The sequence below is a fragment of the Battus philenor genome, unplaced genomic scaffold (genome assembly GCF_028537555.1).
Source record: "Battus philenor isolate CCGP_79_NKW_IND1 unplaced genomic scaffold, ilBatPhil1.0.hap1 SCAF_18, whole genome shotgun sequence".
In the NCBI taxonomy this organism is placed as follows: Eukaryota; Metazoa; Arthropoda; class Insecta; order Lepidoptera; family Papilionidae; genus Battus; species Battus philenor.
The window spans coordinates 9,254,224-9,320,099 of NW_027181680.1; the positions used below are offsets into that span (position 1 = coordinate 9,254,224).

The 65,876-nt window shown below is 33.0% G+C and overlaps 1 non-coding gene across 1 annotated transcript; it reads right to left on the minus strand.

Annotated features, from left to right (window-relative positions):
• Positions 1 to 55,416: 55,416 nt before the first annotated feature.
• LOC137920718 (5S ribosomal RNA) lies at positions 55,417 to 55,535 on the minus strand. Its single transcript, XR_011106976.1, has one exon. It is a non-coding gene; the product is annotated as a 5S ribosomal RNA (ribosomal RNA).
• Between the last annotated feature and the right edge of the window lie 10,341 nt (positions 55,536 to 65,876).

Consider the following 65,876-nt stretch of genomic DNA (forward strand, 5'->3'; position numbering starts at 1 on the left):
TTTTAAATTCAATTATATGGAATGTACAGTAGTGATAGCCCAGCGAGAGTTAGGTAGGAGGGATTCGATTCCTGGGACACAATCTTATATAATTGACACTGTGTGTACTAATTTTCTCAGATATGATTGCACACAAACAAATTTCTAGAAGATAGAAGAATACACTGCAATCGCCGATCCAAACGCGGCAATTCTAGTATATCCTCACATATTTACATATATATATTTGGGAGAGGCATTTGCCTTTCAGCAGGCTTCTATGGGCTGAAACGGCGATTATGTAGGTCACTGTATCCTATCTATGGGATTGGATGGTAAATATCTGCTAAAATACGCATATATCGTAGCGTCACTAACATCGATGGTCATAAATCAAATTCCGATCCTAATAAACCGAAATATCAATTTTTTTTAACTATAAATATCGACATGTTAAGAGCAATTATTTCATGTTTAATCAGACGCTCAATAGCACAACAGTAATAACAACAAGTCAGTGTATGCATTATGAGACGAGTGGCTTTATGTTACGATAAGCATAAGGGGCGACATAAACGAAGCGGTACCACCATTACATAGGTTGTCATCTAATTACGTAATGGCGGTACATTTTTAAACTGCACCATACAAAAACATTATACAATTTTATTTCTTGCGAAGCAAACTACAGTACAAATGGTTCAGATGATATCTAGTAATCATTTCACATTAAGACATCTATATATCTCGATAAGCTATAGTTATTTTAAACGACTAAGTATGTTGCTTCATATATTGGAGGTCCGACGGCATAGGTCGCAGGAAGTCGTAGGATGTTGTGTGATGATCTATGTGGGAGGTATGTGCATTGTAGTAGGTGTCTATTAGCTCAAATGATGATGATATTATTTCAGCATCATGTCCCATGGATGTCCACTGCTGGATATAGCTCTACCCTTTTATATATATTTCACAGAACTACCGGGAAACCGTCAGTAAAAATTTCTAAAACGACATTAACAATATTGGTTTTAAAAACAAAAATAATTTACTTATTTATAAGAAATAGCGTGCAATAACACTGGGATATGAATCAAGAAGTCGAAAGACTGCATTTACTTCTGCGCTAGTAATACGATATGATCTATGTACACGCATTTTTTGTTTGCGTTAGTGGCATTAACAATTTACGATTGATGTCGAGCATTAAAGGCCTCTAACCTGAAACTCTTTGCATAAGAGTTGCTTCGGAAGCTTCAGCTTGAGTTGTTACATAGATATTCAACGGATTGTGTAGGTGGGAAGCGCGTAGGTAAACCATTCATAGAATTGAGTGTACGTATTTAGTGATCATATGGAACATTTTCAGCTAAAAAATCTTAAGTTATATCTTATATAATAACTTGTTATAAACTCGCGTGATCCCTTTGCCAACTCTTGAGTAGATCAATCATTTATTTTAACTGATTCGGAGGCCGCTAAGCTTTTAAGTTGCTTAAGCATCCGAGTGATCTTCTTAGCAGAGGCTGCTACTCAAGATGCACTATTTCAGGTTTATTAGTTTCTATTAATAGGCTAATACTATTACCTCTTAAGAAAACTTTAGGTCTGATAGAAGAAGTGGCGAAAGGCACTCCACCAACTCTTCTGTCATTAATTATACCACTGAACACAAATCTTTAAATGCACAATGCCATTACAAGAATTTTTAATCACATAATTGATTATATAGATACATTGTAATAATACTTTGTGTAAAAGTCTTAACATGTAACTTTGTTACTTTCTATTTATTTATAAATGCATATTTTATGAGGAACTCAGTAATGATCGAAGCTTGTACAAATCGTTATCGAGCTAGCAACAATGGAGTCTTCATTTGCATGGCTCGCACAACAGACAAGACTGGTAGGTTTATATCGTGATATTGTTTTCAAATTTGATACTGAAATAGAGTTCATATTGGTTATGTTGATGCTATGAGCTCCGCATATTGCGTATGCAAGTGCTTACAGTAAGTGCTCGGAAATAATCTTATTTAATACAACATAATTCTTACAATAGTAGTCGCCAGATTAAGTCAATATCGGAAAATACACTACTTTTACTCTCAGCCAAGTAATCGACCAAGTCAACGTTCAGGATCTTTCACCAAACAATCTAAAAGCTTCGCGTCCTCCCAATTCGGTGAAAGTACTTTCTATTTCCTTATCGAGAAAACGAATTCAAGCTAAATGCCCTCAGCGTCAAGTCCTTGGAACCATCGTGTAATGCTGAACTACAAAAAAAAACAATCGCATTAGCTAGTAATAAATAGGTAAAGATGCGTCTACTTGCATCTGACGTTCGTGTTATCTTGATTGTTCCTGTTTACTTCTTTCCTTAGACGGTGTGTTTTTAAACTGACTTCAATTGAAACTGTCACTTAGTTTAATTAATACTTGGATAATAGCCGATGGTTGCACCCGCGGAATCCGCAAATGGCATGGCGGAAAGTAGTGCAAATCAGGATACAAAAAAACAACAACAGGTACTTCAGATTAACTAGCTTTAAATATTTTTTTTGAAAACCGTGATGTTAAAACTAATACATCAATTGATAATGAGACATTTTAAAAAAGGAGGAGCATGTAATATCTTTAAATTTCTTTACAATCGTTGACGCTCTCTGATCTTAATTGTCCCTTTCTCTTGCTTACAAAAGTGCGAGAGGGAGCAAGTCAAAGAAAGTAGTCTCTCATATAAAAAAACTAAATATTAATTACGAATTTATTTTTCTCTTCTAATAGGGATGTATTGAAGGTATCGACTATTCTAAATAATGATTACTCTATTTAACAAAGTCGTACAACCACTACATCTTTTTGTTAATATTCGCAAATATTTTCAAATAGATAACTCATACGTTGATTGTTTAATATATCAAATATACCTCTGTAGACAATGCCGTTAGATATTATTGCACCTGTCTTTGTGCAGTTTTATGCTGCATTATACACATAAATATATCTCGAACTAGAGACGGCAGATGGCTTGTAAAGTTGCATTAAAAATAATTTTTCGCTTATACTTCTTACATCAGTTAGCCATTTTTCACTATGCTATCGGTGGATCTAGTGAAGTCAGACGTTTACGGTTCAAAAGGGTTTGAGTTGCATTGTATCCAATTTATGGTCAATGATTTGTTATATGGAAAACCATAGACTGCGTATTTTTTATTGGAAAATTATACTTCAGTCTTTAAGGTAAATTAAAAAGGATGATATCGGTTTAAATTCTGTTGATATAACATTATTGAAATGAAAACTTTCGGTGAATTTGTTTCTACATAATTTAGAATTATTTAATAATCTAAGGTTACAGATAATACTATAAATATTTTTGAATACTAAAATAATAATTTTACTAATTATCAGAAATTTTATAGGGATCATTATTATGGATACGTTGACAATATATTTACATTATTATTAAATTATACAGAAGACATCAATTAAAATTTGCTAAGAACTCCTATTTTTGGCCAACATTTTTAAATCAGGAATATAGAATATAATTGTTTTAAATTAATTTGTAATTGACATTTGAATTAGTAATGAGAATAATGCCGGAAGAGCCCAATTTCATAGTAACTAGATAGAAATTGGATCAAAATATTAGACGTCATTAACGCTGTTCAAAGATTTTTAAAAAACAAGACAATCTGTTTACTTAAATCTAATTAATTAGTTATTACGCAGCAACAGGAATATGAAAAATCTGATGAAAATCTACCATCAGACCGCATTCTTTTCTATTTAAAATAGTTTATCTAAAATAGTTCGTAAAGGAGGCTAAATTTGTACTAGCTATTTTTATGGTAATTACTCTGTCAATGTGTTCATTACCTTCATCATCTTTACTAGGAACAAATTTATAGCTTCATTTATGTCATCATACAAAATATTTACGAATAAATATATAAAATATACTTGTTTGACAAAAAAGTAATTAATCCGTTTAATTACATGACATAAACGTTACAAAGTATTATCTTCCACCCACACAACGGACAGTTAAGTAAGGCAATGTGTAAGATTTGAAATTTGTTTGAAACCTGCCAAATAATGACACGCCATTACTTAAGGTTGCTACATTTGCGATTCGTGTATGGTTTCCGAGAAAAGCTTACGGGCGAGTGCGCGGAGTTGTGTCGCGCAATATTTGTCATCTCGTGTCGCAAGCGTCGCCGTCGTTAGCCGGACAACGGGAGGAGAGAGAAATGTTTTAGTTCCGCGCTTGGAGGTGTACTCCTGGTACTGAAGATGCGTTAGACACTGTTTATATAGAGCTTATAGTAATGCGCACATGCGACTTATTATTAATATTATTTTCTAAAGAAAACAAGTAAGTATACATACAGGTTACAGTTATAATTATCTTAACATTATATTTGATATATTCAACAATGTTTTCATGTATCAATTAAAAATAACTCTTGGTGTAATTAATGGCTAAGTAAAATCTACACTAAGAAAAAATTTACATTTAATATTTTGGTAGATCATTAAAAACATTTACAGTTTGTTTTTTAAAAAAATATTTCTCTGTCAAATTGGGAAATGTTTAAGTTAGTAGAAAAATTATTATAAATATAGCTGTATTATTTATTATGTGTAATTTTATTATATGTGATAAAGTAATTTTTAATGTTTTTTGGAATATTGTACAGCATTGTGCTTGCTTGTTAATAGACCTGATATAATACTTGGTACGTTTTAATAATTCAGTACTTTTACATTCATTTATAATTGATTTAGAAATGGACACCAGAAATAGATGCATTAGCCAGAAGTAATACTATGTAACTGTTTTTGTTTCGGGTTTTAATTTACGAATAAAAATAAACAGCAATAATGAAATAAAATATGTAAAAAAATGAAATATTTATTTGAAAACTTTAAATTAACTTAAAATTACAATTAAAGTTATTAACAAACAAACAAACTTTATTTGGATTTATTTAAATGTAGGTGTTGAATACGTGGACGTTGTCGCGAGTAAATGAGTGTTTAGGCCGACGACCGAGGTTTTCACACTGTCTCCGCATCTGACTCAGTGCCGGACAAAAGGGTTTTTGTACAAATGTAAATTTTCTTTATACCCAACACTTTACATGCAGATTGGGGACGTGCGGCCGGCCCGATTGAAACTTTCAAACTGTCCAGCGCACAATGTTGTTTCGAAAACTGTTATTAATGTCGACAATCACTTACCGGTGTTTTTTTTACGTTTACACGTTTGTTTAAATACTTTGACGTGTGACGAGGTTTTTCAATGCTGCGCCTTGAATATTTCTCACTATAATAAGCATCGTAATTACCTGTCATTTTTACTTATATATACCGATAATAATTATTACAAACTAATGGCTTGAATAAATACACGTGTAAAGATTATCAAGCGAAAATAATTGGACATCAGCTATGAATAAATTATAATTGGCAACATATAACTATAGCCGCATTCGATATCTAATTATCATAATAGCCGATAGACAGTCAGTAAAAGGAATGGGCATCTCCAAATATCGCCACGGCAATTAGCCTTGCGCTTTTGATTTTTCTCTGATGATGTTAGTACTGTTAGCCCTAGAGGTTTTACAGCTTCGTCGGTACTGAGTTCACGGAGCGGAAGGGTCCATGAACTAGATTTGGCCTTGCGCAGGCTGCATTCAGCGACTTCCTGCGTCTTTAACTACAACGTCGGTCCACTCAGTGGGGGCTTACCCACGACGCGTCTACCAGTTCTTGGTCGCCCCTCGATAACCTTCCTTATTACGATATCAGACGAACAATTCTTTGAGTTATGTTTTGTGGGTCCATTGCGGATCGCCTCATTAAAGATTCAATATCTCACCAAAACTCCGGGTATCGCTCTCTCCTTTGCTTTCATGGTGAATAATATCTAAGGTAGAACTGAATTGGTATTTAGAGATCTTAAATAAAACTTATTATTGCCCACCTAGCTTTTTGATTGTTAGTCGTGCATAGGACTGCGAATGCAGTTTGACATTTTATTTATGTCTATTAAAAGATAACTGTTTTGGGTATAATGGCGTTTATAGCGTTTTAATTTGTTAGGCCTCGTCATACAAGTAATTTTTCAAAGTAATATATTATCTAATTTCAACCTTCCGATTGAGCACTCTCAAAATCGTTAAAATTTTAAATTTTACTGTACGTTCTTAGTTTAAAATTATATTTTCTTATTCATCTGTGGAAACTTATTAGCAGCGAGTTTTTGGGTTAATATTTGTCCCATTTCAACTTGCCATTTATTTAAACGTTATATAAAAGTACGTAAATGTTATACATCGAGAAACCTGCAACTGCTAGATATCTAGTCCTAAAAGAATAAGCTAAAACAAGTTGGATTCCGTATAAGTACATTTTGAAGGCTAAATAAGCTGTCTTATAGGCAGGGGTATGGAGCACTTGACAATAGCGTATTTCCACATCTCGATATAACGGACGTTGAGTGACGCAGTCCATCCGACCTCTGAATGCGCGCCTTTGCATTTCAAATGCATCGCATTGTATGCACATTTTTAACTGACTTATTACACGTTGGGTACTGATCGCAAAATTGGTTGTTTTATATATTAAATTCTCTTTTTAGAATTTGTAACTAAGTATTATTAAAACTAAATATAAACATATATGAAAATAATGACATACTTGTTGAATAAGATCAATTTCGCAAAATAAAGAATTGAAAAATCCGTCAATTGACAGGATGCAATTATGTTTTAAAGCAGTAAGTCTCACGGATTACTTTTATGGAGTAACACTGCTAATTACGTTACAATTTTTATGTTAGATTTCTAGAGAATAATTTTTTGTGTAGATAATAATTATGACAGCCATGTTACACTATATTGTCATTATTTTCAATGGAAATAATAAATCTCGATATATAATTTTTCTGTCAGATTTGAATAAATACAAGAATAATAATAATGTACTTAAGGTTAGCACCAGAAATAATGGCGGATGCCATTATATGGTAGGTCGATTAGATTCTAGTTTTTATCAAATTACGTTTCTCTGTCATGCTTTCTACGACGTGCACGAGTATTCACTTTAAATGATACTAAATAGATAAAAATATAAGTAAAAATATTAATAAATACATATAGTAGCAATTCAGGTTTTTAGCCGCCAAGGAAACTTGACATATTACAAATGTAAAAATTTTAGGAGCTTAAAAAGCAGCCTTTGCTTTACTTAGTTTATAGAGATGACATAGATTTGAACACCTGATGGTGACTGGAAAAGTGAAAGAGAAGATACCTTAAGGCCGAAGTCACTAACAGTGCTCAAACCAGATATATCAGGATATGGGGATACTAATTATTGCTGCAATACATCAAAGAATAGACTCAATGGATTCACACAGCTAATTGATGGCACAGCAATATGACATCTTTTTCTTCTACTTTCTTTAAGCTAGTAGAAGTAAATTGCAAGATATAGGTCTTCTCCAAAGATCGCCCCGATGATTGGTCTCGCGCTGCACACATAGAGCGACTTTTCCCGGCCTTAGCTAAACCCGGAAAAGTAATTAAAAATCATTCAAAAGAAATAAGTGAAATTTATGTACCCTGTCACGTTCTTTCTATTGTTGTAAGCATAAACCTGTATTTTCAGTTTTTTTCACCTTTATGTTACGGTGTCTGGTTCTTTAAACGACATACAGAAACACAATTTATAATGGCCCGATTTTGAAAGGAAAAAACACTTTTTGTCAAAGGATATTCTAGAAAATCTTATTGTATCAAAATTTAATTGGCCATGTTACAAAAATAGTTTCAATTTATTCATTTTCTCAGGTTAGTTCCAACTGATTAAGGAATTACGTTAATTTATGAGATATTCGTGTTTTTAAATGGGGTTTCTTTTGTTGACGCTACCCGTGAGTTACGAAGACGAGCTGGTATCGAAAGGCCGTGAAGCGTTTTTGTTTAAATTGTGAGTGATGCACCCCGTTAACTTTAACTCTAAAGCTAGGTTAAGGGGCCTGCTATGTAAACTATGTTTTCATTTCGCTTTAACAGGCGATATTAACTACGTAATCTATATATATATGAGTTCTCTGAGCCACAATATTGTTACGGGTTCGGAATGGGGTAGAGTTAATATGCCGTTATATTTTTTATTAAAAACTTTTATAGTAACCACGAAATTGTGTTAGGCACATACGACTGTTAAGCGATACTTTCCTATAATTTGACCTTGACCTGTGACAAATACACACTTAAGCAAATATAGTATTCAAGAAAAACATTAATTAATTTTTAAAATTGCACCAAAGTTTTGAAGGCGTCCACCAAAAAGGATTTAGTTTGTATTAATCTCTCATAAACCTTATCTTTATCCCAAAAGCCAAGGTATTATGTGTATAATAAAAATAAAAATGATACGAAATAGCCTTTACTGCTAATAATATAAATAACGGCCAACGGTCTTTAAACCCTTTCAGCTTGTCTTTCAACAAAGGCCCCCTTTAAAGCTTTTCATTCCGTTCTTTCTTTTGTTAAGGGCATCTATGTAGCACCCGCTATATTTATAATATCATCTCTACCTCTTTTGCATTCCTGTCGACACAACTCTGTAAATATTCTTGTCCACTAATTCTACTTTTCTTCCATCATGCTCCTTATTTGTTTCTACTTTAATTGTAAGTTATTTATGATTTTTTGAAATTTGTTTGTCTTTTTATATACTTTAATTTTAATCGATCTTTTCTTTTTACTCTAATGTGCTTTTTTATTCCATTTAATAATTTTTTTATCTAATTGTTCTCACATTCTCTATCTCTAACTTCAGATAGTAAACATATAGTAAACAAGGCAGAATGTCTTTATTACATACTACCGTCTTACATTTATTTACATTTTCATTGTCATTTTTGCATTCTTAATTATTTCATTAAATGACTAAATCGTTTCCGCGTATTAGTAACTCTTCTTTTCACTTCTGTGTGACTTATGATGTGGCCGCTTTACTTTTAGGTTGTGGTTTTATCGATGTTTGGACATGTCAACTCCTTTGTGAACCATCATAAATATTGACTATTACAATATTAAAAACTTATTATACGGGCAAGATGCTAACCTCCTCCAGACGCAAAATCGTTCGCCTCAAATTAATTGTTGAGAGCAGATAAATTTGTAAGACTTATGAGGTATACATAACTGCGCGTCAAGGGCACGGAAAAAGAAAATTTCCGTTTCAATCGTCGGGTGACCTTAGTCTTTTGGTCCACAATGCTTAGTACTATGCATTCCTTGCTATGCTATTAATAGAGTATATATTTTTGGTAACTATATTATTTTGGAAGTATTTTAATCACCAGAATTGTGTTGTTGATGTCAGCAAAGCTTCGCTGAGACTATTTCTCCGACAAATATATATTTTTTGAGTAAAACCTTTTTATATATCTTATTAATGTTAATTAAACTAAAAAAATGTATTCATGTAATTTTCTTGACAGTTAAATTTATTTTTTGTTTGAATTTTGACAGGTACATTTCTTAATCGGAAATTTTACTAGTCGTACGTTTATTTTTCTAGAGGCAAATTATGTATTTTGACTCTTTAAATTGTAACTGTATAAACTTCATAAGGCAGCACAAGGTAAAAGCTTAGTAAGTTTTTACCTCATGCATGTAAATCGTACATGTCGTGGAAAATTTTACAAATAAAAATTGTGATACTTTTTAAGATTTTGTTAATACGATCTTCACGATATACAATACAATAAATAACAATAAAAAATACAATACAATACAATACAATTTTTACGATATAAAAATAGTAAAAACACAGTGTCTATGTCTTGATGATTATGATAAATATGAAATATTTTTAAATGTATATATATATATACGTTATCAAAAACTCTAATTTCTCCACAGTTTTGTGACATTCTTAGTTATGTCTCTTAATTATGGTACACATTCCTTTATTTTAATATTCTGGAATATATTGTACATCGACACAGATATTATAACCTATTCCCGCTTTAAAACTAATACCTCAATCTGTCACGCAGACTATTGTTAACGTTATTTTTTTTTCTATGAGGGAAATTTCTATCGATATCGAAAAATTGCCGAATAAAGTATACTTCCATTTAACCAACAACCACTTTCGGTGTAATATTTATAATAAATAACATAAGTGAAAATGAATCAGCAAATTAAACAATCTCCACACGATTTTATGTAAATTTTTAACAGACACATTGAGCAACACTCAATTATTCATCGCCTGATGCATAAAGACTCGTTTGTTCTTTGTCACAAATGCACTTTCCAATGTCCTTAAAATGTCACATTGCGATTTACCGCAAGAATTTGCGTGGTCTTAAAATTTTCTCATTGTCCTCCTTACGCTGCATCGCCCCTGAACAATAAAGCCAGAAGGTAAAAAATAAAACGTAGTAAAGGTCGAATGTCACAGCGTCTTCGGAAGTTGAAATGTACTCAGTACTGACTACGAATATGCCAGGGGTGTTCAACATTTTCCTTTCGAAAAGTTACCGTAGATTGCGCAAAAATAAAATACGCACTCACAGGTATGTCAGCCGTGAGATAAAGGAGGGCGCGATTGAAAAGACGCACACGAGATATTTAAGAATAGACGGCTTGTCAGAACTTGTTAAATTTTAATATTATTTTGCTGAAAATCGACTATACTATGATTGAAGATGGCTATGACCGACTATTATCGTTTTAAACAGATAAATTATAAAAGTGAGTATGCTATATATATGCTTATATATGCCTAGTTATAAACAAGCCTAGTTTCTTCAACTTAAAATGTCATTTTTTTATTTTAAACTAATGTCATACATATATAAAGATTTTGTTCCCAATTATCTTTGTTACAATTTTATTACTTACCAAAGTATTCTGGAAAAATACAATAAGCATAAAGGAATGCGACTAATAAATTATTTATACAGAGCATAATAATTATTGTCAATAAACTTTAAAAAATATATCAGTGGTACAAGATTTGTTCTAAATGTATATCTAGCCGGCCATAGTTTTGCCACCCTGTCGCATACGTCTCTCTTCGACGATAAATCCTCATTAGCCGCCCCTGGCTTTACGGGCGCGGGATCCCACGGCGGCAGTAAAGCGGGCCGCGGTATTACAGTTGCATTACCCCTGACTTTTGTTCGACGTTGTTCCATCTGTAAGTGATTGGAGGTGCACATCCCAGAACTTCTTATTTTGTTATTATTTATGTTTCACTATGCTGGATAAACATTAGAATGTTATCGTAAAACATATACCCGTTAGCATTATTATCTTGCCAGTACCTATGGGCCGTTTATTAAGTCTGGCTACAAATTTTGTCCTCCTGTGTCTTTGGTGTAGTAGTCCCTGGCAATTTCTAGAAAATAATGTATGAAGCGATGTGGTATTGCGCAGGATATTGTATATATTACCGTACTGTATTGGGTGGTTTCTTTTATTTATTCATATTAGTTGATATTAGGTTCTATCAACCTTTATGGCTATAACAGCCTCGTCGAACTCATTGCCGGCTTGGGTATTCGTAATCTAAAGAATCATGGGCTAGCCAACACCATTCACCGTTATAATTTCTGCCTTAGGATGTCCGGTGCTTACTATAGGCTTCACCCGTGGAAGCGGCTGGAGGCGGTAGGAACTGGTTGGAAGCGGTTTGCATCTAGCGTCTTCCGGTGATACTAATAAGATCATCTGTCTACCTTATAGATGGATGTCTTACGCTGCATTTGCCAGTTCATGATCTTCACTCCAGGACCTTAAGACTCCAGCGGCTATTTGTCATACAAGTTATTATCATACGAGTATAACATGTGTTTTTCTTAAATCTAAATTAATCTTTAAACAAAATTGCGCAATATTGTTAAAGTTGTTTTAAGATCCTATAAGGGCTTTGCCGAATTGAAAGCCGGTATTTGAAAGAGAGCTGGATTTTTAATATTTCCTGAATTCTCTCTTGTAAAAGCAGATGAAAATGAGACAAAGAAATGTTTAAAACGGCTTTTCCACAACCCAGAACTTTGAGTATGTTTACTGAGATATGTGTCCGGCTTAATTATGCCAGGATTGTACAGTCGCCAGCGTTGATGTTAGAAAGTTTCGCTGAAGTTCTTGACAGTTCTCTCCGACCGCTGGTATATTATCACCTTATCAAATATCAATGACTGGCGCATTTATTATTTTTAGAATAATGGCGCTGTCAACTTTTCCATGAAAGAAATAACACTTACCGGCTTAAATGTATAAGATATAAAATACACAACATTGGATGATCTAAATATCAATATAGAAATCGAATGTTAAATACAAAATAAATAATAAGACTAAGCATTACTAAGCATTACTCATAATCTCTCTTAAATCTTAGAATACTAGAAAAAAAGGGCCGAAACTTTGTTTGTCAATGTCATGGTTTGTTGGAAAGATTGCTTGCTCTTCTAGTAAATATATTCCTTCCACATGGGTGAATATGGTTAATTTCATCTTGATAGAAATGTTATCGATTTTTACATTAGACTTAAATATGTTTTTTACACTTTTAAGTAAAAATCAAAACAATCAATGTTATTACCTTTTTAACGCCATGTTATTAGATTATTCAATTAAATAAAAATAAACCTTGCAGTATCGAACCCCTGAGGCACGGTGAGATATTTGCTCGGATTTTACTAAAAATAGTATAAACTGAACACTCATCAGTTCTTTTGAAAATAAGTATTGAAATTTACATATGAATATACAAGGAAATTGGTATAAAAATTATGATGCCGATTTTAGTTGAGACACGACTTTAATCAATGCAACAGATTTATTAATCTGTTTGTCCTCATGATAGTATATAATTAGGGATAATAATTATATAATCTTCTTCATCTCAGCCAATACGCGTCTATTTCACTACAAAGAATAGATAAACTTTCCCCAAAAATCGCCACGATGAGATCGCTGTCTTGCGCTGCCCGCGTCCAACGATTTCACGCGACCATAACTATGTCGTCGGTTTATCTACTCACGCCATAATTATATAATATATCTATATAAAGTTATATACGGTAATAAAACCTTCTTAACAAACTTTTAACGCAGTGCAGGAGGTATTTCCATAAGATGTACTGACTTTATCCCTATTCCGATGACTTTTATAAGACTGGATGTGGGCCACTACCACCCAGTCTATTCGGAATTTATGAGGGAGGCTTTTGTCCAACTGTAGACGTCCAGAAAGGGCGTCTAGAAATTTTGATGATGAGCAAACTTTTAATCAATTATAGTGGTTAATGTTTATGTCTGTTGGTCGCTTCTTTTTTCAAATTATTTGGACAGGAAATAAATAGGCAGCCAATAAAAGATATTTAACATTTAATATAAATAATAATAATATATCTTTGTCTTACCTAATGGACAATAAGTGTAATGTTTGTGGACAAATATTTTTTCTGTGTACAAAAGCTACGTAAGTTACTTACATAATTTCTCTATAAATAATTGACACGGCGCGAAGCGTGCGTCCCCGAAACATTTTATATATTATTCAACCGATGTTGCCAGTGTTCTGTCATATTACCCCAATATTGGAGAAATATTCGGTGTTTGTGAGGGGAATGCCTCGCGTAAGAGAACATATTTTGTAGCTCAAACCGCCAAAATTTGCAAATATTTAGTCCGAGAATATAAAATGAGAACAAGCGCACGGCCGATACGTGAGGGCTTATATATTTATTTATTAACTTCTTTATTGTACAAAAAATTCTTTATTGTAAAAAAGGAGTCATATGAAATAGGTAATAAGTGTACAAAATGCTTATTTATTAATCATAAAAACTAAATTATAAGTACCTCTGTTGTTCTAGTCGACTTGATGTTTATATAATTAACATTGTTTATTTATTAATTGTTTATGTATGTTTAAGTTTGTATGTCTGTGTATGTTTATGTTCGTTTGTTAGTAAATATGTATTTTTCGTACACGTAAACTACCCATTATTAGTACTTTTACCTTTTCCATACCATGGTAGTCTGTAAGAGATTGTCTTGTGTGATAAGACCGCCCTTTGTACTTTTTTGTATATTATAGTATTTGTCTATTTTTTGTATATATATCCTCACGTTGTACACGTTATATAAAGAATATTAAATTAAATTATATTGTATAAACATAATAAATAAACCTACTGGTCATTTTTATACATGCACTTAAAATTTAGTGAAAAATTATGTTACAAAAAAAAAGTTACATTCGTCTGACATATATTGCTACTGTTGTAAAAATGTATGTCATATTTTGATTGTTAATTAACAATAAAGTAATAGTTAAACTATTCAAGAATTTCACATTTCTTTTAATTATTTCAGCAGTCCATCGTATTGAAGTGTACAGTTCAATATTAGGTAGGTCGTCGTTTTAGCTCGTAGACGACCACTGCAAGGTATATACCTCCCTCAAAGTATATCTATTAAGGGATATATCATAATCCGCCATGCTTAACAAGAGGGTTGGCGAACGCAGGATGGTATTATGGTACGCAGAGGACGCTGCTGTTCATCTTCTAGAAAATTACTTTGTGAGCAGTGGCAGTAGAATATCATTAATGCACAAAGTGTGGAAAATATACAAGACTATATACCGGGAATCGAACTCACGATCACTGCTCAACCTCACATCGTAGGTTGTGTATTTGAATCTTGATATTATCATCACCTGAAATTATGTAGGACCGTAGGACGTCTGTTTATGGGTATAGGTTTCCCTCACAGATATAGCATAAGACCAGTCGAAAGCGGCTTGTATCCAGCGTTGACCAACGATCTTAATAAAGTCACGTCTTCCTTATGAGTGGATTTCCCATCTTTTGCTTGTCAGTCGCCAATCTCTACTCCAGATTCTCGACATTCTTTGCGTGAATTATATAATAAAACCTATGAAACCCATAAGTTTAAGGTTTAGTCCAAAATAATGTGATGTTCACAACTCTGTATTCATTCAAAGTGTTGAGCTTGTAATTACTTATATCTCCGGAACACGCGACGCTTGCGTTACAAGAATGTTTTTTTCTGTTATATTAATAAGTGAATGTTATTATAATTAATTGTCAAACAGAAATTTGACAATATTAATAAAAATAACCAGAAATTTTATGATGCCTAAATAGTTAATACGCCTATTTAATTTACTTGAAGTTCTCTAGAATTTAAAACTTGATCTCTGAAATAAAAACAGGTGCCTGGAACTTCAAACAAAAACTTTAATTCGTTTCCAAAGCTATCAATCAATGAATCGTTAAGATGGTTTTCAATTACTGATTACTATTCGATTAGGCATGTCTACACACACAGCCACGTGAGGGTGTGTTTGTAAACACCGTTGCAAGGGGAACTAGCGAATTTTCCGGAGGGCGGATGCAGTGTCACCTCACTAACACGTGGCGCGTCGCGACGAACGCAGGCCTACGCGTTCGAAATTCAAAAGTTTGAATTTCGCATTCAGAGTTTACGCACATCCTGTTCAGACTGTACATTACATAGTTTTATTAACTTTCATTATTAAGTTGCCAGTGAGTTAAGTGTTTTTTTTTTCAATTTATATATTTTTTGTGTTTATCTTTGACATCTCTGAAAGTTTTCTTTACGTGTTAATGCACTAACTGTAAATACACACTTGTTTGTGTAAGTGCGAGTGTACCTATGTTACAAACTTTATTATGATATAAATTAAACATTCGCGGATTACTTATATCTAAACGGATCTTGCTATTAGGCTCCTTAAAGTATCTCACTCATTTTGAAGTGAATGTATACGTTTCTATAATAAACTACTAAGACAAACGGTAAATTTATCTTTTAATAGATTCAATAAATTTGTCAAGAACAGGCTCTGCCAAAAGGCATATTACTCTTTTACATGCTATATTAAAAACAAAGACGTTTGGAAATTAATCGAAAAAAATACAAACAACATTAAGATTCTTGTTAAATCTTCGCAGTAGATGGCGCGTTACGAACTAAGGCAAACTTAATTTTAAGCCGACGATTATAAATGATTCTAATGATCTTTTAGAATAAACCTAATTTGACTTTAACTTATACTTTAGTAACTGTTTGTTGAACCGGGGATAAATAAAGTTAAATATTAAATATCTTCGCTAAAATATTTTATATCATCTTTAGGATTTACATCTTAGGAAGTGGCGTAGCTATGGTATTTGGGGCCTTGGGCAGATTGGGGCTTGGTGCCCCCCCCCCCCCAAAGACTAAATTCTTTATATTTATTTATTTTTCACATTTTGGTACAATTTTTTATTTTTTGCCCGTAAAATAGTAAAAAATCCGAAGCTCAATTTTGGTTTATAATTGTGGTTTATACATTAAGGGAGAGGATCATGTCCTTAAATTTTGAAGACATATATATCTTCTTGTACATTTCATGAGCACAGATATGTGTTTTGTGATTTAGGGCCCTTTTAAAAAACACTATGTGTTTTGCGAATGAATGGCTTAAACACTGCGTATATTATAATTTGCAATCGTTTACTTTTTTTTATGTTCATATTATTTAACAACTTTTTTAGCACAAAAATAGTAAAATTCGATATTCTTTTAATTCAAAAAAAAAAATTCAAAAAAAAATTATTTTCAACTTTGGTGCCCCCCCTGCTTGTGTGGTGCCTGGTGCGGCCGCCCCGCTCGCCACCCCTTAGCTACGCCACTGATCTTAGGCGTTCATAAGTCGAAGATAAAGTTATTTCTTAGATGCTATTTTTACTTCTATTGCTAATGTCATCTTAAGGGCAAACTTGATAAAGGCTCGTTTAAATAGCAAAACATTTTTTAATTGAGGTTTTATATATCGTCGTTGTAAACAGAGTCCATAGTATTTTATGAAGGATGACTTCTCTTTTCTTGAACTCGTAGGGCAGCCGTCAAACGTTTTGCTTGTTTAGGTGATAATTCAGTGATTAATGTTTATAAAAAGACACTGGGCGAAAATGAGAAATTAAAAATCAATATGAATATATATATATATATTTTTTTTTTCAATTGAAATCATAGTTATTGAAATACGTGCAGTCTACGGTAGCGTTCGGCGTGACGAATGCATTGCGGTCGCATCTCTTTGATCTCGCCGAGGCCGGTGATCGAGGGCTATCGAGAAGTCATCGGAATCGAATCGACGACAAATTGGTGGTTACGAATGCGGCGTTGCATCGATTTGTGATCTGTGTTATTGCTTTTTGGATTGAATATCTTGATACTTTTAAACACTTTTGAGTTGACTATAAACATAAATGTTTATACTAAATAAAGTTGATGCGTTCAAATAATTTATGAATTTTCTCAACATTGTTATTTCACGAATGCGGTAAATTCGTAAACATTTTGATAGAACTATTAATTTTGTTAGATTTTATAACAATAAGTTTATTATTTTATTTAAGATGCGTAACAGCAATTTTGTATTAATTCCAATAGTCCGTCCGGAACGGGTCTACCGCGCATTTGGTAGTTATCTGCCATATCTACACAATGATGAAAATATGTAGATTGGGCAGGTAAAAAGCCAGGTCACCTTTTATCATCCAACAAAAGCTAGTACACTTTTTAATAATTTGTTGACACTTTAGTAGAAACTAGAAAGTTAAAAACTCTTCATAATATTTTACACTGCATAAAAATGAATAAAAAGTCTCAAAGTTGTTTTCTCCGACATGTTTTAAGGATCAAGATTGATTAAGTTATCTATAGTTATAGAGGACGTTACGCTAAATATAAGATCCAGAGGCTTACAATCCGTAAATAATCAAGTTAAATACAGACAATATACAAGATCATTTGATTCATATTGTAATTTAGATAAATATATTGTTAGATTCCATATTACTTTTTACTTCAATATATTTCTTTTAGTCGACAATGTTTCGTATTTATTTAATGATTTATCCATTACTTTCAATTGTATTTAACGCAATCCATATATTGCACGTGATGCTGTTTTCCGAACCGAAGTTCCCGAGGGAGCCCTCTAGGTACATTACGTAATCCAGGTTCAGTATAATCTTCCACGTTCTGTCTCTTCAAATCCGCGGAACCTGTAATAAGGCAACTATCCAGATTTAGAAAAAAAATAATTAAATGGTTAAACATATTCGTGAAACTCAATATAAGAAGTTTTTGAGTTTAATTACATCTTTTCTTAGGCTTTGTTAAGTAAATAGGATTTTGTGACTCGGTAGTATGAGGTCGCACTTTTTGTGCGCTGGTGCGGTTATCCACCTCTTAAATCTACCACAAGCGTAGTGGTTCAATTCATTTAAAGTATATTTAAACCTCGTCGAATTCCGTTCTCTTTATTTATATGAACCGTATTCCATTATACCAACAACAGTCTTACCGTTACACCATCAGAGATAAGCTAATCCCATATCAGATAACAAAACCAAACTTTGAAAAACGATAATTACAAATGATAAGTTAAATTAATATATTCCAGTTAAATCGTTCATTTAACAGTCTGTTGTGAAATAAGCGGCACTCTCAAAGTTATGAACGAGCAAACAAAGGGCTCCGAAAATCGTACCAACAATGGAAAGGAAATAAATGCTAAAAAAACCACGAAGACTCTCATTATAGGCGCGTTTAAGAGGCTCGTTACGGGCAGAGGCTTGAAAAAAAGGTCTCCGGGCGTTCCAATTTGGTATCTCTGCATGTCGCTGCGTATGCGCAGCGGGCGCTAACGACATCTGTTGGTCGCTAAGTGGAACTTTTGTTCGATTCGATTCGGTAGCGATCGGTTGTTGTCGGCAGAGTTCTTACGGCTGCATAGGGCTGTAGACCTTTTTGCTTAATTTAACTTCATCTTAAAACTTTATTTAACTAGAACTTAAGCTTCCTTTTTTGCTTGTCAGTGTACTGACGATCGAAACGGAATGAAAATAATTTTGAATGATTATTTCTATTTTACCGCTTTAAATTTTAACATTATAGCACATCGGTGTTATATTTTCGATACATTAGATCTTTATAATCATAAACAGCTAATTATCCTTTTATTAATGTTTCTTTTTCAACTACTTCACCGGTAACCATTTCATTAGTTATTGTTAATTTACATAGGGTTTGTCATTCTTTGAATATATTTAATATAATTATTGCTTCTTACATTAATTATATGCTCCATTCTTTACTAGCGGCAAAATTTTTAGGTAACTGCGAAGAAAGTATTTGTTTATAAAAACCTACGAGATTTCTAAATAACATTGACAACCCTATCGTTAGGCTATGTTTAGTGACGGTTGCGGTTCATTTTACTATTGGAATGCGCACTTTTTTCTTTACTTCTTAAGATGGATCTCTCAGTTCACTTGTAAGACGAATAGGCAATAAATGCTATTGAAATCTTTCAAAGAGTAAGAAATTCAAGTAAATACTAATTACTCTTGCACTTTTCCCATTATAAAGAAAAACTCTTCTCTTTTAAACTCTACTAACTAAGCTTTTCTCTGCAGATGAGCATTCCGAGTTGATGGTAGCTTATTACTTGATGTTAAATCGATGATTCAAAAATGCGTGTAAATGCTTAGTATAAAAAAGATATTCTGAATTTTGAACGGCTCCATTGCTGGGCATAGGCGTTTCTCTTAGATTTCCTATAAAATAGATTAGAAGCAGCCAGTATTCCGTGCCTTTTGACGACTTCAATAAGGTCACCTTCTGGGTGAATATCCTGCACGAGAAAATTATCTAAACTTTCTGTAAATGTCATAGGTCTCAAAATGTTTATGGTGTAAATAATTTTATTTAATGAAAAAAATATTTAAAAAAGATACTTAAAGAAAAAAAATCAGCCAAAAATGTATGCAGTACCAATGGTTAATTTCTGTTCACCGTATCATATCGGCACGACTCCCTTTGCTCACGGCCCCGGCCTTGCAGAACAATATTGGTTGTAAGTATATGATCAAATCTAGTTAAACTATTAATTTATTGTTTTTTTTTCAAATTTATAAGATATATTCATTATAAATATTAAACACTATTATTTTAAACTGTACTTCGTGTTTTGTGTATGAATAAATTGTGTTTGATTGCAAAATTATTATTTTCTTTTTTCAATTAAATCCGTGTTTAAAATATTCAGAGTCACTTTCACAAATTATTATTATTGTAAATAATTTGACAGTATATTTATGAATTCCTTAGAGATGTAAAAATAAACTATTACATATTGAAGCATATTCGATAGACTGAGTCAATATATAATGTTTGTAGACATTAAAACCTTTTTCGTGTCTCTATATCGAAATGTATTTTCCCGAAATTTTTCGAAATTTTAATCAATGTAGCATTTATTTTAGTTTAATTCTTTTTGTTGATAATCTCTGATGTATTTTATGCAGTCTTCTGCGTTGAAGTTCAATTGGGTTATATAAATTGTGTAGTTAATAATTATATTTTAAAATTTTGCTAAAATACAATGAATAGAAGCATCGCGCAAATGTTTGTTTGAAAAAAAAAACCCTTGTTGCAGGAAACCATCGGTAGATGGTGTTGGTAACGCAGCGTCAGTCAACAGTCGGTGAGTTACTTGGAATCTAAATATAGATCAATAAAACTCCCCAATTTTTTAAGTTAAATAAAATGTTTATTTAGGTTTTTTTAATGCATGGATTCGCTTTGATTCGTAGTTTAAACTTGTGTATAAATTCAATATAAAAAAATGCAATAGACGGTTAATATATTTATTCAAAGATTCTGTCTTTGTGGGTACAGGCAATGTTAGGTATTGTTCATTTCTGCCACCAATCGTATAGTAAAATGCCTAAACAATTTTCTAATTTGTCAATAGCTCATTGCCTGCTTGCTAAGCCACGCCCCATTTGTAAGGCAATTTCACAGTGACCAGTCGAATGCTTACTTTTAAATGCAACGGCTAATTAAGTACAAGTTAATTGATTACGTGGCATGGTAAAGTCCTGCGATGTTTCACTCTCTCGATACGGGCACAAATAGGTATCATTATTTACTATAACACTAGTTCATCCTTCATTCTTTTTTCTCGTATTGCGTTACTTTCTCTGTTTTAATTTATATTTACTACTATGTTAAAACCTCCTTTTCTTTGGTAAGAGATATTTTTTATATGAATGCTTCACCAGTTTTGAGACATAAAAAGTGTTTTGTCGTTATCCGATTTGTTAAGACTCTACTAGGTAATTTATTTGAATAAATATTTTTAAAAATGAAATGACATACTTATACTGATTGAGCATTGTTACAAAAATTTTCCATTAATACTTTTAATAAACAACAAAATTTTTTAAAAAAATATGTCGTTTGCCTGTACATAGTGAATTTTTGTAGATGTGGAAGTTTTAAAGCGTTGCATCTATAGCTCCTTTGCTTTCAATTGAAGCATGGCAAAACCTTTCCAAAAGTCACGAATAATGAATAAAGTAATGATAATATAGTAATGAAAAGAGTATACAAAATTCCTACATCTTAAGATGAATTATTGTTTTCTATCTGTCTATGCATACTTGTTTCTGTCGTAAGTTATTGGCCAGTCGCATTCTAATGTAAAAAATGAATTATCCCTAAAATTTCAGAGTAATGACTTTATACAGAGGTAGAAACTTTAAGGATTTTTGCTGACAAATGAAGTCTATAATTACTACTTTAAATCTGTAGCATATATTATTAATGACTATATATATTGAGTAAATATATTTACAGAAAAACATTCCAAATTGTTTGATAACAAAGTTTCAAATGCGTATAATGTTCTGAACACATCGATACAACGTCCGAAACGTGTTATCCAAAAGCAATCTGGAAGATCGGCTCAGGGCCGGACGGTTTGCGTTCGCAAAGCCCCAGGTATCCAATAACCCAATCGCTAAAAATGGTAATTTCGACATGCCTGTTCTCATGGCAGAGTAAAAATGAAAAAAAAAAAGAGCCAAATATCACAGAGGGATCGAGAGACAATATCCAATCACAATTATGCAGGAAGCTTGTAATTTTCTCACCGTCATTTTGCCTTTGATTTGTTTTGACTAATGTTGCCAGCATTAGTATTATTGTAACAATAAATATATAATTCGGTTAGCTTCTCTTTTGTAAAATTTTTACGATGACACTATATTGTATTTTTTAAAAAATTAAAAGTAACTCTAATACATAAATTGTTTTTTTTTTTGTATTTAAAGCGACTATATGAACATCTTTTTTACTTGGCTGCCCACTTATAACAGTGCGCTGCTAACAGAATTTTGAAATACAAAGTAATGCTCAGCGACATGGCCAAGAACCATCGTGATCCTAATGATCTTCTTTCTACCTTCTTTCTTTCTTTTCTACCTGTAATATCTATATCACACGAAACAAATTCACATCTTTCGTGATAATAAAAAAAAATTGTTTAAATTGAAAATAATATGTAAGATAATTATTAAAAGAACTTGCTGCCGCGACAAAATTCGTATAATCATACGTTCATATTCTTTATTTAAAATAATATTTAATTAACATCTTCATTATAATCATAATGTATTCTGATAGAGCCTACTGCAAGATACAAGCCTCCATTAAAGATCTTAACGATGATCCGTCTTGCGCTGTTGGTATCTAGGTACTTCCCATCATCTCGACCATGTAGCCAGTTCACCTAGGTTCCTTGTCGTCACTCGAGAACCTTTCGGCGTTGACAGCTATCTGTTTTACGAGCTATATGCCCCGTTCACTGTTTCTGACGAGCGATTACACGAGTTATGTCGGTGATCTTATTTCTGCATGATTAACATATTTTTCTTTATCGTATTTAATAACATCGGTATTGAAACCCGCATCACTTGATCATCGTATGCTCTATTTTACCTTGGTAACCAAGTCGTATCGTCTTAGGATTGTCTAGAAGAAATCGTCGTTTGAGATAAAAATCTCCATTTGCATTTATTACATCACCTATAATTTAATGAAGATATAAATTAATGAATAAATAACAAATCTAAATTTAAAAACTAATTTCGTTTTTGAGGCAGAAACCGAGAATTCCACGACTCGACTAATTTCCCAAAACAGCAGTACGTTTAGTATTCGCAACGTGTGACCACTAAGCCACAGCTTAAGACACTGGCTGAAAATAATGAAAAAGTCTCTCCGGGATAAGCCCGGACAAATTAGATTTACCGGGGTGTTCGCTTAGAGAGACATAACAGTGTGGTCAATCAAACACGCGGCTAATGCTATTTAAGATTTGCAATAATTATTTAAGTTTGATATTCCATCAAATATTTATTAAATAATTTAATAAAGCAAAATAAATGCATTATTGCTCATATTTTGTATTGTTATAAATGCTGTTACCTTTTGGGGTAAAAGCACATATGTCAACGGAAGAATGTCAACGGTTAAACACTCTAATTCTAATAAGTAATATTGGACCTACGAAATGGTCAGACAGTGAGAAGTTATTGTATGCGGGCAGCGCAAACTATCTTTGTATGACATATAGAAGCATTTACATTGGAGTGGGCGGCCATCGACCCATATGATGATGTATAATTTTAATAACTGCAATTAATATTTTGAGGCACAATAGGGGGTATGTAATATCTCCTAATAAATACTAATAACAAAGTAGGCTAAAATAAAATACAATTAGTAAATTAAAGTACTATGTAATGTGATTAGTGAACGAGGTTAAAGCTTTAAATTTGTTTTCCATTAATGTATAATACACAAAGCAGTGGTAGAAACACGGTAGAGAACTGAGCTCTGCGAGCGTAGGTCGCGGATTCGATTCCTGGAATACAATCTAATTAATATCAAAAATAATTTACAGAGCAGCAGTGTCCTCTGCGTACTATAATACCATACTGCCATCGCCAACGCGCCTGCCAAGCGTGGCGATTATAAATTTTAAGAACGATGACACCCTTTCAAAAAATAATATTTTCATTAATAATAAATAATAGGTGATAAATGTGACAAAATGCGTCTTAAATTTATATTTCTTTTTACTTAAATTAATTTGTTTTATTCTGTCCGGAAGTAATTGACCTGATGTATTCCAATAGAAAAAATAAATTAGTTTTTGTCGTACTATGTTTTCATTAAGGTATTTATTATATTAGAAACGATTGATTTTTTGGGTTGATAATTGACAGGAAATGAGATCTACATTAATTCCTTTATAGCTTTATAACGATATAATAACGATTATACATCTGTGGTACAGGCGACCCTCTTTAGAAATTCTCAGAATATATCATACACTTTACCAATATTAAATTTCATTAAACATAGACCATATTAGTTACAAGTCTCCGAGTAAGGGACAATAATCTTAAAAATAAACTTTGAACAATAACGATTTTTGTTATTTTTAACATAGTATTTGCATATGATAATTGACACATATAAAAAGGTATACATCATAAAAGTGAACATACTTTAATACAAGCAAGTCGTATACGCATGTGATACATTTCTAAATATCATCGTATAAAACAACGGATCATCTATATATACTTATGGAATCGATGGAACAAATCATAAATCCATTCGCCGTAAAAATTTGGTAAACATTTAGAATTTTTTATCAGTTTATTTTACTGGTATTAAAACCTCTTTTTTGTCAGATTTTATTTAAATGCATAACACATTAACGGGTGATCAGGTACACCTTGTGAATAATAAATAAGTAATATTTATAATATTGTGCATATTTTAATTTTTTTTTCGATAAATCTATTTTGACATCACATTTGACAGTAATAATAATGTAACTACAAGTTTATTGACATTTATTAATGTTGAACTGTTGTAAAAACACTTTATGTATGCTTAAACACTTAATCATAGTTTTAAAAATTTTATTATACGTACAGTAAAACCATAATTTTATATTTTGTTGTATTGTACAAGATTATGGTATATACAGTTTCTATAGTTTTCGTATTTATTTATTCAACGATTGTTGATTTTTTTTCCTTGTTGATTCAAAACACTTAACTAAATACGTCTGCTTAATACAAATGCTGTGTCACCTATAAAGGACAGACATGACAGAATCTTTATTATTATGGCAACTTTTAAAGTATTTTTTACTTATGTATATTTCTAATGTACGTAAATAAATAAAGACGTGAATTATTTAGTTTATAGCAATTATAGTTTCGTTAAAAAATGATTAACAAAAAAAAACACTTCATAAACGCGTAGTTCTAAAATTTTAGCTGCGGTGGAGATTTACAGGGTAACCCTTCAGAATGTACGTAATCGGCTCTTCTTGGATTACTTGACTATGCCCGTTTCTCTTGTCCAGGTGATTTTTCACGTAAGCAACCATAAAGCAGGGAAAACTTCATACAACTAGTAACCAGGTCACGTCCACCTCGTGCGGGAAAGGGACAGCTGAAGCTCGATTCAATTATGTGTGAGAGCGAGATGTAGCGCTTGATATATTACTGATATTACTTCAGACTCGCCCATCTAACGCTTGAATATGATATTTCAGGAATAATGCAGTAATAGGTTATTTTTACAGCATGTAATTTTCTACCTTGTTTAATGAGTTTTATAAGCCACAGGTGGTAACGTATACTTTTTATATAAAGATCGAGGTCGGATTTTAAAAAATGGCCATGTAAACGTATTATAAATTTCAGCTCACCTGTCCACTTGCTTTTATAAGTGCGGTTGAAACAGCTCTTTATTAATCTGTTCACCTTTTAACTATGGCGATTTCAAAAGTATTAGTTACCATATGCAAACGCATGATTTTCTAAGCTGATAGCACAACGATTTACTGTATTGATGGACAATATATGCTAACCTCAGGATTTATTTTGTAAATCTAGTCAGAAAGGGGGAGATTGAGAAAGTTACGGTCAAGTTGAAAATAAGCAGACCACATAACGCGTAAAACAGATGCTGTGGAGCCCCAGGGTTTAAGAGTGTAGACCGCAGACCGAGAAATGCAACCCGTTCGCCTGCAAAGTGGTCAGTTGACCTTATTAAGCTGGGAGGTGCTGGACGCTTCCTACCCGTCCTATTAAAAAGGTCTATATCCAGTGGACGATTAATGACTATAATCAAGATGTTGAGGCATTACTACGTGTTACTAAAGATTTTTCGAAATATATTTTTTTAATAAAATCATACACATAATATTAAAAAATACCAGACCTCCCCGATGTACACGTATTTGCATACGAATGCGACTCTCTTTGTGCCGCATAATCTATTCACTGTCGCTTCCTTTCATAACGTATACGCTGACACTTCCAAAGCGTATTGGAGATAAAAATACCTTCACTCATTTTCTTTAATGGGGTGGCTAGAGAGCTTAAATGACAAGTTGCTTCTTAAAATGGTAAAAGCATCTATTACCGCGTGTATTCAATCAGCGTTAAATACCGTATACTTTATTATTATGTATTATAATTCACTAATATAAAATACCCATAAGACATAAATATAAAACCAAGCAGGTGAAGCAAGGGCAATTTGTGACACCATTCTTTCTACAAATATTACGCTACTATAAAAAAATTCCTCCCGTGATATTTAACAAAATAAACATCATAAGATATGCATTAAAATTTCTTAGAGATAGAACTAGAGACAGGTTTATGAAGAAATTATTGCTGTTGGTAATCCTCTATAAGTAAATAAAAATCTGTAAATGCAGTGCTTAAGTAAGTTTATTACTTAATATATACTAATTTAACAATAACAGTTTATAAGAGCTGATATTTGCGCAAACTATGTGTAGGTTCAATTTGTCGATTTTGTATGTACATATTATTAGTTGATTTTTTTTTACCTGATAGATGCCAACTGCAAGGCATCGACGCTTTATCGCGTAGACACCCTCTGCTAGGGCCTAGGCCTCCCCGAACATGTCAATGGGGAATATATGATAGTCGCCACGCTTAGCAGGCGGTTCGACGATCACAGTGGCAATCCCATGTAATATATGCACAAGCTGTGAATTAATTAAGATTGTGCATCCTGGATATTGCTCCCGCGACCTACGTTCGCAAGTCTGAGTCCTTTACCACTGGGCTATAACTACTCTAGCGGCATATCTTCAAGACATAGGCCTCACCGAATATAACCACGACCGGTCTAGCGCTGTTCGGCTGCTTATGAAAATGACGTTAAAAAAACTAACACCATAGCTAGCACCGATTCGATAGAAGATAGATGAACTTAGAACAGTTGCGAATAGAACATGTTCAAGATATTATTCTGCTATTTTTTTTATTTTCATTTAGCTGTTTTGCTAAACAAAGCGGCCATCTGAAGCCCTTAAGTACAACATTCAATTGAGTAAATCAATTTATTACAAAGATCGTGATACGGGAAATATTGTCATTCGTTGCCATTACTTCCCCATTGTGCATTCTACGGTACACAATCTAATTGATAGAGTCTAGATAAGCAATCTGAAACAATTAGTCGCTTTGTGGTCGGCCGCGACGTTTTGTTGAATCATTCGTAATTGAAATTAACAATGTTTGATCATTGATAAACTAATTATAAGAGAATACAGACGCAGTTAGTAGTGTCTATTTAATAGATTCGAAATCAATCGTTACTTAGACTATCATGGCGGCATTTATTTGTACTTAACAGTAAAAACGATGTATCTATGGTTATTCCACTGGTCCTTTTTATGTAAAGGTTATTTGGAAATAGATATAAAAGCTATAAATAGGTGAATGTACAACTTATTTGCTGTCAATTAATGTATGGTATATCCTACCCATAAATCAATAGCTTAAGAAATAATAAATAACGTGATGGCAATATATTAAGAAAAAGTGTTTTAAAAATTATAATTACTATATGTTAAAATTAATTTACTATCTGTTCTTAACTTAAAAGCTTCTACATCATCAAGACAATTAATTACACCTTGTATAAAGTGGTATCGATACCATAGCCTTATTTATTCTCGGTTGATGTTGTTGCTGTTAGCCCGAGGGCATTTATAACTTCATCGGAACTGAGTTCATGGAGCGAAAGGGTCCGTGGTCTTGAAAGCTTAAAAACAAAAAAGCTGGACGGGAGCGTACCAGTTGAATGAAGTCATTCGCACGTAGTAAAGCGCTCTACCCAAGTAGAGTTGAGTAATGTTTATGTTGTGTGTATGCGGCTTGAGAAGACAGCGTGGACCACAGGTGAGCCAAGGAGGGATCTGGATCCAGTCTCGGTTCGCCCACTCTGTTCGCGGTTAGGGAGCGGGCGGCCGCGGCGGTGTAGTTGTGTATCGAGTATGTACCGGTATACTGTACGGAGTGTTGCAGGTGCAGTGATTGCTGGTGCCGTGTGGTTAGCGCTTGCAGTGTTGTGAGTGTCTGCAGCAGGTGTGATGAGATGCGTGTTCTATGGGCGTGAGGAGTATGTCTTTGGGACGTCTCTTGGCCTTTACTGAGGTACGGGGGCAGTAGCAAGAAACACTCGCTATGAAAGGGTACTCACTTTAACGCTCGGCTTTATGTATGAGTGTACGTGTAGTGTAGTGTAACGTAAGTAATTTGAAGAGCAATGTACAAACATATTCCGACAAATTTAGCAATAGTAAGATTATTCCAGTAAAGATACATAATAAATAATCACACTTTTATTAACTAAGCCGTTATATTACTATAAAATCACTACTTGAACTTTATCTTTTACAAACACACAGTCACTATATCTGTTCAAGCAAAACGCACACATGGTGCCGCAAGCCAAAATGACAGATAGAATGTAGTGAATAATTTCATAACCGCTTAGCGCAAAAACGGTACTTACGTAAGAGCTATCCATGAACTAAATGAGAAATGATTATTTTTAAAAGTTCTTAAATAGAACGGCGCTTAAATTCGTTTCGTAGTTTGTAGTAATTACTGGAGGTTTAAATTTATCGCTCCGATTATAACGCAGTTTGACTCTTGACTGCTCATTTTTAATTCAAGTACTAGCCATTTTAACAGAAAGAATGTTATGGATATTCTTCGTCAGGTTTCTCAAATTTTCTTCCGCGATTTATTATATTTGCAGAGCATAGTTTTTAAAAGTTTAAAAATATTAGTTTATTTTTATAAATTCAGGTATACGTCCCATTTTAAATTTCGAATAAGCTCCATAGATTTACATGCGTTTAGATGAAAAATAGATGTGGCATTACCTTTTACTGCTGTTTTTCAATTAAGCCTGTAATGATTATAAATTAAAAAATGGTCTATAAAGATTTAATTTATTTATGTAGATACATATTACATATAAATTTTTAATAAACAAATGATATCTCTTCTAAATATACAAAAAGTCTTTTAATTTGCGTGACAGAAAAAGAAGAGCTGATATTAAAGAAAATATAAATACTTATCTTCATCTTTCTAACGTTGTAAGATAATTAAAACAGATGCGTATTGGGTGCATTAATTTATACTTTTTTTCTTTAGCGCTTTTAATTTGTCGGCGCCGGGTGTTTTGCATAAATTCCTTTATTTTTTGCGAAGAGAAGAAATGTTAAAACGGCCCAATTAGTGGGGCGGTGTAATTTATTTAGTCTTAATAAGAAAATTTGGGAATTCCTCCGCCTTGCTATTCCAGGCTCTTTTATAAGTTGAATAATAGACTGTACATTTTCTAAAGTAAAAAAAGAGACGAATTAAATGTGAAAAATAGCTTATTGAAATCATACATAGCTTTATCAACGTCCTCTATACATGTTGTGTGGTGTAAAGGTTTTAAAGTGGTAACTGTATAGCTTATTTGAGAGGAAAAAGCAATCAAGTGTTTAGAACTATATTCAATCACCCTGTAAAAATCTATCACTCAAAAACTCTTTTATAATGGGACAGTGTAATATCTTCCAAAACACGCAACACGTGATACAAAGTCTGCATGGACAAATAATAAACAATTATTAATTTTAATATGTAGCTATACGAATTTTAATGGTTTTCCTTACAGTGTTTCCAGTGGTACGTTATTAATTATTTCTAAAACTATACCTTTTTTAAAAAGTTTATCATACATGACAGCCTATGAGTTATACATTCACCCTTTAAGGCTTTTGCACTTAAAACTAAATATCCTGTATATAATATGTATATTCTTTGTTCCAAAAAACAAGCACCGGAATAATGTTTGTCCTAAAATTCAAGATATTTTTTGTTTTATGTATTTGTCGGTAATTAATATTTTTTTTAGTATGTTCATTACGTTAGTACAGTTTATTCTGTAATTAATAAGTGGAGTAATTACTCTAAATTGTAAATAATAAAACACGAATGAAAAAGAAATCAAATTACATTCATATACGATACATGTGCAAATATGTCAACAGTATAATTTTTTCGATAGAAACTGTGTAGAAGACATTAAGTATTTTTATGTCATGTCGCTTGCTTATATCGCATTTGATCATCTAGTGCTTCCAACATAGTTATTTATTAACCCGCATTATTTCTAATGCCATAGCTACATTACAAACTAAATCATTTCGCAATAAAATGATCTAACACAGAAATGCTCTTACATTTCTACAGGCACGTTTTGACCCTCTAAAAATTATTTTGCTGCGCTGCGTCTTTGTCATGATATTTTTAACTTTCTTTATATAACAAATAAAGTTCAAATTTCTTCAGAAACTTTGAAGCTCTGGCAAATGAAGCGAGGTTGTCCCTTCCGGCTATTAGTCCGGGGATTAGTGAATTGATCCCGGTATCGGATGACCAACGTCATATTGTTATGCCTGGATTTGGTCACTTGTTATGGTAGCATTTTTTTTCGTTTAATAATACAAGAATTCAACCTTTTTTTTCTTTTCAAAGACATGTTTATTTGCACAATAGTAAAAAGTTGTTTTTCTATAAATGTTTTTATTTTATAAACTGCACTGTTCCTCTATAATTTTATTTACACTTCGCAGTATTTCGTTACTACAAGAATCGAAAATCACTATGTGATAGTTAACCAACTAAATAAGTAAGTTCTTTGTCACATTTAGTTAAACTTAATATTCGTTATATGTAAAATTAAACATTATTACATTTCTCGCTTTCAAAATACTATGTAGATGATCACTTGATATTAAGTGACATGACCATATAGTAATAGTCTCACTGGAAATTTTATAAGATTCTGTTTTAGTCTCGTTTCTCAAAACGGTTATGACAATAATATATGGCTTAAGCCGAAGCTCCCGAGGGAGACAGAGCTTTGCTACCTGAAATCATATCTAGACTAAGCGGCCTCTGAGCTCTGCCCTCTCAAGCCCGTGGAATTTGTAAAAATGCAGTAGTGTTTTAAACAAGAGATCGTATGCGTTACTAACACATTTTTTATATTAACAAAGGATAGACGAAATCGAGATGTGATGTTAGTGCTGAATGTGGAGAATTCTTCTATCCTCAGAGAGTTCCAAATGAGGACCGGACTGTTTTCAGTTGTTTTGCGTAAAATCTTCAAGTGGTGGCGACATAGTACTAGCTCAGAAAGTATAGATAGAAAAATAGACAAAAAAAAACCCTAGAAGATGGTCACCTTTTGCTGAACCATGCACGTCTCCATATAAAGAATATAAAAAAGCCTGAAGAAAAAATGTAGCAAAGACTGACATGACTGACCACGACTCTCATTAATAAGGAAACGATTAAGAATAATTTTTGATACAGTGCACAAAACTTCGGATCATAGTAATGAATAATGTTTTCTATTTGGCGGAAAATTATCCGTAGTATTTATTGCGAAGATCTGTTTTGTACAACCGTCAATAATCTGTGATATCCACTCTTGTAATACCAACCACTAGTAATTTGTGATGGGCTATAAATAGAATATTTCCGTATTTACATGCAAATACGAAAGCTGTGAACGATGTCCTTGATAAAGATAAGATGATCGGTGGAATGAAACTTGTACGAACGCAAGAAACGCGAGTTAAATATAAATGTACTGCCACACCGTCTCCAATCGGGCGACTCTCGCGTCGTCGGAGCGCGCCTAATTCTCTTATAAATATTCATGAGCCTATTATTGTCGTCATATTGTGATACTTTGATTAAGTATCTCCAGCCCTCCTGACTCCTGATTAATGGAGGTCGGCTTGATTGTTTAGTCGGCCTCTTTTAACAGTTTTTTTTTAATTCTGACGAGAGATCTTGTCAAGTGACGCTACTGTGTCTTGTTTTTTGTATGGTATGTAATATTTTATTTGGCTTCATCAATAAAACGATATATTAATTTTTAGATGACGGACATATTTGTTCAATTCAAATTTGCTTTGCGTGTCAATACACTTTTTTCAAGACGATCCAGCTCCTCGAGAAATCCCAACAGACCCTTCATGTTGTCGACGATTTCGGGGAGGTACCTTGATGATCAGTGATGGGTAGCTCTGTAGGATGCTACCCCCATACACCGGAGCAGTACGTGAGCTGCAGTCTTGTCCTCTTCCAGGCACGCTCTGCACAAAGGACCGCCCGTAACGCCCAAAGTAAATAGATGTTTGTTATAAACACCATGACCGGTTTACATCCCTGCCACCAAGCGTAGCCGGGAGCACTTTGTTAGACAGCCGGCAGCTTATGGTAGGCATTGCCTCTTTTGCTTGTCGGCACTCCTCATGGCCCATCCATTGCTTTCTCTTTCCAATTTTAAGTTTTTCAGGTCTTTTATTGTGCATAAAAATGTGAATTATTTTTCATAAAACGAACTGTAACTAAAGTTATAATCATGAGAAGAAGTATCTCTACAACATATTACCGTAAGCCTAATGTAAATATAACCTATATCAGATTAATTTGTAATAGGTGTAAAAGAGGTAAATTGACTTTAGAGCTTTTATACAGATTTCTAATCACTCTGTTTTAAGTGATCTTGCTAAAAATAGTACATTAATTAATTTTTTCTCTTACAATATTTACGATCTATAACTTCTGGCAGTACAAAATCTTCAGGAATAGATAGTAAACAATAATTAATTTTAATATGTGATAATTTAAATCTATAAATCGCCTCTTTTAACTTATGATCATTACATTGTTTAATTTATCTGAAACCATTGATTTATGGATACGATGTATCATACATTCATTGAGAGAAAATAAACGATACCCTCATTTTTTTAAAGGTTTTACTCCTATAACTAATGAACATATATATATAGTTAAAAATATCAACAAAAACTTCATGACAACAACGCTTAAGATTTGATTTATTACCATCGTCAAAAATTAACAGTCCACATCAACTGAATAAAACTCGTAGTAACCCTTAAAAGGGGAAGACGGTTTTCAAATTGTTTGATTTTAATTAACCCCGTCATTTGGATACGGCGTGATGATATTAATAACTTGGTTGTCTTGTCGTACGTCAACTTTAATCGCCGTAGATTTGTTTCAGTGTGAAGCAGCATTTATTGTACCTTTCGCGTTAATTTTAGTACAGGAAATGTATTTATGTTGTTAATATGTCAAATTTGATTATTTTTATTGCGATCCTTTGCGAACTATTTACACGTATATCACTTTAATTGCGCGTTATAATGTATTATTGTTAATGATAAGTAGAAGTTAAGTAAAATTCAGAAAAAGGTTAAAGGTGCAAAACAGCCATGTAGAGTGATTACCCTGTATACAAAGTTATCAAAAAGCCTAACTTTAAAATTGAAAACTTAAAAACGTGGATTCTGTTATCTGTGCCTATATTTACGAAAAAATAAACTCCTTACATTAATTGTCATCATTTCATCCGTTAGACATCCGAAGCTTTACCTTGATCTCCTCCACAATACCGGTTGGAAGCGGCTTGCATCCAGCGTATTGCGAGGACCTGTACAAAGTCGTCTGTTAATCTTGTTTGTGCTATAATTTGTTTGCCGGTACATGGTCTCTGCTGAAGAGTTCTAAGACCACAGCAACTATCCATTCTGCCACTTCTTCCACGTATTTGGTTAAAAACACAGAAAAGTATATAGAGCGTAATTCGAAAGATTCTTTACTTTGTTAATTTATTTTTAATGTAATTAAAAATGGCACGGTTTACTTTTTTAAAGTTTATTTTTTTATGTTTATTAGGTGAGCTAGAAAAATATAAAAATAATTTCATTCCCCTAACCAATTTCACCGTAATGCATTATCGAAGATATAAACATACGTCATGTTAAACAAAGACCCGATCATCGCAGTATGCCGGAGAGCAAATTGGATAATGCTAATTCACTGAATTTGATTTAAGACTTCAAACTTCAATAATCAAAGTAAGTCCCAAGTGTACGCCGGCAAGGTGTCGGAGGAAATCTTGGCCCGCCTAAGATCAAGCGTGAAAACAGATGCGTCATTATAACACCACTGTATAGTTCTGTGAAACATAATGTTAGTTTAACAAGTTCTATTTGAAACGCACATTAATTAGCTAATGAGAGAGGCAGCTGATTCCATAGAACATTAATAATTGTAAATTAGTCTAAAGATACATAATCGTGGAAAGGTAGCCCAGCGGCTGGGATTGAGACTTTCGATCTTAGATCGTGTTTTTAGAGGATGGGCAGTAGCGTCCCTTGCGCACTATAATAACACACAACGATCGCCAACCCGTCTGCCAAGCGTGACGAATATGGTATGTCACGCCATTGATATCTGGGGGAGGCTTGTACTATATGTATGGATTGAAACGAGGAATCTAAAAATTCGGCTACTTATTTAGATGCTCAGTATTTATTTTTTCATTTTATTATTAACTATCAGCTTCTCTTTTTTGTCTTAATAATAGAAATGTACTAAAATTGTATTACAAATAAAAAATATTACTAATTAACTCATTATTCATATCATCATCTTTATTTCAGCCGTAAGATGCCCACTGCTGAACATACGCTTTCCCGTTAACTTTTTGCGTGTTATTAACTAATCAAAAATGTACTTTTATCCGTTATTAAGAATACTTTTACAAGTTCAATAGTAAAAAATATAAAGAAACCATAGAATTTCTTTAAATGCATTTTTTATTTATCTGTTTAATCTTTGATGAGATTTCGCCGATCGCGGCGGATTCAGCTAACATATGTAGTGCAAGGGCTGGGGTGGAGTCGGACCATAAATAATAATTCCAGCCCCGGCCGCGAGATAAATCGACATATGCTAATACGATGCCAAATTATTTATCGAGGGGTAAACCTTATCGAGACCGGTGCGAAGTAAAAGGGAGCATCTGTGATGTTTTTAAAACATTTAAAAATATACATTAACCCTTCTTTAAAATTAACACAGATAATATATAGTACACAGTATGCTTAAAACATTACTTTCATTATCCTAGTTAACAACGCTTGCATTTATAAAAAACTTACTTTTACTTAGAGATAACTTAATGGACACTAACTTTAGTGTCTATTAAGTTATCTCTAAGTAAAAGTAAGTTTTTCTTAGTTTTACTCAGTTAAGTAACTGACAGTGTACATCATAATCATTATAACTGCATGTGACGTCGACTTGGGCCTAGTGTTTACAGTCGGCCATAATAATGACTTATAAAACTGTCAAATTCTGGGAACCCCAAGTAAAAAACTATAACATTGTAATGTATATAATCCATATGGATTAATAATTATCGTTAGCATTAAAACTTTCTTTGCGGTCAGGAAGTAGAAATAACGTTTTAAAAATCATCAAATACTAAGTTTTTGAACATTTGGCTGTTCAGTTCAATTTTTTATATTTTTGAAATATTCACTTTCGTCTGTATACACGAGGACCGTCACAGTAATATGTTTCTTGTGCCCCGACGACTGATAAAGCGACTTTTCTTAAGCCAATACTCTGTTGTTTTATTGAAGTTATTTGTCACGCACTCCCTGCTCGCCGTATGAGTTCCCTTTTTGATATTAACTTGTAATTGATGAGTCAACGTATTGATAAGATCTTTGATTTGTTTCTTAATAATTTCTGTCTTACCTATCTTATTTTTATTAGCTATTTAGTCTATCAACTTGATTTCTTAACCATCAGCCCTGTCAATCAATTAAAATAAATAATTTAAAGTCCTGATTCGGTGCCTCCAAAGTATCACTTGAGTTTAATTACTGTAAAAAGCTCTAAGGAAAGCACTCTGTGAACTTCAGCGTTATGCCAGCTTGAACTTATTGAAGCCGTGGTTACCAATTGCAAAACGGTATTTTTCAATCATGAAAGTAAACTTTATTATAATTAATAAAAAATTAACTCAATTGTTATGAAGATATACATAACAATAAAATATAATATATATAACTAGTTGTCCCCTGTCTGGTGTACTATATTTTATAGGTGTAATTTTAATAGTTTGGGGCAATTTTCAAAATGTAAAGAAATTTTTCTGCCTAAATTTTATACCTATAAGAGCCATAGTGTGAAAATATGCAATTTGCAGACCGGCAATTCTATGATCTACTTCTATGACTTTGGTTTTTCTGCTGATCTCATGACAAAAAACTTTATCAAAAAAGATAAAAAAAATATTCATTGTTAATTCCTTTTCCGGGAGGCTGAACAAATGTACTTATTATAACTGCAAGTTAGATCCGTTGGATTCTATCTCGACTCTTTCCTGTTAATTTCCCGTATGCAAATTTTTGAATTGCAACTCCGACACGAACGATTACAACATTAAATTGCCGGCTCCTATTAAATAAATATATTTTCTTAGCCAAACGGTTGCGTAAAATTTACATGATTAAATGTTATAGCTAAAATCTTAAATATAAACTCAATGTAATAGCGGTTCGCTCTGGAGGCAGAGTAGAACTGCTACGTTTTATATTGTACATATTATATAGTCTTAGAATTAGAAAGTTTATTTAGCTTAGGAGTTTGAAATGTTTGTAAGCAAACAAATTTTGATTGTATTCCGGGTATCAAACCTGCTACCTGTTATCGCAAGTCTCAGTCCTTTACCTATGGGCTACCACAGCTTACGAAATTCAATTTTATTTAATAATCCGTAATATTTTAAATACGGTAAATATCGTATATATAAATAGGCAGCGGACGACCTGCGGCTGTGGTGATGATATTGATGATGAATTAGTGTTTATAGATGCTTAAATTAATTTAGTAAAAAGTTTGTTTTTTCGTTTATATTATATAATAATATTAACAGTTATTCATAATAGACATACTCTGTACAATACGATTCATTTTAATATTTTATTTTTAAACTATTTATTAATTCTACTAGATTTAGGAGACCTGTAACAATATTATTAAAGTCCAATAATCTATTTCGTGAATCAACATTTTGAAATTGAAGCGTTAATTATAAGCGTTTATTTTTTGTGCCAAGCCTATAGTTGCTAAACGAGCCATAGAGAACGCTAGGAGATCCGTCGATGAACGAAAGAAACCGACTTTGCTTTGCAAATTGACAAGTTAAACTGGCATTTGGCAGGCCAAATAACGCGCTGAACAGATAGTCGCTGAGTAGAGACCAAGTATCAGCTTATGCAGCGTAGGGCTTTCACAAGGTGGACAGGTGATTTTTGAAGGTCGTTGGAGAGCCCTGGATATTGATGCCTTACAACTACAGTCTAGTTGGAAATCTACAGGGGGAGTCTATGTCCGGCAGTTCATGTCTTGCGACTGAAATGTTGATGGTGATGATTTTTTAATTAACTCTCTGAAACTTTCTTAGTGAGTTCACTAACAAGTTCGTCAAATTGATTTTTCCACTTAACCCTTTATAAGTCTTACTGCGTTCTTTCCTTTTTATATTATAATATAGTTATAAATTTTAAATAAGATCTTACAAGAGGTCCCGAAACTCGGAGTACATTAAGTCAATTACTGTCATAACTCTTAACCTAACTAATGTTTAACCGAGCGTCGCGTCCCGGCCCATTACAGTTATGATCCGCAGTTTTAATCAGAACGGTTCGACTTAACTGTCGTATTTGCATGCGGATAAATTATTCCGTTACATTTAACTGCGAATTTTAACTTATAGTTCGTATGCTCTCCTTTTACCTTTATTTTTATTTCTTTTTAACATATTTTCATTACATTTACAACTTTATTTAAAAAGTCTAAATCTTGTTTAATCACAGTAACAATTTTTTCAAGAGAAAATTATTATAATGAGTCGACATTACGGTATGTTATCATTAAATTGTTTACTCATAGGGATTTAAATTAGTGCAACGACATAAATATAACTGATTCATTATCATTTAAATTGTAAGACGTCTATTACTGGATATGGGCCTCTCACATAGATTTTGTAAAAAGATAGGTAGGATGTTGTTTGTTGATAGTATATTCTAAAAAAAAATTAACTAATTTTTTTTAGATTAACTGTTCTTTGGGTAAACTAAAACACTCAGTAGTAATTGTTAGTATTTTGGTAGTTGAAATATTGAAATCAAACGAACTTGAAAAATGCAAGTTCACATTGCGAGTCTATATTGCGTTTCCGCACAATAATAAAGAAATGTAAGAGATATAATTAATATGAACAAAAGCGTAAAGGGTTGTCAACGTGACATTGTTGCTACTGTTATATTTTTATCAAGACATAAATATGGGTGCGTTCTCAATTATCTAACAGTATCGCTAACGTTTATCGCATAATATTTATACCAGGGCGTTCACCAACTAAGTGGACTGTAGAGCTTGAAAAGATCGTGGGACGACACTGGACACAGACCACTTCAAACCGGTTCTATTGGAAATTTATGAGGGAGGTCTATTTGGACTTAGGTATCTCCTGGAGGCAGAGACGTGCAAAAGGTGTTGAAATGTTTTATATGTTATTATTTTCTTTGTCTATATTAAAACGAGAATAAAGAAGAAACATATAAATTTTAGTATTTAAAGTAAGAACGAATCGATTGTCTTTACTAAAGAGAGCCAAGATAGCGCTAAAAATTAATTGATGCAACATTATTGTTTGTCCTATGGTTAACTTACGATGCGATGTTTATTACCCACGTGGCATAGGTTACGACATTAATTCACGGACAGCGACTTAAGTATGGAGCTTAATTCACTAGACCAGCCTTAAGGAGTCGATTAAAGTTTTATATGTAGATTTTATTTAATATACCTTATCATGCTTTTATTATTGAAAACGACAGCGAAGTTCAAAACTTTTAGTTACTTCTTTGCTAAGCGTAATCTTTTTATAGATCGGTTAAAATGTTTACTTTTTATCTTAAAATTATTTACCATCATTAAGAAAGAAACATTTTTAGGATAGTAGCATCCAGAAGAAAGACGGATGAACTTATAAAGGTCATTAAAAGAAAGGTGATGAAGGCCACTTTCAACCGGTCCAACTTAAAATCTATTAGGTAGACCGATGTCTACTATTTGACGTTTTAATACTAAAATAATGATAATGATGAGATAACATGAGAGAACCAGTCGTTTCAGCATCTAGACGCCCACTGCTAGGCACAGGCTTCGCTCGTAGATATTTATGGAGGGGAGGCGGGTTGGCAATTGCTTTGTGTTATTATAGTAGGAAGAGAACTCTGCTGCGCAACCTCTTTACAATTTTTTGTGGGCAGTTTCAACCCTCTATAAGTAATGCACAAAATTGATTTTTATATTAGGCTGTATCTCAGGAATCGAACCCGAGACCTACGATCGCAAGTCTAAGTTCTCTACCGCTAAGCCACCGCTGCTATGACATAAATGCTAGTATTTACAGTGAGAATAAATTAAAGGGATATATATTCTATTCTAGATTCATCAGTATTTAGTATTTTCAAAGTTTTTCAAGTTTGACATAATTTATTGTTAATTTTGCAAGGTTTGGTAACGATGGTAATTTTAACCATTAACCGAAGACTTTAATGAACTTTTAAACTCTGTATCGTCTCGTTTATATCTCTCGGTGATAACGAGATGTACTTAGTTAAGATATATAACTTAATATAATTATTGAACATTATAATGAGATTTCTTTTATGCCTACCTGCTATGATGGTCTATGTTTATGCAGTCCACCATATATTTTTAAAATCACATGTTTACATAATGCGTCTTCCTGCCACAATTACGCAATTTAAGTTTTTTATTGCGGTAACCCCGATGGATATAATAATATTTTAAACAAAGAAATGCAGTTATTTCTTTACACGTGTTTATGATAAATTTAATTTTTATTATTAATCTGTGATTGCATCGCTTCGCCTTAAAATAGCGGAAGTCTCGTACGGAGTTTGCTTCGGAGAGACTTATGCATAGATGTGGGTCAAAGTTCGCGAGTCACTGTTACTCAATAAATGTATGTTCTTGTCATGCATTTCCGATATATTGTTGTTTGTTTCGCTTTATTTGTTTTAGACAAAGACAACTACATACTGCATTCTAAATTTTCAAACTTTTTCCTTTTTTAATATTCATAAAATAAAATTTGACGGATTACAGCCAGATTACATTATGCAAACTGTTTTTTTTTGTAATTATAAAATTAAAGAGCCGTGTTTGAGAAAATTTTCAAAAAAGTTCTGATCTTTTTTTTCTTCTGATCTTTAAACGTAAAGTGAAAATCAAGTTATTGTCTCGTAGATTGTAGATTTCTTATTAGCTAGAGATATATTATTTTTTATAATAAATACATTAAATATAGCTAAAACACATACATATTAATAAGTAGCAAAATTAACAATAAATTAAAATGTTTAATCGATTAGAACTCAACCGAATACTAAAGCATTTACTTGCCGCGATAAACCGGTATCGATTACATGTTAAGGTCGTGTAATGTATGAGTCGTCAGCATTAACACAAAAACCCTGATGGCGTGGCGCGCTATAAAACAATAATTAAATCCGCCCCTGGGTCGAGGGTCCCAAGAACAATCCAATTTGCCTTTACGAGTGTCCGTAGCTCGCTGATTACTTCGGACTGGCATTTTTAGGAAAAGGTAAACCGTATGATATTATTCATTCCGATTATAATACAATAAAATATGTCATAAGACACACAAAACATTAAATAGATTCATATGGTTGATTTGATAGAATCCACTATCTTTTCTAATTTAGACCTACAAGTATCTCCAATTATCGTAAATATTTTTGACTAATATTTAAAAATACAAATTAAATAGCGGCATCGTAACAAATGTTCATTGCAATAGACTAAGAACAAGTTCTACTAGCAGTTTTCTTTAACTTCTGTCAAAGAAAACTACGACAACGTGTCGTACCAGATTTAATAATTATTTTATTCCATTATACATTTAATAAATAAGGATGAAGCTCATAACACACACACAGTGTTCATATATTACATTATCATCATCATCATCAACCGATCAGCACACTGCAAGGTATAGGCCTCCCCAAAGATCGCTACAACTAGCGTTGTCTGCATACAGCGAATTTTCGTGACTTTGGTTTTGTCTTCGGTTCGTCTAACAGGGGGCTGACTTTCGCCGTGTATACTTCCTCGCAGCTGTCACTCGAGAACTTTTCTGCCCTAAAGCCACCGGCTCACCAACCCCCTGTCATTTCAGACAAGTAATCCTTCGAGCTACGTCGGTGGCCTTGGTTCTCCTGGCCAGATCTCTTTAACTCTGATTCTATTTCGCAGTGAAACTCCGTGCATAACCCCCTCCATCGCATTCTGGATTATCTTGAGTCTTCTTATAAGGCCTATCATAAACGACCACGTCTCAGATACATGTCATAGGTCAAACCCGACAAGATACTTGATAATACATAATTTATGTTTTTTTTAATAATGTTACATAATACGAAGAAAACAACACTACAGCAAATTTAAGAAACCTTATGATGTTATAAAATAGGAAAATCTTAAAGTAGACTATAAAACTTAGAAATACAAAATATAAGTTCATCATCACTATGATTGCTTCATCCGTACGTCCAGTGTTGGACAAAATCCTCTGCCACAGATTTTTAACAATACCAGATCTAAGCGGCTTGGATCCGTCGTCTTCCGAAGATTTTATTATTTAAGTTAATATAAAAAAAAATGTTAATGTGAAAGGACATAAAGTATTTACTGATTCGGAGTGCGGAACATTTTGCGAGAATTTTTAATAAATCTGGTATTCTAAGATTGCGTGATGTATTGCCACCTTTATACATAATACGTGTACTACAAATTGGTTTATTAAGCTTACAAAATATCTTTATAAGTAATTATTATAACCAACGTCCTGTCGGTTCAGCGGTTAAAGCAGCAGCAAAGAGCACGATTCGTTGTTGAAAATTATCTGTATATTCTTGGAAATTCATCTGTGCGTACCACGGTATTACAATGGATCTTACTTAATCTTGAGTCGTTCTGGGAAATCGAGATTTCCGTATATATACCATGGCAGGCCTACATTACGTATAATTACATATAATTAAATATTAAGGTATAAATTGCAAATACGAAGTAAATTATACTATCCCAAGACCAGACGCTTCTAATAAGTTGAAGTGGCAAGTTGTAAAGACGCAAAAACCTTTGCCGCTCATTAAGAGTCATTAAAACGTCCCCTAACAACATAACGGCCGAAGTTAGCGCCGCTATGACGCACAAGGGATTTTTCTGTTGTCTTCTTAACTCGCGAAGAAAGGATTATACTGTCGTGCTGGATGCTTCGCACTTAACTGTTGGATTATGACTTGTTAGAATTAAGTTGGATTGTGAAATGTGCTTATTTTAAACCCGTCATAAATTTAGGTAAAGTTAAAGAAAACGAAAAATAAAACGGTCATGTTTATTGTAATATTGAGCAGTGGTAGCCGAGCGGTAGTGGACTGAGACTTGCGATCATGGTCACAGATTCGATTCCCGGGATACAATCTTATATAATTCACACTTTGTACATTAATTATGTAAGTTTGCCACTGCTCAAAAGCAACTTTCCAGAGGATGGGCAGTAGTCTTCTGCATTATGGTATATTCCTTAATGTCTTTGAAGGAGGCTTGTGCCTGTAATTGGAGCCTATGAGCTGAAACTACGATGTTTATTGTGAATGAAAATCATCATCATTTCAACCATAAGATGTTGCCATATCTTCTTTTCAGCCGATGGATGTCGCCTGGAAGGTATAGGCCTTACCCCAAGATCGCCAGGATGCATGGTCCTGGGCTGCCCGCATCTAGCGACTTCCCGCGATTTTATGTACGTCGTCGGTCCACCTCGTGGGAGTCAATCCACACTGCATCTACCAACTCCTCAGTTGAGGAAGGAGTGAGTCGTAAGGCCCTCAGTCGAGGACCTTTCGATTCGAACAGTTATCTTTTGAACGAGCGACGTGCCCCGCCAACTACCACTTCAGATATAACATTAGAAGAAAGAGGATGGTCGACCTTAAAAAGTCTTAACTATCTAAAGGTTCTATGTCGAAAATTTTGCTATAATAAAGGAGCAACTTACGTCGATGAACAACGAGAGTATACATACATTTATGATGATTCAGAGAATCGTTAAGGACTCAGATTTTTTCGAACGATTGTAATATTCATTAGAAGTGCTCGACAATACGATGGTGATTGATGTAAAATATTTAATAAAGAAACTCGTTTCATTACAAAGTATTCGCGCTCAATGAAATCTCTTGAAGCAAAGATCATAAAGGGAAAGTACTTCGAATACTCGGAAAACATTCTCAGGATAATAAATGCATCACAAAGAGTCTCGACAATGATCGGAACTCATAGAAAGATGTCGATCGGAATGAAAATCCGTGTGCGTATTTCTCCAAAAAGGCATTTTCTGATAACAGCTAGCGTTCAATACAGGCATTCTTAACAATGCAATCGACCCATTATAAGGAACTCAATCTCTTGTATGAGGAAGATCGTATTTTTTTTCAAACGTTACACACAACTATCGCTTTTCAAAATCCAACCTTTTCGTGTAAGGATGAAAGTCTAATTTTACTTAAAGAAGTTTATAGAGAGGTATTCAAAGGGAAAGCAAATTTTGTGTACTTATTCTAAGACTCACTTTTGAATGATCGGTTCCAAATTAAAGATGTCGGAATGTCATTCCGAATCGGTGACGCTCCGGCGTTGTTTAGTGAAATGTGCAATCATATAGAAAAAGGATCATCGATGGAGGAATACGAGTATGTATTATCCAATATTGTTATACGTCGCCCGATTGTCAGTGCGATTTCGTGCGAAAAAATCTCTGATGCGAAGGCGTTACATGCTTGGCGATTTCGATTTCGGGCTCCCGATTCCACGAAACGATTTAATTGTTCGATTATTGATTCAAGTCTTTTTAGGGTCTACGGGCAGTGTCATGTACACGTCGAAATGAAAATTCCATTGTTTTGAAGAGTTACGGCAAAAATGTTTTTCAATTTTACTTATACAGGGTGATAGGTGTAAAAGTTTTAAAGTGGTAAACGTGTAGCGCTTTTGCAACTAAAAACCTTTAAAGCTTTCACACATATTTCCTATCACACTGTACAAAGTGAAGACTCTTAAAAAAAATTCGATTAAAATACTACAGGCTTATACTTCTGGCATTACACAATCTGCAAGAAGAGATTATGGTAGAGTAAACAATAATCAATGTTAATATGTAGCAATCCGAAAATTGGAAACTATTTTCAATGATTTCTGGATTGATTGAACCGTACATTATTTGACTTAAAATGAGCTATACTTTACTCCATAGCTTTTACGTCTATAATTAATCATCCTATATGGGTAGGCTTTTTTTGAAAAATGCTGTTACACTTTTTTCTGTAGTCTGTAGTCGTTGCAATCTAAATTAGATTAAAAATATTGAGATTTTCAAAATAGAATGAAATAAAAATCTTATTGAAATATGATACGTATTTAATGTATATTATACTGAATTTATTAATGTTTCCCATTCTTCATCATTCCTGCCATAGGACGTCTATCACTGCGCATAGCCATCCCCCTCCATAGATTTCCGAAAGGACAGGTTGGAAGCAGCGTGCATCTGGCCTATTCTGCCAATCCACGCTCTAAAAAAACTCTTTAAAGGTGGACGTTTTACACTGATCTTTCAGACCCAGCAGCCATATATTTTGGGCTCTTTGTGGCCTGCTACTTCAATTTACTAATCCGCCAAGGATCTCCTTGTTCCTGATCCTATATTTTTTTTCTTTTCGTATACGAAAACAATTCAAGTTTTCATAAAATTATTACTTTAGCTTCTTGAGAATAATAAAACGTTACATTTATTGAATTTATATCTGTGTTAGTAAATATTCTATGTTAGGAAACTAGATATATTACGAACGCTGCAACCGGAAATTCCTGCACATTCGATATCTCTTGTGAAGTTTACGCAAAGAACACAAATGAAATAGATGCCCCGTTTATTTATTATTCATCAATTGTATAAATTATTGAATAGAGCACACCGGTCGGTTGGTTTGACCCTCGCAATGGCCCGCAAGTGAGGGTCATTTTACGAGCAGCGTTCGATATCTTGACTTGCCGAGTAAAACCATAAATAGGTGAGCCCTCTTATTCCGTTTATATATTTCATTAGCTATAGTGTGATTATTTGATCAAACTATAGTGATATAAAAATAGAATACAATGTCTGTATAGGTCGGATAATGGGTCGGTTTTTTTTTTTTAAACTTTACATCTTCCTATTATTTATCTGTGCATTATATCCGCTATTACACAATGTATACAAAGAGTGAATATATAAATACTTTAACATGAATTTACGTTATTCCAATTAAATAAAGCAAATATTTGACAAAAGGTATATAAAATTCAAGTTCAAATTCAAAATTCTTTGATCAACATAGGGTGGATTACAAACTCTTGTTGTCGTCAAAACAAGTCCACTAACAGTCTCGTTGATAAATAACTTAGACCTAAGAAAGACTGGAAAAGAAACTCGGCGTGACTTTATTGTATTTCTTAAATGAATATAAGATTACGTATTTAATTATTGAAATAGTCTCGAGGCATACATATCATTACCAAGGTGTTATCTCTTTTAATTATTTTCAGTACAGTAGGTCTTAGAAACTAGGTCGACGGATGACATAGTAAGGTTGTAGGAAGTAGCTGGGAACGGGCAGCGTTAAACCGGTAATTAAGGTGTTCGTTGGGGGGTCTATACCTTGCAGTGGGTGTCTATTAGCTGAAAAGAAAATGAAGAAAAACCCTTTTGCGGACAAACGTTGTTTGATATTTGTTTTTAAACTAGCAATTCGGTTGTTTCATGTTATCATTTTCCGGGATTTTATTATAAAAGCACAAATGTATATAAACATTTAGTAACTCTTGAGTTTTAAATATGCATAATTCGTTTTTATTTGTAATATATCATTCACGCAATTCTTTTTTTTCACGGTTATATTTAAAAAAAAAACGGTGGCTTTAATAGTAATATAATATTATTAAACATTAGTTGAACATAAAATAAAATAAAACTGAAAAGCTAACAATCTCAACTAGTCCGAAAGAGACGGTTGAATTTGGTACAAAATGCGAATAAAAGATTCAACTTCGACAATTGAAATCGAAGAATTCCTTCCGAGACCATTGTAATAATCCAAAACCGCGTCCTCGGTGTGCGAAGAAGTCGCTTTGAGCCCCGGAATGTCCTCAAATTGCCGGGAAAAAAGGAAAATAAAGTTTATCCTAATCCTTTAAACTGCATGTCCCGGGTAGATTGCTTTTGTTGTTACGGTACCAGTTACAAACTTTCGGCGAACGGATTTTTTAATTTTTTTAATGTAATTCATTTAGTATCATTCATGAAATATTAAAATTTATTTCTTCTATGCATCAACAAATTTAACAATCTATTCCAAACTTTCTTAGGGCTTCTTGTTTAATTAGACATTTTATTAGGATTCTTATTCACATACTTAAACCTTGTCGAAAACATATGAAACTAATAATGTTTGTCATATTTTAAAGCCGTATAATGAAACAGTTTTAGTCATTCCTTGTGAGATAAAATTTCAGTCACTCAGTCAGCCCTCAACATTCGCGACTTTTTTACTCGGCCTTTACGATACGCTTCGCTTTTTTAAACGCGGTACAGCGGTTTCGGTAGCATGTATAATATATTTTTATGACAGACATTAATAAATCGCTTACGTTTTTACCTTAAGCCACACAGCAAGACGATTGTCTCAACCGAAAACCGAATCATCTAAAAATGCATCAGATATCCCAACAGTGGACGGTTATGTCTCATAAAATTGTCCGGGAAGGTCTCGATATCCCGTTTGTTAAGTAAGTAACATGGGCCGTAAATGGTGAATTGTGGCGATAAAATGCGGCCGGACCACCGATCGGATACGCTTCCCGGTTCGTAATGGACGCGCAAAGTATTTTATCCTGCTTCTTTAATTGTTGTATATCCGTTTAAATGATTAACGAGTGTTACTTTGTAATTTTATTGAATTTAATTAGACTTTTTAATTAAATTGGTAAACATCTATAAAAACTTCTTTGTTTACAACTATGTACGCTTTTTTATAATAAATTCCCAAGTTATGTCTATGAATCATGAAATATAAAAAAGTTTATCAAATAAAGACCAGTGCACAATTGCGCCTGAATTACGATAATAATTATAAATATATAGTAGTTACGAATTTAAAAAATTACCATAAAAATGCAGTCACACACCTATATATATCTGTAAATAAACATAGTATATATCGTATTCGTATTAGATTGCAGTGTGATATTATGGGCTTGAGTTTGAGCTGTGAATTTATATAACGTTGTATACTGGGATTCGAATCTGTGGCCTACAAACGCAAGTTTCAGTCCTCTACCGCTGCTCATATGTCAACAAATACTTTATTTTTGTAATTTGTATATTTAATATTCTATAAAAATTGAAATGAATCATTTTATGTGAATTCTAAAATCAAAAATTTGCAAGTTTATCGTACTGAAGTTCGCCAGTGCAGCTTGACGTATAATAGACTCCTTTTCTGATCTCATAATAAAGTGTTGCTTCTAAAAACAAAGGAACGACATTTAAAGTTTAAAATAAAGTTACTGTTTATAATTTTATAGCTTTATAATCCTCTCAGAGGAAAATTTTATGACAAATCAATACAATTACTTATGAAAGTCTTGTCAAAAAACACAGTATAGAAATGTGGATTCTTTATATATATAATTAATTATATTATAATATTCAGACATATTACTTATCAACAAGTGAATGTCTCTGCTTGTCTGGTTGCTACATTGAAATGTATAAAATAATGTAAAATTATAACATCTATCAGCTGTATATGGAGTAAGGATGAGGCAACTTCTGAACTTGGTAAAACAAGTTTATAACAACTCGATGTGCCCCCAGGTTATTCCGCAGAAACAGTGATAGGACTAGTTATGCGCTAACTTGACGTCCAGAAATAAATGTTTTTTTTTGCGCTTAAATCCGGAATCAGGGAAGCAGTTTTATTATACATCTATGTGACGTCGATTAGAGACCCCGCGGTGCGTGTTCCGGAGTGGTTGACTTTTTAACTTATATTACCCGTTTGTAACGCATTTAATAAATATTTAGTTACAATTAAAGTGATAAATTATTTGTTTACGATGTTCGTTGAAAGGAAGTTGTTCTTTTTGTTATATATTTGTTTGGTGGAATAGCTTTATCGAGGTTTTTCTTCTATCATCTACGAACGGACATTTTGCTCCATCATTCTCTATCAGGACTTTCATTCATCATTAATGTTTTATTTACCTTTGAAAGTGAAATTCACCTCTTTTTACAGTTCAAAGATATATCTTTCTACCGCTTCCCCTTTTCATTTCAATCCGTTTATAGTTTACGACTTTCGTGGGAAGGGTGTAATGCTTTTTAAAATTTATTTGTTTTTAATATGATGCGGAACAACAACTATTGTTTTTTTAATCAATTATCTATAAACGAGTGTATTTCTCTAACATTCTCCTATACGATTTTCATTCATCATTTTTATTTTATTTTTCATCGTCATCTTCTTTGCTTCTACTTTTTTACGTTTTCGCTGAAAGAGACTAGTTAATTACAAAGTTTAATTATAATGTAATAAAAAAAATTTTAACCTGTTTTTCTCCTGCATTCTCTTTCACAACTTTCTTTATTTTAATTTTATTTATCAACACTGAAAGAAAGTAGTACATTTTGGAATTCTTTTGTTCTTAATGTAATACGATAAGTTTTCAGAGGATTTTTTCCTCTTTCATTAATAAAAACTTGTATTTATCTCCTTCGTCATCTTTTCATCTCAATTCATGACTTCCACTTATTGTTCAAAACGTTTATTGAAGAAAAGCATTTCATTGTTCACTCTTGCATTTTTTATATTTAAATAAATTAGTTTAGTTTTTCTGTTAATATACGATATTCTAATTACTTCTGGCAAGTAGTCTGTCGGGACAGTTAGTATATAAATAAAATTTATTCGCCAAATATGTTGTTGCTAAGTGATAATCTCGAAAAGAACTAGGGAAAACAGAAATCCTGTTTTAGTTAATACGGTCATTAAAGAGAAAAAATATGTTATCATATTGAGAAAAATAAAAAAAACAACAATTTCCTTTTCTCGTATAAAGGGTTAAATAAATTAATACACATGTTCTTAAAGCATTGTAACATATTATTACAAAAGTGTAATGAGTAATTGATGTGTCCTCGTCTTGTCCATATTTCATTATGCATGCGAAACCTGGACGCTTAAGTCTCGTAGAAGGTATACGATAGACGCATTCGAGTGTTGGCATTTGTCCGAATGTTAAAAATTGCGTGGTCATCGCGCCACACTAATTCGTATATCCTTAAAGAGTTCTGGAAAAAAACCCTGAATATCAACAATTTGCTTCCGTAGAACATTCTATTACTTTGGTAACACTTCACGGAGGAGCTCGGAAAATTTGAAGAAGCTAATAGGTAAAAGGACCAGAGAACGGTCACCTAATCCCTGGACTGAAGCAATTTAAATCGTCATGCACGGAGGTGTTACCGGTGATACACAAAATAGAACACCCTGAACACAAAATTATAGCAGCAGAAATTGACGTGCTTGGCCAAGACCCTTAGACATGATGATCAGAGATTTAGAAGTAGAAGAATCGATCTTCATTATGTTATGTTAAAAGGTTAAATCGACAACTAAAATTATTACTATAAATATTTTATTTCTACTTTTGAACTAAACCAGGCCAGTAGTTTTGTCAGTACAAAATATATGTATATATTCTGTCAAGTCGTTATATACGATCATTTGTAGCTAGATTCTTACAAAAAATATAGATAATATATATAGCAAAACCGAAGCATATTGATCTTTTTAATAAAACATAATATTAGTTATGGCTTATGGCGAAAGGTATTTCGAAGGGATGGAGCGGTCGAGGTGAGCGTAATATTTGGGCAGACGGCGGAGATAAAGCTAAGTCGGGCTGGGGTCAGCCGATCGGCAAATTATGTAAAGTGTCCGGTCATTACGGCCGGTCGCCACTGACGGCTCCATCTCCTTGTGTAGCGCGATCAACTAAACTTGATTCTTGACGACTTGTCCGTGTGAAGGAGTACCGTAGTGATCAAAGTGACTTTTTTGCCAAAGTTTTTTTATCCAATTTAATGAAACATATGAGTTGGAGCAGATAATGTAAAATGTAGATATCATCTACTTCATTATGAAATGACCGCAGTTTATTCAAATATGTTCAATCTAACTCAGTAATATACACTTAAAACTAGCTTACAACTATATACCTCAAGAGTCGTCGCAACAAAATTCACTTTTGTCAGCTGTCACTTTAGCAATCCAGCTTATTCTGAACGTCGCCATAAACAGAAAGAATGAAATCTTTTAAGGCGTACTGATCCATGCTCTTAAAAAGTTATAACCTATTCCTTGATAGTTAAGCTTCTTTAGTGTTAAGCATTACTTATAAAGAAACATCTGGCCATATCGGTCATTCTTAAAATAAACGCAAATATCAATTCTCCGTATTTAAAAACGTTTATGTTCGGTAATTAACAGTAACTTTAATTTTTATGGAATTCTAAATATTTTTTTAAATCTTATCGAAATAAAATTAGTACATTATGAAAGCAAAAACGATTAAAATATTTTACTTGTCAATTATTTTAATATTCAAGGATAGCTTACACATCTATCAATAATCTGGCAAGCTTAGACTACACAAAAAATAAAACAAAATTGATCCTCTAATTCCAAGTTTTCGCCGACGAATAGTTTAATGAATATACACAATTTTTTTATGTTTTATTTACATTTGTTATTGTTAAAAGAATTCTAGTAACTTTTGTTAACATAGTTTAGTCGCAGAACTTAAAAACCAAGTATCAAGATCAATCGTACCATCCTATAGCAGCACTAGCCCACCACGTGCAATTTACTGCGGCCACATCGAGGGTAGTTTTATTAAGAATTACAATTATTTATTTACAGTAGCCATCGGTGGATCGAGCCGCATATATATGGTAATCTCTATCTATTTGTTTCGGGTCGAAATCAACTTGCGAGATATATTTGACACTGGACTTCCAAGACCTTTCTTTTGAATGGCACGGTTTGAATCTATTCAGTGGTTGTTTATATTTCATGATGAACCTGTTCATGGTCAGCGTTCGGGATGACAGCGCACTTGGTCTTTTTTCTTCGACCTCATCTCGCTGCGCTTGCTTAAGACATATACTATACATACAGTCAAACAGGTTGAACGATTCCGATCTTCAACTTTGTCTGAAGAGAGTGGTATTTGATATTAATTCTTTTTACATTAGGTAATTTTATGTTAAGTCTGATGGGGAATTCCCCGGAAGAATTTGGACTTTCTTCCGCTCAAATATTCCTGCGACTGGGTTATTGAGTGAATAGAAACTGATGGGTGATCCAATAATAGCTGCGGTCAACCTATAAAGGGGATAATGGTAGAACTACCAGGCAAACGCATAGCATGGCGTAACATAGACTTGGGCAAAATTGAGTCTGCGCGGCTCCTTTTCGTTCATCCTTAAAATCTATCCAATTGATCTATTTTACCAACAAAACTTTGTAATTAAATACTTACTCTTATTCGAGAAAAAATATAAATGGGCGATGAGAGAATATTGAAAAACGTAGTGAAATCACGTAGTAACTTTAAACTAAGGAATGTTGTCAGGGTAGTTCAATCTGATTCACAATCAAAATGGGCTCTCCTGACATTCTTTTTATGACGTAGTCACATATGTCAGGAGGTTCATAGTTACTCCATAAACCGTACTGGCAGGAATCCGGTCCAACCCCTTGCCAACAGTTGAAGATGCGTGTAAACACTGATAAAGCAAGTATATACGCGAATCCATTAAAGACGTATATAAGTGATCATTGTTAATGATCCAGAGTGTATAAAAATATAAATAAATATATAGAGTTTATAAGTATTGGGGGATCGGAAAGTAATGTCGTTTCTGTGGACATATTTTACAGAAAAACATATTGATTTTTACCGCGCAAGCATTGAAAATTTGTAGACTAGATGGCAAATGGTGTTTGATAACGAAGACAAATTTATTGTTGACTAGAAATAAAAACTTGTTAAAAATGTGCGTGGTCGTGTCAATTTAACTTAAGAAAGCGACATTACTTTCCGATCCCTCTAATACAATGAAGTAAACTAATTCAGACTGTAATAAATACAGTAAACGGTTCAATAATAAAATTGTTACTTTTAATTTACACCTGAATGAATAAAATTACGCAACTGTTAAATTCGTCTAAAGACGCTAGATGGCAGGCCGTTTCCAACCGGTCCTTTTGGAAATCTACGGGAAGGTTCAAGTCCAGCTGTGGGCTTCTTACAGTTTTAAATAATGAAGATGAACAGCTTGTGACAGGCGCTGTAGCCTATTTGACACGTCATGTAATGACAAGATATTAAAATCAATGAATCGCCAAAATCAATAAATAATTACTATTATTATTCTTTTTAACTTTTTTATGTGGGCACGATATATCGCCGTGAAACTATTGCATTGTGTTGAGTAATTCGCTTATTAAAGAAAAAGCCCTGTTTATTTTTAAGCATTTTTATTAGAAAGAATGTTAAATAAGACTGTCGGTCTAATATCAGGATATAAAGTATAAAATACCAAAAAGTATGTAACACGTTGTATTCTGTGTTGTGTTATAAAACAAAAATATAACAAGAGAAAATAACCTAAGGAACTTCGAACCTAAGACTTGTACTCTCAGAGATGTCAAATTGTAGTAATCTCGTCAAAACTAATTTCCGTCAACTTTGTCAAATCTCAAATTTCCGAAGCCCTTATCAAAGTAAATATCCTTGTTAGATCGGCTCTCGATATTATGCAAATCACATTATTATTCATACTGTTTTTAGAAAGGGAAGGGAACGGAAGGAGCCCTCTAATCACGCGCTCTCAACCTGGCTGACGCGAAAATACTTCCATAAAATTCAAAATTCGACTCTATTGTGTAGGAATTAAGACTCACTATATGCTCCAATTAGTAAGTCCATGATCTTACTCCGCAAGTTTAACAATTTTTAGGTTGTTGTTGAGAAAATTAACCAAAGTAAACCGATCGACCTTATATACCCTATACGTTAAGGAATATTTTGCAGATTCAAATATAGTTGGTGACGTATTTGAGCAATTGGTATAGTGTCGCTGTAGTCTCATAGATGGCGCCAGAGGCAATGCAAATTTTCGATAATGTAATTTCCCGTGATGAAAAATTGGGGATTTCGACAGGAAATCTGATTAGCAAACATCTGTAAGTTATTCCAAGTTATTATATTATAATGAGATTAAGATGCGCCCTCGTTATTATTTCATAATGTTTGTTTGATGCGATATCGGATTTGTATTGAAATATCTTTGTAAAAATCACCGCGTTAAAATTAGATTTGATGCTTGAACAACGTTCGTTTTATTTGGTTTGATTTTTTTCTATGGTACTTTGCTTTTGATGTGTGCGTGTGTTATAGTTTCAACTACAAATATTTTTCTTGTATGTTACTCGTGATAGCTTTATTAACTTTTGCAGTGTCAAGTTTTTTTACAATGAAAGATTAAAATATATATATTTAAAATTAGAACTGGATATAACAACTTAAACAACAGTGTAAGAACAATAGTTTAAAATTATTATATATCTACATTGGTCTAATTGGTTCAAAATTTTGATCAAAATCTTTATTAAGACAATATTAAACAATTATCGATACTTTGCTTTTATGTGATCAGACTAAAGTTTTCGTTTTTCGTTTTCCCAAACACATTAAATTTTATATATAGATAAACATTCGTTTACTTCCCGGCAGCGCCATCTAGTTCGATCTACTTATTTGTAAAATAAGTTAGTACATGAAAGTCTCGCTAGTTACTACTAGATGGCGCTAGTACGAACTTCGAAAGTTTTATTTTGAACAGTATTTTTATATCATAATTTTGAATTTTATATTTTATTATTTTATTAAGCTTGCAGTGGAAATACTCTAAGATACTTAAATACCGTTTCTTTAAGTTAGTTGTGTATTAAAACGTATATTAATATTTCAAATGTAACTTGTTTCAGATATTATGCACAAGAGAACTGGTTAAGTAAATTTTGATTAATAATTTATCATATATGTGCTTGTAGTATTATTTATGTATTTAATTTCTACTAAATATTTTCAACCTTAACGTTTTTAAGCAATATTTTTTTGAATTGTAGTTACACTTGTTTTTTTTTATTTTTAGGTACATAAGAAGTAATGTATGTATTTCAAAATACAAAAAAAATAAAAAAATTACAGCATTGCCGTATAAGAATTAAAGACAAGACAGGCTATTCGCAGGCGGCATTAGTAATAAAATGTTAACCCTTTGATTGCTACGAATTAGACTTTTAATTCTCGAGAGCGGTAACTATTAGCTATGGTTGGTTTCTTACTAAATGGACCTTGAAATTCATTCTTTTGCTAAAAACAAATACAGAGTATAAAACTGAGCTTTGGGATTTTTTATTTGTGTATAAAATCTTATCTAAAAGATCTATACATGTTTATATTTATGTAAACTAAACTTTGAACTAAACTAAAATATATTCCCTTTTAAACAAGGTGTGACTTATGTTCAAAATTTGTCTTAACAAAAGCCGTAAGTTTCAAACACTCGATACTTCGTTCTTTTAATTTTTTGTAATATAACATAAAGTAAAAAAAAGATCTTTGTTTTATATTCTACGATGATTCTTTGTTTATATACATATAAACTTTTAAAATAATTTCGCCTGTATGTGCTTAATTTAGCAAAATATGGAAACAAAATTTAGAAGTCGTATATGTGTTGTTGATGTTTTTCAGTTAATTACTATGTATAAAAAATAAAAGGCAAAAAGCCAACATCACGCGGTGTTCCCAGGCGGTCACCCATCCAAGTTCTGACCGCGCCCGACGTTGCTTAACTTCGGTGATCGGACGAGAACCGGTGTATTCAACGTGGTATGGACGTTGACGAATATTTTTTTACATAATATCTAATTAGTAATCAATTAAAGCAAATATTTATTTTACTAATAAAATCTGAAAAGTGTTACGTGTTAGTCGATTATAAAAAGACTCTTAAAAATTTTTGAAGTTTGTAATAATCAACCAAACTATGTCGACGATGAAGAGTAGTCTTCCGCCGATATTTATAATGGACTATTGAAACGATGTATGATTAAAATAAAATTAAAACTACGGTGTTATACAAGATATAAATAATCGAGGAAATTTGTAAAAAAAAGCGTATCGAAGAAATGTCTTTTGCTTTCCCGAGGAATGTTTTGCATAAGCAAATATCGTAATGTTATAGGTGTGTTGGTTCGTTGGCAACGCACGTTTCGCGTTAAAATTCCTCCCGCGTTCGCCGCTGCTTGAAGTTTCGCCGGCACCAGATAATCCATCTACAGGATAGTGGATTACCGTTGCTGTGACAACACACTTGTACCTGCTATCGATATTTTTGAGAGAAATTGCTGAGCGGTATTTGACAAGATGTGTTCACGCTTTTTTAAACTCGATTTAAAAACCACTTCATCCTATTTTTTTAAAGTTTAGAAATTAACTCATATATCCCAGAGGATTGGCAGAAAAAAACAGCAGTTGATAGGCTACGCAGAACAAATAGTCGCTGGGAACGTCCACCAACGAAGTGGGCCGTTGCCCTTCTTAAGGTCTTTAGCAGACGCTGGTATCAGGCCGCTTCCAACCAATCCTATTGGAAATCTATCACATCATCCTATTGAACGTTATACGACTTAAACGATAATTATAAATCATCATTTTTTTAAATAAGTGTTGTGATTCCGTCGAGTTGTGGGGGAGGAACGCAGATCACGCTTAGACTAAATGTCTTTTACGGTTAACAAAACTAGAGAAGTCCCCCTGAAGACTTGACTCGGGCTGTGTTTATAACCGGAATGAGAAGTCGCCAAGATATAAAGTCTTTTCAACGGACAATCTATCAAGAGTGACCTGGCGCAACGGCCCCCGACAATGGACCTCGGCTTGGATTGATTCGAAATCAGTATAGCATTCTGACTCGAAAGCGCCCTAGAGGACCGAATTTTGCTGTCTGGCTCACTACTACAATTTCAGTTATATATTGCACTAGAAGAAGAAGTGATGAAAGGCACTCCAGTGCGAAAACGCTCTTTTGGATTTTAGTCAGTACAAGTCAAGCAGTGCAAGAGCAAAGAAGAGGTCGAAAATGATGTTACCATGTTAAATAAAAACTAAAAGCCATCCCCAAATTGTGTTAACATAAGTCTAGACTTGTCATTGACGAGACGGAAGTTATTTGAAGTAGCTATGTCGAACTTACCGAGGTGCAATTTATATGTAAATACGCTAGGCATCTAGTTTGAATATTTGCCGAAGTGAACGCTAAGTGGGTAGCAGGTATTGGCTTTCGTGACTACAAAATTATACCCGTAGTCATAGAAATTACTAAAATGTTATGAATTTAGTCAATGCAAAATTGCATCCGCAAAATTTGAGATAAATAACTCAGTCATGAGTGTAACAATAATAAAATAGTATGCAATATACAGAATGATTTTCATAGCTGCAAAAGCTTAAAAGCTTTTTATTTAAAAATGAGCTATAAAATCAATTTTATAGCTTTTATACCTATAGCGAATCATCCTGTAGTTAGACATTTATTTAAATCGCATCATACTCATTGCTGAGATTCGTGACTACCTATGCCGTTCACCTTTTCTTTCTCGAATTTTCGCAATTGATTATACGACGTATTTTTTTTTAATAATTCCAATTTGTATCGCTAGTGTTTTTTTTACAATATTTTTTTTTCGTTTTTACTAAGCGCAGACAGTTGGAAGAGGGTTACCGCTATTTGATACGGATCTTTCTTCTACCAGAAGCGAGGCACGATAGCGTTTTATAAATATTTTTCTTACACAATTTTCTCTTATGGGTAAATACAGCTAAAATTTATACATATTAACAACACAATTTGGTAGTTTTACTCAATCATAGTTGGTACGTTATTTTATTTCAAGTCCAAGCGCTACAGACCGTTAAATGCCTTGAGGTTTAGGACAATGTGCCGGGCCAACTCATCAAAATGTTCTGCTATAATTTTTTTTGAGAAGGTCCGGTTAGTTGAACGGAGGTATATTAAGGTTTTCACATAAGGTCACGTGGTTACGTCTCTAAATTTTGTTAAGGGCTATATAAGGAAATATTTATTTTCACTGCTTTACTGTTATGTTAATTTTTAACTATTATATTTATTAGAAAACTCCAAATCATTATTTTAAATTGGGCTAAACATATGATTTGCGCGAACAAAGCGAAACGAAGTCAGTTCGATCGCACATAAACCTTGTGCGACCGTTATCAAAGACATTCGGTACGCCTGCACTGAATAATTAATATACTTCCCGATAATTATCTTGGTTTCCGTAGAAAAAATTACGAACACTAAATACGTTGCTTTCGACGTAAGTAAATAAATCGTATATAAATCGACATTTATCCAGCACTTAAACGTTTAACATAATTTTACAAAGCTGTCATTTTGAAATTCAAACTAATGTTGTTCCGCGCACCCTCAAAATGCACGATAAACCATTATTTAGTAATAACACCCTATTTGTTACGGTTACAAAGGAGCGAGCGATATTTTTTTTAATATGGATAGGATAACAGTTATAATTCAAAACTTGAATAAATCTTTGCAGCCGCAGATATCTTTGCAATCTTCGTTAAGGTAAGTCAGGGTACAGTAAGAGCCCTTGCAAGTTTTAAAGGTACGTACAAAGTTCTAAAATAACTTTATATTAAAAAAAAGAAGCCTTAAGTATTGATAGTCAAGCGGTAGAGAACTATAACTTGCGATCCTAAGTAGTGGGTTAGATACCCAGTATATAGTCATACATGTAATTCACACTTCGTGCAATAATTATATAGAATTGCCACTGCTAACAAAAAAGTTTCCAGAAGATTGGCAGCAGCGTCCCCTGCGTACCATAATACCACACTGCGATCGCCAAGCCGCCTGCCAAGCTTGGCGATTATGATATATCTCCTCATAGGTTCCTGTGGGAGAAGCCTAAGCGTTGCAGGGAGCTTATATAATCCGACCACGAAGCAAAATAAGAATTTTTAAAAATGAAACAGTGTTGTATAAATACGATTTATTAACCATAGAATAATGCTAGATCATTGGCTATGTGTTTAGTTTGAAAAAAAATTAAATTTAAAAACAATACTTAAATATTTATTATAAACTAAATGTCCCGATTGACTTTGTATCACCTGTAGAAAAAATAATGTAGAGAGCGTTTCAGAGTGACTACTTTTATTTATTTAATATTTTTATTTATTTATAATAAACTACACTAAAATAAAATAAATTATTAAACAAATAAACGTGAAAAAGTTGAATTCATTTTGTGATCGATAAATATTGACCGATGAAGCTGTCAAACGCATGAATTTAAATGCGAACTGTCTAATACTCGAAGTTTCGATATTCGTTCACTGAAAATGTGCAATTCAATTTTCTGCATGATTTTACAAAGTTTTTTTGCCATTAGAACCAAAAGTCTAAATGTATGGCGTGACCGATGGACAAAGGAATTCATTTTTATACATTATATATATACTAATGTATAATAACTTCGTGTAATTTAAATAAATGTAACTATATGTATCTACAACAACGTAGCTATAGAGATCATTAATTTATTATGTAACATTGACGTAAATGTAGAACAATTCTAATGTTTTTAAGGCATTTTTTTATACAAAACAAATGTAGCACTGATAAATTTGCTAACCTTTCAATTTCGCAAACTCAATATTTATGAAGCTGTATAAAGTCTTTGAGCTAGCAGAACTTACATCAACAGATCCAATATAAATATGACATCAATGATTTCATTTATTTATAGGCGATAAGATTTACAAATAACTTTGGCGGTTACCTTCTCGAAATGTAAAAAATATGTCTTATGAGTAATCATAATGAAAATAAAAATTAAGAAGATTATAATGTTACTTGCACCACTTAAAAAGAAGCAACATGTAAACGCCTCTTAAACTTTCTTTATTATTGTTGACGCTAACTAGAATCATCTGTCCCTTTCACTAGCTTTATAGTTATGTGACAACTACTTAGACGATACATACCAAGATCTGCATATAAGCACACGACATACAAGCCTGTATTTTAAAGAAGATTAACATGTTTAAGTTGCCAATCTGGCCGCCAAACTGGTTGCCATTGAAGCGTGAGTTAAACGATTGCCATAAATAAAGGCGCGAGCAGGCAGGTGCGTAATTCGCGAATGCTCTGGGGAACAGTGTGTACGGGCCCTTACGCTGCGAGGGAAAAGGATTGCTTTCTTTATTATTGTTATTATCTGTTCCTCTCGTTGTCTCCGCAAACAGGATGTTTAAAAACAGAACGCAAATATATTTGTAGTTTATTTAGCCAGTGTCAATATAATATACAATTTTTATCTTATGTAAGAGGCCTTTACTTAAATGAAATGTCAATTTATAAAAAATGATTTAATTTATTTTACGAATACTTGTTCGAATGTATGTAATAATTATTTAAATATAAACAAACTTAAACTTTATTAAAAATGCGCTTCGGTATTCTGTCTTTCGGCCAAATGTCAACCGGTCAAAAGTTCGTCAATATTATGTTCAGGCGCAAACATTTTTATGTTTATGTGGTGGTTTTTATTATGGCTCTAAATTTTTATGGTTCGATTAAGACTTAATCAAATTTACTCTTGTTTTCAAGAATGCAAGGTTTTGGGTAGCGATATATTCTATATTTAAATTAACAAGAATTAAATCATCCTGTATAAACAAGAACCTACCGCGGAAATATGTTAAACTAAGCACCTTGCATTTCCAGATATAAAAACGCTCTAACCCGTGTAATGACGATTTAAAGTTCCCCGTTCTGCGCCATTTGCCTTTTACAGTGTTGTCTAAATCCACCGCCAGATTACGAAAACCCACCATATTGTCCTTTTACAAGAGAAAATGTTACAGAAAATTCTGAGATGGAGTTCTTTCTACGTTGGTCGAATTCTTTATAGACCCCTCTTATTGTCTATGGTACTAGGACTATAGACAAGCGTTTTTATTATCTGCGGGGGCGTTTTAAAGTGAACTCGCGGGCCCTTAAGGGTTGTATTGGGGTGACGTCCTGTTTCGGTAAATCTACAAATGTTTTTCATTTGTAATTCTGATTTAAAATTATGTTAACATTTTTCATTATGCTTCTTGTAGCTTCTTTCGGGTAGGTTCTAATAATTCAAAATGTAAGAAATAAAACGAGATATTAGTATAGAAACAATCCAAAATGTTGTATAATTAACATATAAAGTTAGTGGTACGTCATTATGGAAATATTTGTCCTTAGCTCTGCTTAATATTAGTGAGAGGTGAGAGCATTTGTCACATTAGAATGCGTGAAGGGTTTATTCGGATACAATTTAAGGGTTGTTTCTATTGTATGTTTATTTAATTTTAATTATTAATAATTTAAATTAATGATTTCATCAAATGCTCTAAATCCCACTTTGAATCGAGATCTCAAAGAACTCTACATGAAGATTGGTCGTCCACTGTGTAAATACGTGTCTTCAAGTTGTTTGGGAATGTCACTCGTAATGACCGAGTCAATGAAGCATTTGGTGGTGCAAGGCAAAGTGGGAGATAAGCAATTTGACATAGTTCATTTGAACAAATGTTAGTAATTTAATATTAGTGTTGAAAGAAACTTTTTTCATATGCATTTGTATGGACAGCATTTAATATTTGCGAACTTACCATGCTAATAAATATCTATTTTATTATTTAATATTCTTTATTGCACACGCTAGGATACATTAAATAGTTTCATAATAATAAACGAAAAAGTACAGTGGGCGGTCTTACCACACAAGGCAATCTCTTACAGACAACCATAGTATGGAATAGGTAGAAGTATAAATAATAGGTACTTAACGTGTACAAAACATACATGTATACAAACATACATACATAGGTATATAACATATATACTTATAATAAATAAAGAAGAAAATATATTACCGTATAAAACATGTTATAAATATAATACAAATTATTGTATTATATTTATAATATGTTTGATTCTGTGTTTTTTTATTCTGAGGCAAGAAACCAAATCAGTACAATGTCTTTAATTATTGAAATAAAGATATTAAACTGATTTGGTTTGCACTTGTCTCAGAATAAAAAAATAGTGGAAGAAAAATATTATAATTAAGTAAAATATAATAATTTTGTATTTTCTTAAAAAAATTATATTTAAAAAAAATAAATGATTACATTACAAAGTAATGTGAAACATCGGTACAGCGAAAACGCACCTTAAAAGCAAACATAATATGAAATTTACTTACTATTCCCGGCCAAGTTTGGTAAGTAATGTACGACGACATTGACGGCGATGGAGACATCGATCATATAATATATTCTGATCAGGAGTCGAATCGACTGCCGCTTCCTGTCAACGCGGCAGTTGGGCAACAATTTAACGCTGCTTTAATAGTTTGAAGAAAATAATGATTTATTATCCCCGATTCTGACCACTGGCAAAACTCACTTCATAAAACAAAACGAAAAAAACATGAGTTTTTCATAGGGAAAAAATATAAAAACCGTGTTAATATTACAAGTATGTAAATTAAACGAATTGACACAGGCCTCCCCATGAGATTACCAATGGGTTCATTCGGAGGCGGTCTGAATCAAACTTTTCCCGATTATCATAAAGAGTTCGTTTGGTCTATCTTGTGGGTCCAGCGCTGTGCTTGCCGATCTGTGGCATTTGTTCAGATGTGTAAACATGGAGTAATAATGTCTTGAGATGTCTAGTGTTATTGTTTTATGGAAATAAATAAATAAAACTTAAGAGTGGAATATTTTGACGTTTTTAGTTATGGTCTAAGCATCATATTTAATATTACAGAATTATAAGCCCGCGATCCCACTGCGTCAGTTCGCTAAATTTACATACTTGTAATCTCGACTCCGTAGACAAATAAATATACGAATGAAATATGTAAATTTCATTCGGGGTAAAAAGAATGAAGAAAAATCCTCCAAGGAGAAGCAACGCTAAGTGGCAGAAGGTGCGAAGTGCTCCAAAGGCAAGGAAAATCACTGTGTTGAATATTTTAAAAGGATTTCTTTTGCGGTTACGTTTTTAATGTTTATTTATGTCTCTTAGGGGCCGTCGGGTTAATATTAACGATACTTTTTGGTGGTAGCTTCGTTTCTTTAGTCTCATATGTTGCAAAATATTTTACACCGAAAAAACAAAAAGTATAGACAAATTATTCATAATATGAAACTAAGCAATTTTATACCATTTTTTTATTAATTTTAAACCTTTATAGCCTAGAGTTTCAATTTTGATACCAATCTTTTAAACCGAATGTTCACATTACTATTAGTTTTTTTTATAGGTTGGTTGTACGAATTTTACTCTTGTATAATATTCTTTCCATCGAAATTAAAAAAATATATATTTTCCCCTTCATCTAGACCCTCAAGCAAACAGAAATATTAAAAAAAATCACTTTCGTAAATCAGGCTATTATTGGTTAATTCACTACCATTATTCAGATAGATTATTACCATTTTTACACTTTTAAACGTAGCATCTGGGACAAAACCAATATGTATATATACCACTATAATTGGTATATAAAAACCTGTACATAAATGTGAAGCTACAATAAAAATTATTCATAGGTGGCATTACACAAATCTGCGCATCAGACTGGCGATGGCGATATCACCAGATATGACATGACAAATGGTGCCTTCATCCCACCACCACTATAACCTGACCCCTCCGTCACGCAAGTAACTCGGTACATTATTAGCATGCATAAGTGGTAAAGAGGTCATAGTTAAATGGACAAATCAGAACCGTCGTGGTGAAGGGGTCCGTTATAAATGTTAGCTATATGATTTTTCAAGATTTTTGCTTCAATATTTTATATGACGCCGACAAATACAGTAACTATTGAAGGCTATTGTTATATTAGGATAAAGCGAAAGTTTAATCAATGAGTGCAATTACTTGCCTAAATATCGATGTAAAAATATTACATTACATTTAATATTTTTTTAAATGAATAATAACACAGGTGTAAATAAGTCTTATAAGTTAATTAAAGTGCATCCCTTATTTTGTATGATATTATGAAGCCAACTATCAATTGCTATTTTTTTTGGAACATTTGATATGTGAAAAAATATTTTTAACATCCCCCTTAAATGGACGTTGTTATGCAATCTAGATACAATACAAAGTTTTAAATATTTAAAAACATTATAATTTATACGTCGTAGTATACGCATGGACATGTTTATTTTGTATTTAATTGTTTTGATAAGTAACAAAAATTATTAAATTTACAGTATACACAGAAAAAAACATTGAATGGATTGTTTTCAAAATGAAAATGTGATGATTTAAAAGAAACTTAACATAGTTTGGTTCTTTAGTACAGTTAAGATTATATTATCATTAGTTTTAATATACTAACTAAATTATTTTAAATAAAAAATTGCCATTAAACTATATAATCCGATGAAATATTTTTTCAAAAATGATGAGAACTTAGTGACGGATCGTTGTTTAAATTATCCAAACGTGTATTATAAACTTGGCGTAGACGTTATTAAATTTATCATTATTATCATCATTTCAGTGGTAGGTCGTCCACAGCTGGACATAGGTCTTTTCTAGAGACTTGTAAAACGACCGTACGATCGATGGAAGCGACCAACGTTCAGCATCTTCCCATGAGCTGAAGAAGGTTTGTCCATCTTGGGACGTTTTACGCTACACTTTAGCGTGGTCTCAACTTCTGAAGCCGACTATATTTTTTGGGTGCCATGTGACCTGCACATTGCTCCTTCAGCTTACCATCGATTTCTGTCGTTCATCTATGGATCTATTCATATTTCATTCGATCTTTAATATTTTAATTTCTTTTCTTTGTAATTTTAATCTTTTTTTTTCTTGAACATTGTTTACATAACATCATTCAATTAAAGCCTGCAGGTAAATAAAACAGACCGACTTATCTGTTTCGTTATTACAGATTGAGACATGTTCATGAGACTTAAGGTGTAATATATATTAGCGTTTACCTTTCTCCAAACTATGGACGGCGCTGCGCCAAATTCTAGTCGTATCTTCGTCGACTGTTAACTTGGCATTATGCCAATAAGATAATCTAGGTTTATGAACATCGCCAGATGTGCGGGATACAGAACCGTTGGATTACAGTAAGAAATACATTATTTATAACGTAATAGGATTATAATTTTTTTTTGTAAATTTATTTTTTCATTGAGACATGTAATGTAATGTAAACCGTTACACGTTGAATAAAGAATTTTGTAAATTCTTTTTTTAAATATTTAATTTTCAGATTCTGCGGTTTTTAAGTGACAGGACGTAAAGAGCTTAAGTTAAATCTCATTTTTAAGCTCTGGAGCTCTGGAACAAACGTGGTCAGCAAACGCTCAGTATAACGTAGTATTATTAATCCGACAAAATACTATTTATGCAAATGGTTTTAAACTGATTTCCGTGTGTTCTTCTAATTGTGTTAATTAATATGAAATGTGTTAAGAAATTTAATGCATATTTGTCATTTTTTTAAACACTGAAGGTTATTTCCAAGCGACAATATTGTATACGAACTAGTATTAATGACATTCTAAACTAAAAAAAGGACTGCTTCCTGTTTAGGTATAACTTGTTTAGATATTTGAATGTCGACCGGCAAAATTTGGTATTTCATAAAAAAAAAAATTCTTATAAGACCCAGCGACTGTTACGTGCGTACGAATTGTGCATCGACAAGAGAATCGTTAGCACACTGGCGTTACGTGTCAGGGGTGACGACGACCGATATTATTCAACGCGGAATCATACCGAGTACGGAGTACTAACGGAGCACGCCGTGATACAATCTCGTAGTTAGCGTAATGGTCATTTTCACGGGAACGTATGCGCTCATTGCGCGCCTTATGCATATTTTATTGCGCGATAAAATAAATAAACTGATTAATAAGCCGGACATGTATCGCTACCGTCCACCTACTCAATATGGCCGGCGTGTTCTATTTTTGAAATGTGCAGTAACGGAACGCGCGCGTGATCGCGGTACGATTCGAATTTTGACGTTCGGAGAAATTCGGACCGCACTCCGACCAATCGCGAGACGACTGCTGGTATTTATAACGTTTCTCTTTTAAATATT